The sequence below is a fragment of the Somniosus microcephalus genome, unplaced genomic scaffold (genome assembly GCF_052327205.1).
Source record: "Somniosus microcephalus isolate GS21.2 unplaced genomic scaffold, FLI_Smic_1.0 unresolved_chr5, whole genome shotgun sequence".
Classification (NCBI taxonomy): domain Eukaryota; kingdom Metazoa; phylum Chordata; class Chondrichthyes; order Squaliformes; family Somniosidae; genus Somniosus; species Somniosus microcephalus.
Genome location: NW_028225183.1, coordinates 58,135,036 through 58,207,124, shown reverse-complemented (window position 1 = coordinate 58,207,124; position 72,089 = coordinate 58,135,036). Strand labels below are relative to the sequence as shown.

The 72,089-nt window shown below is 41.0% G+C and overlaps 9 non-coding genes across 9 annotated transcripts; all 9 read left to right on the top strand.

Annotated features, from left to right (window-relative positions):
* The first annotated feature begins 30,121 nt into the window (after positions 1 to 30,121).
* On the top strand, positions 30,122 to 30,194 carry trnak-uuu (transfer RNA lysine (anticodon UUU)). The gene has a single exon. It is a non-coding gene; the product is annotated as a tRNA-Lys (tRNA).
* A 1,731-nt stretch (positions 30,195 to 31,925) lies between these two features.
* trnak-uuu (transfer RNA lysine (anticodon UUU)) lies at positions 31,926 to 31,998 on the top strand. Its single transcript has one exon. It is a non-coding gene; the product is annotated as a tRNA-Lys (tRNA).
* A 1,730-nt stretch (positions 31,999 to 33,728) lies between these two features.
* trnak-uuu (transfer RNA lysine (anticodon UUU)) lies at positions 33,729 to 33,801 on the top strand. The gene has a single exon. It is a non-coding gene; the product is annotated as a tRNA-Lys (tRNA).
* Positions 33,802 to 35,531: 1,730 nt separating this feature from the next.
* On the top strand, positions 35,532 to 35,604 carry trnak-uuu (transfer RNA lysine (anticodon UUU)). Its single transcript has one exon. It is a non-coding gene; the product is annotated as a tRNA-Lys (tRNA).
* A 1,730-nt stretch (positions 35,605 to 37,334) lies between these two features.
* Positions 37,335 to 37,407, top strand: trnak-uuu (transfer RNA lysine (anticodon UUU)). The gene has a single exon. It is a non-coding gene; the product is annotated as a tRNA-Lys (tRNA).
* A 1,730-nt stretch (positions 37,408 to 39,137) lies between these two features.
* trnak-uuu (transfer RNA lysine (anticodon UUU)) lies at positions 39,138 to 39,210 on the top strand. The gene has a single exon. It is a non-coding gene; the product is annotated as a tRNA-Lys (tRNA).
* Positions 39,211 to 40,939: 1,729 nt separating this feature from the next.
* Positions 40,940 to 41,012, top strand: trnak-uuu (transfer RNA lysine (anticodon UUU)). Its single transcript has one exon. It is a non-coding gene; the product is annotated as a tRNA-Lys (tRNA).
* A 1,730-nt stretch (positions 41,013 to 42,742) lies between these two features.
* Positions 42,743 to 42,815, top strand: trnak-uuu (transfer RNA lysine (anticodon UUU)). Its single transcript has one exon. It is a non-coding gene; the product is annotated as a tRNA-Lys (tRNA).
* A 1,730-nt stretch (positions 42,816 to 44,545) lies between these two features.
* trnak-uuu (transfer RNA lysine (anticodon UUU)) lies at positions 44,546 to 44,618 on the top strand. Its single transcript has one exon. It is a non-coding gene; the product is annotated as a tRNA-Lys (tRNA).
* The last annotated feature ends 27,471 nt before the right edge of the window (positions 44,619 to 72,089 follow it).

Genomic DNA, 72,089 nt, shown 5'->3' with positions numbered 1-72,089 from the left:
GTGTAGGCATATGACAATGCAGAGGGTGTCTCTCATCTGATGTTTGACGGAGTCGCTCTTTCTTGCTGGCTACCATTCTTCTTATATCAGGGGGAGTGATACCCACCAGGATATATAGGTTGCTGGTGTTTGTTGGTTTTAAGCAACCTGTGATAAATCGGCAGCTTGCATTCAGAACTGCATCCATCTTCTTGGCATGAGTAGACTTTTCCCAGGCAGGGCAGGTGTATTCGGCAGTGGAATAGCAAAGAGCAAGTGCAATGGTTCGCAATGTTTTCGGGCTTGTTCCCCATCTTGTGTTGGTGAGCTTATTCAGGATGTTGTTTTGTACGCTCACTTTTGCCTTTGTCTTCTCGATGTGGTTCTTGAAGGTGAGGCATCGGTCAAGGGTGGCTCCTAAGTAGATAGGCTGCTCGCAATGCGTCAGTGTTGCTCCACACCAGGTTACTTTCAGCTGGCTTCACGGTTTCTGAGGTGGAATGCACAAACGTGCGCCTTTGATGGGTTTGCGCGAAGGTGGTTTTCTTCATAGTAGGATTTTAGTCCCTCCAAGGCCTCAGAAAGCGTTTTCTCCACGGTGTAAAAACCAGTGCTTTGGGCAATGACACATAAGTCATCAGCATATATAAAACGGCGTGTGACACCGTCTACAGGTTGGTCATTCATGTAGATGTTGTACAGCAGCGGTGCAAGCACGCTTCCCTGAAGAAGACCATTCTTCTGAATACGCCACCTGCTGCAGGAAAGAACTGATTACAGTGATTAATTTGTACTTATGTTACAAAGAACTACATAGAATTTAAAGCACAAAAGCAGGCCATCCGGCCCAATTGGTTGTTTGATGTTTATCCTCCACATGAGCCTCTGTCCATCCCAGCCCTTCTAACCATATCAGCATATACTTCTATTCCTTTCTCACTCATGAATTTGACTGCCCTCCACTTAATTGCATTATATTTTTGAACTCAACTGCTCCATAGTGTAGCGAATTCCACATGCTACCCACACTCTGAGTAAAGAAACCTCTCCTAAATTCATTATTGGATTAATCAGTGACTACATTATATTTATAATCTCCAGATTTGGACTCCCTTACAATTGAACATATCTGCTCTACGCCTATCCTATCGAACTCATTCATCATTTCAAAGCCCTGTATTAAGTTACACTTCAGCCTTCGATTATCTACAACAAGGAGACGTAGTCTGTTCATTCTGTACTGTTAGTTATGATCTCTCAGTCGTATTATCATCATTGTAACATAAATGTGCCCTTTTTGCAGTGCCTAGAATTTGTTTTTTTAACATGGCGATCAGAACTGTACACAGTACACTAATTGTTGTATAAAGAAGGTTCCTTATAGGTTTTATATAACCTCTTAGCTTTATGATGCTATTCCTCTAGAAATGAACCCCGATGCCTTTTTGACACTTCCTGGCCTTGTTAACCTGCATTGCTACCTTAAATGATTTAATCGTCTGTACCCCTGAAACCCGTTGCTACTCTAGCCCATTCATACTCTTACTATCCAAGGAGTATTTGAGAACCTTTTTCCTCCTAACAATCCAGCACTTGACACTTAGCTTCATTGAAATTAATTTTCCATGTAAACATGTAAACGCCCATTCTGCAAGTTTACTAATATCTTCAGGTATTTTCAGGTATTCCACCAATCTGCGAAAATGCCTTTATTCCCTACTCCCTATTTTCCGTTTTAGCAGCCAACATGCCTTCTATTATGCTGCTTGTCCACTAACTCCAGTTGCTCTGAGATTAGTCATGTGTCTGCCATGTGATACCTTATCGAAGGGATTTAGTAAACCAAGCTATATTACATCTATTACATTTACCACAGTGTCAGCTGTGGCACTGTAGGTAGCACACTCGCCATGAGTCATGAAGGTTGTGGGTTCAAGTCACACTCCAGGGACGGGAGCACATAAAGCTAGGAATACACTCCACTCCAGTGCAGTGCTGACGTCCCTTCTTCCTTCTCAGGTAGATTTAAAAGATCCCATGCCACTATTTCGAAAAAGAGTAGAGGAGCTATCCCTGATGCCCTGACCAATACTTATCCCTCAAAAATAATACAAACAGGTCATCTGGTCATTATCAGATTGATGTTGGTGGGTACTTGATGAGCACAAATTAGCTGCCACTTTTCACACATTACAACAGTGACTATACTTCATTGTCTGTAAAGCGCTTTGAGATGACCGCTGGTAGTGAATGGCACTATATAAATCTAAGTTTTTCTCTACACTTTCTGATACTTATTCAGAGAATTCAGCAAGATTGGTCAAGCATGACCTTGCCGTTTGGAATACTTGTTGACAATTCTTTATTATATGTCTTTGTTTCTAGAAGTTTTCCTATTACATCTCTGAGTAAAAATGCAATTATGTTTCCTGCGAGCGGCTTTAGCTTAACTGCTCTAATGGCCCTTGGATATTTATTCAGTCTTCTGTTATAAGTACTCGTAAAATATTTACTCTCTGCCCGTTTTGTAATGCCATTTTACAATGATATACTAATGTATCTGTTCTTTCTTCTTATCTGTTTTGGTATATGCTAATGCAATCCTTCTGAACCAATGGTTTTATTCGCTGTTTGATTACTTTATCAATTACTTCCCCCTTTATTCCGTAATGTCTTGAAGTTGTTTGATGAATTTAGTCAATTAGTATTTGACAGGGTTTAATTCCACACCACACAGACATCTCTCCCTTCTTCAGGCACTGAACATTCATCCATATCTTTCTTCTACCCCTACTGTCCCACATCAAGCGTGACTTCTTTCCTTCTGAGGTCGGATCTGCGCTCCAGATGTCCATTTATATTTCTATACATGTCACTCTGCCTCTCTCCGGTGCAACCTCTGGTAAACCCGAGCTCCCCTCAAATTCAAAATGGATGGTATCTCGCCTGATAGACACCAGGAGGTCATTGTCTGGCCAGTTTCCCTCCACCGTCTCCGGCTTGTACATTTCTAGGGCCCCATTTGCAATTTATTGGTTTGGATCCATTCACTCGCCATTCCCGCTGGAGATCCACTCAGCTTCTCCAACTCTGGGCTGGGAATGATGTCCCTTAGAGATTCTTGACCTGACCCTAGTGCAGTGCCCCTGCTTCAAAGCACAGGTGCATAGACCTCGGCTGGGAACACTGGCATATCCCCACTCTCAAATAGTGTCGCTATGGGAGCGTGGATTTGTCTCAGCTAGGCTGGATATTTGTGGTGTACTTGGAAACTTCATGTTCCAAGAATAACCCGGTGCACTGTTTCAACATTTTACTGTACATTGATGACTAGCACAATTTCCAAAAATAATCTGGACCCCTCCTGCAAGGTTTTGCAGTACACTGATGATGGGGGCCATTTCAAAACCTAATCTGGTCCCCTCCTTCACCATTTTACAGTAAGAATATAACAACATAAGAATTAATAGCAGCAGTAGGCCAAACGACCCTCGAGCCAGCTCCGCTATTGAATAATATCATGGCTGATCATCGACCTCAACTCTACTTTCCCGCCTGCTCTCCATATGCCTTGATTCCCCTAGAGTCCAAAAATCTATCAACCTCAGCCTTGAATTTAATGAAAGACTCAGCATTCCCTGCCATCTGGTGCAGACCATTCCAAGATTCACAAATCTTTGAGGGAAGAATTTTTCCTCATCTCAGTCTTAAATGGCCTACTCCTTATCCGGAAACTATGCCGCCTAGTTCTGGACACTCCAGCCAGATGAAAGTACCTCTCAGCATCCACCCTGTCAATCCCCTTCAGAGTCTTGTATGTCTCAGTGAGATCAGCTCTCATTCTTCCAAACTCCAGAGAGTATAGGCCCTTTCTACGCAATATCAACTCATAGGACAGCCCTTTCATCCCAGGAATCAATCTTGTGAACATTCGTTGCGCCGCCTCCAAGGCAGGTATATCCTTCCTTAGATAAGGAGATCAATACTGTTCACAGTACTCCAGGTGTGGTCGCACCAAGGCCCTGTACAGTTGTAGTAAGACTTCCGTACTCTTGTACGCAAACCGCCTTGCAATAAAGGCCAACATGCCATTTGACATCCTTATTGCATGTTGTACCTGCATTCTAGCTTTCTGTGTTTCTTGCACGAGGGCACCCAAATCTCTTGAAACGCCAACATTTGAAAGTTTCTCACAATTAAAAAAAATATTCTGCTTTGCTATTCTTCCAAAAATTGAATAGCCTCACATTTCCCTATACTACATCTACCACCTTACTGCACAATCACTTATTCTACCTAAACCCCTTTTCAGACTCTCTGTGTTCTCCTCACAGCTAACTGTCCTAACTAGCTTTGCATCATCAGCACACTTGGATACATTACACTCGGTCCCTTCATCTAGGTCATTAATATGGATTGTAAATATCTGAGGCCCCAACACTGATCCTTGCGACACAACACTATTTACAGCCTGCCAACCTGAAAACGATCCGTTTATCCCTACTCTCTGTTTGCTTTCCGTTTATAAATCATCTATCCATGCTACTATATTACCCCCAACCCCATGAGCTCGAATCTTTTGTAATAACCTTGTATGTGGCACGTTAGCAAATGCCTTTTGGAAAGCCAAATATAACACACCCACTGGTTCTCCATTATCTATCCTGTTAGTTACATCCTCAAATAACTGTAATACATTTGTCAAACACGATTGCCCTTTCATAAAGCCATATGATTCTGCCTAATCCTGTTATGATTTTCTAAGTGACTTCATACCACTTCCTTAACAATGGATTCCAGTAATTTCCCGACGACTGATGCCAGGCTAACTGGCCTGAAGTTCAATGTCTTTTGTCTCCCTGCTTTCTGGAAAAGCGGTGTTCCATTTGCGAACTTCCAATCCACTGGGACCATTCCAGAATCTAGGAACTTTTGGAAGATCAAAACCAATGCATACACTATCTCTTCAGCCACCTCTTTTAGAACCCTAGAATGTAGGACGTCAGGTCCAGGGGATTTTTTGGCTTTTAATCACCTTAGTTCCTCTAGTACTTTTTCTCTACTTATATTAATTACATGAAGTTCCTCACACTCATTAGACCCTGGGTTCCCCACCATTTTTGGTATGCTTTATGTGTCTTCAACTGTGAAGACTGATACAAAATAGTTGCTTAACCTTTGTGCCATTTCCTTATTCCCCATAATAATTTCTCCAGTCTCAGCTTCTAAGGGACCAACGTTTACTTTTGCTACTCTTTTCCTTTTTCCATACTTTTAGAAACTCTTACAATCTGTTTTTATATTTCTTGCCTTTTTTCTATCATATTCGATTTTTTCGCCTTTCATCAATTTTTTGGTCAACCTTTGCTAGTTTCTTAAACGTTCCCAATCCTCATGCTCAGTATTCTTTGCAACATTATAAGCATCTTCTTTAAATCGAATGCCATCCTTAACTTCTTTAGTTAGCCACGGTTGGATGATTTTTCCCGTGGAGTTTTTGCTTCTCAATACAATGTATTTTTGCTGAGAATTATGTTATATGTCTTTAAATGCTAGCCACTGCTTCTCCAGCGCCATACCTTTTAATCTTTTTTTCCTAACTACCTTAGCCAACGTGCCCCTCATACCTATGTAATTGACTTTCTTTAAGTTTAGGACACTAGTTTCGGACTTAGGCAAGTTATTCTCAAAATTAATGTAAAATTCTATCGGGCCAGAAACTCGGGTCCCCAAGGGTGAGTATGCACTGTGAACTCACGCAAAGGGCCAACGGAAGTACCAGTGCTGTGCATGCACTGCGCTTGCGCTGGAACCTGGAACTTCCATTCCCTTGAAGGAAGGGATTCACTGGTCAAACGCGTGCACCGGAGAGGCAGCGTGTACGCCTGGAACTTCTGATTTTTTTACAGGTTTCTCCGTTGGTATAAGTCCCCCGCAGTTGTGCAAGTAAAAAGCAGTTGCAAGGCCTGCTTTTAACAAGGTAAGAGGTTAATTAAGTAAAAGTAAAACATTTTTTCCACAGGTTACTCATTTCAAAATAGTTTAAAGAAAGTAAGTTTATTTTTAGCCCCGTTATAAAATTTAATTAATTCTTGCAAAAATTTAAATTTTTGTTTGAAATTTATGTACTTAATTGTTATTTACAAAATGTGATTTAAAAAAATATTTGACGTTTTACTTAGGGCCGTTCTCTATTCATAGATTTGAAAGGTCTTCCTGTCAAATCTGTGAATATTGATTCCCTGCTCCGATTGGCTCCCCGTGGCCCACGTGGTCCCAGGTGATGCTGCAAATTAGCTTCGCCACTTGGATACGCAAGCACTGCATGCCGGCAGCTGGAGGAGGCCCAGGATCGGAATCCTACGTAGGCCCACAGCACAACGGCAGGTGCACTATGTAATTGCAAATCGGGGGCTTGTGCCTGCGGGAAGCTTCCAACCCGAATTTCTCACCCATTATATTATGATCACTCTGCCCCAGAGGCTCCTTTAGTATGCGATTGCTAATATACCCTGTCTCATTACACAATAGAAAAGTTAAAATTGCCTGTTCCCTGGTTGGTTACATGGCATATTGTTCGAGAAAACTCTCCATTATATTGATGACTGGTGCCATCTCCAATACATTTTACAATATATTGATGACTGGGACTATTTTCTGTCTGTTAACTGAACTGCAAAGATTCATTAAAATTGCATTTAATTTCCGATCCTCCATCATCTTCAAAATTTCCATCTTTGAAACTTACCTAAGCTTGCTCTGCGCCTCTATCTCCATTTCAGAGGATAGGCTGTCCACTAATTTCTACTATAAACCCACCGACTCCCACAGGTATCTTCATTACACCTCCTCCGAGCCTGCTTCCAGGAATAACGCTGTTCCATTCTGCCAGTTTCTCCATCTCTGCTGGATCTTCTGAGTTTCCAAAATCTCTTCATTCTTCCACAGCCATGGATTCCCGTCCACTGTGGTAGACATGGCCCAAGACCATGTCAATCCAACTTCCAGCATTAATGTCATCACCCCGTACCCTCCCTGCTGGAACCAAGATAGGGTTCCCCTGGTCCTCACCTTCCACTCCAACTGCCTTCACCTTCAACAGATCATGCTCTGCAATTTCCACAAATCTAGCTAATGCTGTTGGCAAACATATTTTCACTCCTTCTCCGCCCCTCCCATACCCCATCCCCTTGCGTCTGCCTGGTCCACTCTTCCATCACCCCCAACATCCGCTGCCTTTCCCCTGACACCAATCTATGCAAACAGAGAAGTTGCAGCACCTACCCTTTCACGTCCTTCCTTCCCACCGTCCAGGGTGCCAAACATTCCTTCCTCACAATTAGCGATTTACTTGTACTTCTTCCAGTTCAGTGTACTGTATTCACTTCTCAGGATGCAGTATCCTTTTCATTGGGGAGGATAAACGCAGATTGGGTGAAAGCTTCGCTGAAAATCTTGGTTCAGTCTGCAAGCGTGACCCGGAGCTTCCAGTCGCTTGCTGCTTCAATTATACGTCTAAATCCCGCTATCGTCACTCTATCCTCGGCCTCCTGCACTGATCCAATAGATTTCAATGAGAAACAGCTCTGTATTTTTCAATTAGGCTCTTTATTGTCTGCCGGACTGAACAGGGAGGTTACAAACTTCAGGTCATAACCACCTCTCCCGTTTTCTCAGACAGCATGTGCTGGTAATGGGGGATGGTTAATCTGGAGCCAATGGGAGTGGAGGAGGTGTGAGCTGGTGCTCTCGGTGGGGATCCCCTATCGGTGCACAGCCTGGGGCTGGTCCAAACCCCTGTGGCCAACCCGCACTTTACCCTCTTTTCTCCATCACAATCCCGGGCCATAGGATCCTTCTCTGCTTTGCGCGATTAACCATAATTCCCTCCCTGCGCTATTCTGCTATAAACATTTACACCGCCTCTGGACCAGTATTTTTTAATTGTCCCATTCAGCATCATCATCACACTTTTGCTATTGAATCACACTTGCCATCCAGCCGATCACAGACCTCCGCGTTCTTGTTTCCTCCACTACCCCAGATTTCTCCAGCTCTATCAATCCTATAAAAGTGTTCATCTGTAATATCTTCCACTTCTGCAGAAAGGTGATCGACCTGAAAATTTAACTGTTTCTCTCTCCACATAAGAACATACGAACATAAAAATAGGAGAAGGAGTAGCCCATTTGGCCCCTCTAGCCTGCTCTGCCATTCAAGAAGTTAATTGCTGATCTTCTACCTTATCTCCATTTTCCTGCGCTATCCCCATATCCTGTGATTCCGTTAATATTAAAAACCTATCGATCTCTCTCTTGAATATACTCAAAGACTGATCCTCCATAGCACACTGGTTTAGAGAATTCCAAAAATTATCCACGCTCTGAGTGAAGAAATTTCTCCTCACCACGGTCCTAAATGGCCGACCCCATATTCTGAGTATGTGACCCCTGGATCTAGACTTCCCAGCCAGGGAAATCGTTCTCCCTGCATCTACCCTGTCAAGCACTGCAAGAATTGTGCATGTTTCAATGAGATCACCTTTCATTCTTCTAAACTCACGAGTATATATGCCTGGTCTACTCAATCTCTCCCCATTAAGACAATCCCTCCAATCCAGGAATCAGTCTGGTAAACAATTATTGCACTCTCTCAATGGCAAGTATACCTTTCCTTAGATAAAGAGATCAAAACTGTGCACAATACTCCAGGTGTGGTCTCACCGGGGTCCTATATAACTGCAGAAAAACGTCTTTACACTTATACTCAAATCATCATACAATAAAGGCCAGCATACCATTTGCTTTCCTAATTGCTTACTGTACGTGCATGTGAACTTTCACTGATTCGTGTACAAGGACACCCACGTCCGACTGAACTCCAACATTTCCCAATCTTTCACCATTTAAAAATAATCTGCTTTGCTACTTTTCCTACCAAAGTGGATAACTTCGTAATTCTCCACAATTTGCCATGTTCTTTCCCACTCATGTAACCTGTCTATATCCCCTTGAAGCTTCCTTGCACCCCCCTCAAAACTTATATTCCCACTCAGATTTCTATCATCAGCAAACTTTTATGCATAAAATGTTTCCCCTCATGCAAATCATTGCTGTCGATTGAGAATAGCTGAAACTGAATATTGATCCTTCCGCTAACCCACTAGTTACAGCCTGCCAACCCAATAATGACCCGTTTTTCCCTTATCTGTGTTTTCTTTCCTATAATAAATCCTCAATTCCTGATAGTATCTTGCTCCCAATCCAATAAGCACTGGGTTTGTTTGATGACCTCTTGTACGTCATTCAATCGAAAGCCATCTGAAAACCCAAATACACCACATCAACTCGTTCCCCCTTATCTATTCTATCAGCTGCAAACTCAAAAATCTCTAACAGATTCGTCAAACAGGATTTCCGTTTCATAAATCCATGTTGTCTGCCAAATCGGCCCAGATATTCGGATCGGAGGCTTCCCTCGTGTGCAAGCCCCCGACCTGCACTTACCTAGCGCGCCGGCCGTTGCGCTGTGGGCCCGCTTGGGATTCTGATGCTGGGCCTCCTCAAACTGCCAGTGCGCAGTGCTTGCGTATCCCAGGGGCGCAGTTAGTTCGAAGCGTCCCCTGGGATCACGTGAGCCAAACGTAGCAGGGAATCTCTATTCATAGATTTGACAGGAAGACCTGTCAATTTATGAATACAGGTCAATCGCAAATCATAACTAAAACTTCAAATAAATTTTAAAAAAACATCACATTTTTAAAATATCTATAATTTACATACAATAACTGTTTTAAACAATAATTTAAATTTTTGAAAATGTTAATTACAGTTTCTAACGCGGCGAAAAATAAATTTACCTTTCTCTGAAATATTTAAAAATAATAAAACTGTGGAAAAAATGTTTTAATTTTACTTAATTCACCACTTACCTTGTTAAAGCAGCTCTTGCGACTGCTTTTTAAAAGCGTAGCTCCTGGAAATTAACCCTCCCAGAGGAAACTGCACTCGATCGACCTGTGAGGCGCTTCGTTTAATTCAACAGAATTTCTGGTTTCCCGCGCATGTGCAGTGCATGCACGAAACTGGCACTTTCGTTGGGCCTACGCGTGAGTACCCAACGCATACTCACCCGTGGTGACCCGAAGTTCTGGCCCAATATTATTATATTCAAAGTGTCCTGTTACCACGTCCTAAACAATAGATTCTCGCATTTTCCCTACTACTGATGTCAGGCTAACTGGTCTGTAGTTCCCCGTTGGGGGGTGGGGGGAAGCACTCCAGCTCCTCCTGGCCCACAAGCAGTGCTGTGAAGACAGTTACTGTCTCCTCGAAACTGTCCTCGCCTCCCTTCAGCTACCAGGTTTCGCGCGAGGTTTGGGAAACCCAACCCGCCACAATTAAACCCGTATAACAGGTTAAATCAAAGGCTGCCAGCCGCAATAGATTATTAAATTGCTAGCCCACCTTCTGGGAGCACTCCATTGCCCGCCCCCTGCTCCGCATCGGTTTAACCCGGAAGTGGCGAGCTGGAGTCGGGATGAAGAATGTTTATATTTTACTGTCCGAACAGACTCCAATCCTGCCGTTTTTGGTGCTAAAATACAGCCCTTACTTTCTTGGCTTTGTCAAGGAGAATGTTTGATTAGTAATGTCCAGACTTTTCTCCTTTTTCTTACAGTTAATTTTGTGGCGATTGTGATCCTGTCCCGGGGAAAGTGCGGGCTTTCCACCTGAACCACTCGCTACCTGGTTGCCATGGCAGTCGCGGATCTAATGGTCATTATCACTGAGGTCATACTGTGGCAGATCAGTTACTATTATTTCCCAGGATCTTTCCTGGACATCACCCCTGTGTGTAGTGTTCAAAGTATCCTGAGTCGTGCAGCCGCAGGCTATTCTACCTGGTTCACCATCACTTTCACTTTTGATCGATTTGTGGCCATTTGTAGCCAGAAGCTGAAAACAAAATATTGCACCGAGAAAACTGCAGCTGTGGTTGTAGCAACAAGCTGCATTCTGCTCTGTTTAAAAAGCGTTCCCTTCTACTTTATATATGAACTTAGACAGATAACCGACAATGTGCCGTAGTTCTGTTATGTAAAGCCAAGCTATTTTACTGAGCCCAAATGGGTGGGATTTGACTGGTTTGATACGGTTTTAACCCCACTGCTCCCATTCGCTTTAATTCTGTGGTTCAACGCTCTGACAGTCAGACACATTTTAATGGCCAGTCGGGTCGGTAAGGGGCTGAGGGGTGAGAGCAAGGGAGAGAATGGCAGAGACCCAGAGATGGAGAGCAGAAGGAAGTCTATAGTTTTATTCTTCACCATATCCGGCAGCTTCATACTCCTGTGGTTGGTATTTGTTATAGATTTCTTATATTATTGTATTGGAGGAACAAATCCCTATTATTATAATGATTCTTTGTATACATTTGAAGAAGTTGGATATATGCTGCGGAGTTGAAGTTGCTGCACAAACACGTTTATTTATGGGGTGACCCAGTCCAAGTTCAGAGAGCAGGTGAAGAGTGTGGTGAAATATCCGGTTACCTCAATTATTCAATTAATTACGAATCACAACAGCTGAGCTCAGGCCAGAGGCGGGTCCCAGTGTTTCCAGTCCAGGAATGTAATATTTAGCGCCAGACTCCCAGCATCTGAAATACACCAGGATTCGCTGGTGATCTGAAAATAGGTCATGGCACTATTTCTGACTGACAGTTCCGTTATTTTCTTTCGGGACAGGACCAGTAGTTTGCTGAATGTCACCTAAGTTCTTCTGTAAAGAGTCAATTCAGCTATTTAGTGCAGAAATTAGGAGGATTAGATTTCATAGAATATACAGCATATAAACAGGCCATTCGTCTCAACTATTCTATGATATCTATGCTCCACACTTGTCTCCTCCCACTGCATCTTCCTCATCCCTGCCTTTCAGCTTATCTTTCTGTTACCTTTTCTCTCACATACTCGTCTGGTTTGCTTTTGACAGAATCAAGGCGCCAACTCGCACCAAAGACCGGTAACCCACCACCCCTGAGGTCGCTGACCTACATTGGCTCCCTGTTCGTCAACACTTTAATCTTACAATTATCATCCTTGATTGCAAACCTCTACATGGCCTCCCTAGCTCTGTAACCACCACCAGCTCTACATAAGCAGCACCGCTCCACACCCACCGAGATCTCTGAATCCTCCAAATCTGGCACCTTGCACATGCATGATTTTAACCACGCCGCCATTACCGGAGGTGCTTTCAGCTGCCTGGGCCCTGAGTATTGGTATCCCCTCCCTAAAGCTTTCCCTCCTTAACTCTCTCCCCTCCATTAATATGTTCCTCAAACATTACCTATTCGACCAAGTGTTAGGTAATCTGTCCTAATATTTCCCATGTGGCTCGGTGTCAATATTAATTGATGACGCTCCTGTGAAGCACCTTCGTACATTAAACTATGTTAAAGGCGCTATATAAATGCAAGCTCTTTTTTTAGAGGAAAATAATGCACTTTCTCCGGTACATCCATGTCCTTTTTAAAGTATGGAAACCACAACTATGCAGAGTTCTCTAAGTGTGAGCTGACCAGGGTCCTATACAAATGTAACACAAATTACGAATCAGTTACAGCACAATGACAGGCCATTCGGCCCCAAATGTCCATGTCGGTGTTCAAGCTCCAGACCAACCTCCTCCCACTCTCATTCTTTCAACACAGTCAAAATACCCTTCTATTCATTTCACCCTCGACTGCTTAACTCACCTCCCCTTCAATACATCCAAGCTCTTCGCATCAACTACGGCTTGTGGTAGCGAGTCCACATTCTGACAAGTAAATAGGGTTTATTGGTGGCAATCATATATCTGTAGCCTGGAGTTCTGTTCTCTCCCGCAAGTGGAATTATCTTCTCAACATCTATCCCATCAAAGCCTTTCACAACTCTAAAGACCTCTATCAGGTCACGCCTCAGTCTTCTCCTTTCAGTAGAAAAGAGCCTCAGCCTGTGCAATCTGTCCTGGTAGATATAACCTCTCAGTTCTGGTATCATTCTAGTAAATCCTTTTTGCACCTACTCCAGTGCCAATTTGCCCATTTTATATGCTGGAGACCAGTAATTTTCGCAGTGCTCCAAGTACGGTCTAACCCATGTTTTATATAAGTTATAATAAATTATCTGCTTTACAATTCTATCCCTCTGGAAATGAATCCATGTGTTCTATTTGCCTTTTATGGCCTTATCAACCTGCATCGCGACTGTTAGTGATTATTGTATCTCTACCATCACATCCCTCTGTTCCTCAATCCCATTGAGACACTTATTTCCCAAGGAGTATGTGACATCCATAATCTTCCTATTAAAATGCACTACCTCATACTTCTCTATTTTTAAGTTAGTTTGCCAATTACACGCCCACTCTGCAGGTTTATTAACGTCTTCCTGTATTTTGTCGCAGCCCTCCTCTGAATTAACTATAAAACCACATTTTGTGGTCAAGGCCCAGCCAAATTTGCTGTGGATTTCGGGTCCGTTTTAGGCGGTACTGAAATTTTATTCCGTTAATGCAAAATATACCAGTAAACTGAGTAAGCAGATAACTGTTTATGCAGGAATGAGGGTCAGTTAGTTGGTGTTACATGAATGTGTTTTTAACCGAAGATTAGCCATGATTTATTGAATGGTGGAGCAGGCACGAAGGGCCGAATGGCCTAATCCTGCTCCTATTTCTTGTGGTCTTATTTTGACCAGTCATTCTACATAAAGCTAAGTCTGTTACTATTGTCCTCATTGTGTACTGCAATTCCGAGTTTCGCTTCATCTGCAAACTATAAAATGGTGTCATGCTTACCCAACCTTAGCTTATTAATATTCATCAAACAGAGCATTAGAACTAATAGCGACCCCTGGCGTACACCACTGTCTGCCCCTTTAATCCCACGGGTGACAATTTTATGAACAGTTCTATTCTGTGCTACTTCTGCAAACACCTTTTGAAAATCCACCCACACACCATGAACCACATTACACTCATGAAGTTCCTATTTTTCTATCAACTCGCATTCATCTATGTTAAGGTTCATTTGCCACTTAACAGCACAGTCTGCAAGTTTTCTTATCTCTTTTGTGAGATGTCATTTAGTGAAAAATTTCTTCAATATTTGAAGCGAAGCATCAGTTGTGTTGAATAAAAGCAATAATAATAAATAAAGGCAGATATCTACAACTGTGTGAGGTTTTGATAATTTCATCAGAAAATCTGAAGATTTATTGCAGAGTAAACTCCTTGTTTGTCACTTTGTACGATTGCTTTTCGAAAAAGTGGATGAAATTTGTATTTATTTCAACAAAGAGAACTGCTGTCCTGTTTGCATCAGAGCCTCTTTGTGTCTTTCATTAACTATTTATACCTTTAGGTTTCAGCTCTGGCTCAGTGAGTAGCACATTCGCCTCTGAATCAGAAAGTTGCAGCTTCCAATCCTACTTCCAGGGACTTAAGCACATAAAGCTCAGCAGACACTCCAGTGCAATGCTGAGGGAGTGCTGCACTGCAGGAGCTGCCGTCTTTTGGATGAGACTTTAAACCGAGATCCCATCTGCTCCCGTCCTGACAAAGTGTTTCGACCTGAAACCTTGACGCTATTTCTCTCCACGGATGTTGCCTGGCCTGCTGAGTTTTTCCAGCATTTTCTGTTGTTATTCCCGTCTGCTCTATCAGGTAGTGGTAAAAGATCCTGTGGCACTATTTCGAAGGAGAGCACGGCAGTTCTCCCCGGTGACCAGGTCAATATTTATCCCTCAAACAACATAACAGAAACAGATTATCGGGTCATTAGCACATTGCTGTTTGTGGGAGTAGGGTACCGCGTCTCCTACATGACAACTGTTACTTCACCCCAGAAGGACTTCATTGGCTGTAAACTGCTTGGAGATTTCTGGTGGTCGACATAAGTTCCTCATTATCCTCAGTTGTTCCCAACACCGCCTAATATCAGCAGCTCCACACACCCCACACAATATCCTCAGGTCCACCCCACCCCACCATCTATTCTCAACTCCACCCAGCCACTTACCCGGCGCAGCTCCTCCTTATTATCGTCATCTCCTCCCCACCCCAAGAATATCCAAATCTCCTCCTCACCACAACTAATACCTTAGCTCTTCCCTACCCCACCTAAAAGCCTCAGCTGCTCCCCACGCCAAGCTAACATCCTCAGCACCTACCTAACCCTGCCAGGTAAGCTCTTCTTCCTACCCGCTTATTATCATCAGCTCTTCCCCATCCCACCTAATATGCTCAGCTCCTCCACAGCCCACATAATTATCTCAGCTCCTCCTACCCCACCTAATATACTCAGCTCCTCCCCACACCAACTAATATCTCTGCTCCCCCCGACCCCACCTCTATCCTCTGCTCCTCCACACCCCAGCAACATCTTCAGCTCCTCCCCACCCCACCTAATATATTCAAACCCACCCACATCAACTAATATCCTCAGCCCCTCCCCACCTCATCTAATATCCTCATCTCCTCCCCACAGCAACTATGATTTCTGCCCCTCCCCACCCCACCTATATCCTCAGCTCATCCACAACCTATCTAATATCCTCAGCTACTCTGCGCCACAACCTAATATCCTCAGCTCATTGCTCACCTGCTCATATCCTCAGATCCTCCACAACCCACCTATTAACCTCAGTTCCTCCCCACCACACCTAATATCCTCAGCTCCTCCACACCCCACCTAATATCCTCAGCTACCCACCACCCCACCTAACTGCATCAACTCCTCCATATTCCTAATATTCTCAGCTCCTCCCCAACCCACCTGATAGCCTCAGTTACAACCAGTCCCATTTAACATGCTCAGCTCCTCCGCAATTCATCTAATATCAACAGCTACACACGCCTCCACCGAACATCCTCAACATCTCTGCACTTATCTCTGCATACATTCAACAGCTGCCAATCCAGTGGGTGCGATGAGCTGTCATAGATTATCAATCAAATAGAGCAAGATGTTCCTGTCAATTCTTTGCAATTCGATGTAAGAGCAGAAATCCGCTGACAAATCCCTGGAGGAGAAATTGTGATTGACAGCTGTAGCCTGTTTGCAGAAATAGGTGAAGGGAGTACCTTCCCCTCCATAAACTGTCAAAGAACTCCACGTGCTTATGTATGCACGCAGTCTGCAGCTGTCAATCAAACCTTCTCCTCCTGTGAACGGTGCGGGAACTTCCTGCTCTTACATCAAGCTGTAACCAATTGACAGGAAGTTGTTGTTGTTCTATCTGATGCGGAATCTATGATAGTAAATTGTATGAATATAACAGAAGAACCTCCAGTTGTATTTTAAATGTCGTTATTTAACGTCTACGGAAATTATTTTTTTAATATTGGTCATATTGCACAGATGTGTTCAATAATGGTAATGCTCTGATCGCCCTCTCTGCTCCGTGCAGTAACTGCAGATAATTAGTGACTGAACACGGCGCTGCTACATTTTTCAGTGTAAAGTGGAAATATTTTAGCCCGTATTTTCCGCACGCGCTGAAAACCGATACTGCCGATCTGTCAATAATCCTCTTTAGAGATCGCACGCCTGCCCTGGAGGATGGCCTCTGCAGGTGGAGAATTCCACTTTCTGCAGAATCTCTGCCCACTGATAACATTTATAAATCTTATGCCTGGTAAAGGTAGGTGTGAGGGCTTCTTTTACCAGCATAAGAGTTTCATTTTTCTTTTTAAAAAGGTTATTCGCTCATTTATATTTTAAAAATGCTTTCAGAAAAGCTAAGTTTATTTTTAGCCCCTTAAAAAAGTAATTATTTTTTTCAAAGTTTTAATATATTTAATTTAATGTAATTTTAACTAATTAAGTACGTGAATTAATTTTTTTAACATTTTAGTTTTTTTGATTGATCACCATTCAAAATTTTGAAAGGTCTAAGCTGAGAGGCCGGGCAAAACTGTGAAGGGTGATTCCCTCCTTCGATTGGTTCCATTGATCCCGGGGACGCTTGCAAACTGCCTGCATTTCAGGGATACCAGGTCCTCTGCGCACGTGCACCAGGTGAAGCACAGGAGTGGACGTTTCTGGAGCTCCGGAACCCACAGGTAAGGGTGTAATATTTTTTCCAGATTGGGAGCATCCAAACTTAGGAAGCCTCTGATAGAAAAATCAGGGCCAATTGTGCAACAAGAAAGATTGCTAAACTGCGTTTTTGAAGAATTACTTATGACTGTTGAATCGAACCATATAGCTGACTTGAGTCATGCTCTTTCTGAAAAATTGCAGTCGTGTAAATGGTGTGTCATAAATCGCAACTTCTACAAGAAGTAACTCAGGAAGTACTACTGAACGGCCAGCTGAGGGCGCCGCCCGAGGAGTATAAATATTCAGGCGTGGGCCCAACGTGGCCAGAGACATTCTGGAAACAGGAAGCTAGTGGCTACTAACTAGACCTTCATGTTTTGTTACAAGTCGATTAAAGCCTTGCATTATTTACAACCAAGTGCATAGTGAGTCTTTATTACGTCAATTTAATCGACTTGTTATCGTCTCCAAGCCTTGGGTGATTCGGCACAGCCAGCTGCAAGTCGAACTGCAGAAAGGGACCTGGGCAAGAAACTGATCCATCATGGAAAAACTCCTTAGACCCACTCGTCTTGACTTGGATGCGAATGCACCTGCGGCAGCGAAGGTATGGAAGCATTCATTTCGTACCTTTAGCAACTTTCTTGAAGAATGTGGGGCAGGTGCCTCGAATAAGTTATGAATGCTTATTAACTACGTATCCCCTCATGTGTATGATTATATTGAGGACTGTATAGACTACGACACTGCTATCGAAATTTTACAGCAGGTGTTTTTCAAGTCCCTGAATGAAATCTTTGCTGGACACCTATTGGCCACAAATCGGCAGCAGCCTGGGGAAGCATTCGAAGAATTCCTCCAGAAACTTCGCAGGCTCAGCAAAGATTGTAACCTTAATGCGATACAGCTGAACAGTATCAACAGGAACTAATCAGCGATTCCTTTATCAACGGGATTGTGTCCCCTTTTATACATCAGCGCCTGCTGGAAAATAAAACCCTCAATTTACGGGCTGTTTATGACCAGGCGTGTTCCCTGGACTTGGACAAGAAGAATGCAGGCACTTATATCCCACCACATGGACGGGTGGCGGCTATCACCCTCAATAATTCTTTCGATAGGTCTCGTGTTGATGCCCCAGCTGATGATGACTCTACTCTAACGGACGACGACCCTACCCTAGAGGCCTTTGCTGATGATGACCCCGCCCTAGCAGCATCCTGGCAATGAGGAAGAAAGTGTTTCTTTTGTGGGGGTGTATTCCATTACAGAAAATTTTGCCCGGCTCGTAATGCGACCTGCAATCATTGCAGCAAGAAAGGACACTTTTCCAAGATATGCCAATCACGGGCCTCTGCTAACAAGAAAGGCCGATCCTCTAAAGTACACCGGTCGAGAGCTCCTGTTAGCTTCACAGCTGCTATCTATGGAGATGCTCCTCCCCCTAGAACCACTGCTAAGGCTACAGCTGCCGAAGGAAAAATTACCCCTCCTCCAATCACAGCTGTTCTTCCCCAAAGTTTGTCCCATGCAGCTACGAAGGTTTCAGTAAATGGGCAGACTCTAAGCGTGCTAATCGACTCCTGCAGCTCTGACAGCTTCATTAGTAAGCGGGCTGTAAGTAGGTTAAAACTTTGCATTTATCTCTCGGACAGGGAGATTGCAATGGCTCTGACGACTCTGACCACCAATTCTTCTGGCTTCTGTCTTGTCAACCTCATCCTCTATGGTCACACATCTACCTCCACCTGGCTCGGAGTACTCAAAAACTTATGTAGCGATGGGCTTCTGGGACAGGTGTTCCAGAAGCAGCACAAAAGAATCACTTTTGAGTTTGGAGGGTCGAAGTCGGAGCTTACCATTTCTAAAGTGCCGTTTTGTGCGCTCTCGGCGGCCTTACTCGGTGAGCCCTCCCTGTTTGCCAATCTCTCCCCCCGCTGTAAACTCATAGCCACCAAATCGCGGCAATTTACCCAAGACGACCGAGCATTTATCGAGGCAGATATCTCTCGCCTTTTAGCTGACGGTATTATCGAGCCATGTTCAACCCCCTGGCGGGCTCAAGTCATCATTGTGAAAAACCCTTGAAAACAACATAAGACACGTCTGTGTATTGATTATTCACAGAGTAGTAATCAATATATCGGTTTGGATGCCAACCCGATACAACGCATAGATGTCATGGTCAACAACCTTGCCAAATACAAGGTATTTTCAACCTTCGATTTAAAGAGCGTGTACCATCAGGTACCACTGAAAGACTCTGACAAAAAGTATATGGCCTTTGAGGGCACTGGTCGGCTTTTTCAGTTTTGTTGCCTTCCATCTGGGGTCACCAATGCGTTGGCCATCTTCCAACGGGCCATGGATGGCCTAGTCCGGCAAGTGAACTTGACATATACCTTTCCATATTTAGACAATATCACTATTGCCGGCCATGATGAAAAGGAGCATGACGCCAATCTTCAGAGATTTTTTGACGTTCTCTGTCGTCACCACTTAACATTAACCGAATCCAAATCAGTGAAATCGGTGCCATCAGTGAACATTCTCGGCTACTGGGTGGGCAACGGTGTTATTAAACCGGACCCAGAGCGACTTCATCCACTTCAGGAGTTTCCTCCCCCTACGAATCTCGGCTCTCTTCGTCAGGCACTTGGCATGTTTGCTTATTATGCAAAGTGGATAGCTCACTTCTCCGATAAGATACAGCCCCTGCTTCATGCGAAGTCTTTTCCACTAGAAGCAACGTCTATTTCTGCCTTCAACCTCCTCAAACGACAGCTGGAGAAAGCCACGCCTCACTCCATTGACGAAAACCTTCCTTTTGTGGTCGAATGCAATGCATCGGAGGTGGCGATCTCGGCTACCTTGAATCAAGGTGGTCGGCCCATGGCATTCCTATCCAGAACCATACAGGGTAGCGAACTCCATTACCCCCCCGTCGAGAAGGAGGCTACAGCCATCATCGAGGCTGTATGCCACTGGAGTCATTTTTTTGCTTGGCGTCATTTCATGCTCGTAACTGGCCAGCGTTCCGTGGCCTTCATGTTGGATAACCAGAAGTGCACAAAAATTTAAAATAATAAAATTCAACTCTGGAGGATGGAGCTGGCCGCCTTTGAATATATTATCCTTTACCGACCTGGCAAATAAAATTTTGCCCCTGATACCTTCACACGGGCATTTTGCTCTTCAATATCAACGTCGACTCTGGTGGATCTGCATATGGACTAATGCCATCCTGGCGTTACCCTTATCTTGCACTTTGTGCGCTCCAAAAATCTATCATTTTCAACGGAAGACATAAAGAAAACTTGCTCCTCCTGTAGGATTTGTGCAGAATTGAAACCACAATTCTTCTGCCCATCAGATGACTTGCTCATACATGCAATGCAGTCTATGCACAGGCTCAGCATAGACTTTAAAGGGCCATTGCCTTCGCCGACGCAGAACACCTACCTACTTACAATGGTAGACGAGCATTCACACTTTCCCTCTGCCTTCCCTGTCCTAATATGCTTACCTCTACGGTAATTAAACACCTCGATCAGGTCTTTTCCCTTTGCTGGATGGCCAATTTTATCCAAATGGATTGGGGTCCCTCCTTTATGTCGAGTGAACTTAAAAGGTATCTCTCCCAATGGGGAATCATCTTGAGTAAGACGACACCATCTCACCCAATCGACAATGGACAGGTTGAAAGCTACAATGCCATGATCTTGAATGGTGTCTGTCTGGCGCTGAGGTCACGCAACCTACCAGACCAGCAGTGGGAAACTGTGCCGCTGACGTGTTACACTCTATCAGGTCTCTCCTCTCCAACTCCACTAATTTCACACCTCATGGGCTATTCTTCAAGTTCCGGCGTCGCTCTACACATGGGACATCTCTACCATCATGGTTGGTGGCTCCAGCCCCGTGCTACTCCAGAGGTTTGTCCGGTCGGCCATGAATGAACCTCTCGTTGACGAGGTGGAGTTAACGGAGGTAAACCCAACATATGCACACGTGCAGTACCCTGATGGCCGGGAGTCCATTGCCTCGCTCAGAGATCTGGCTCCATGCCCAACTGGTCACACAGGCACGAATGATGTAGGATCCCATGACGATGATGTCAACACTCCGCACCCCTATGAAGATGATGCCCTACCTGGGACATCGAGGGATCTGCTGGCAGTGCTACCGGATCAACTCAGGGAGCCGAACGCTCCCCGTAGGATGGCCACACGAAATGAGGACGCCGAACAATCTCCGGCTACGACCCAGGATGAGGCCAGCTCCATGCCTGTGAGGACCCGCACCCAGATTCATGATATTCCCAGGCCTCCACAGGACGATCAAGACAACGTGGACTCTACCGACTTACCGGTACGGGCCAAGCGACCCAGGGCCCAGGACACAGTCCGGGGAGATGTGCCCTCTGGTCACAAGCAGAAAGCTAAATGACTACGTCTATTTTTGGTCTGCCTAGCCTGTTAAAGGAAGAGTGGACTTCCAAACCTTTTAGGGAGGAAGAATTTCATAAATTGAAATTTCCACAGGGAAGTACTACTGAACGGCCAGCTGAGGGCGCCGCCCGAGGAGTATAAATATAGGGCGTGGGCCCAGCTTGGCCAGAGACAGTCCAGAAACAGGAAGCTAGTGGCTACTAACTAGACCTCCATGTTCTGTTACAAGTCGATTAAAGCCTTGCTTTATGTACAACCAAGTGCGTAGTGAGTCTTTATTAATCACAGGGTACTGAATTTGGATTATCAGCCATGATCGCATTGAATGGCAGAGTAGGCTCGAGGGGCCGAATGGCCTACTCCTGCTCCTATCTTCTACGTTTCTTTGTTTCTCTGTTTATCGTTTTGCCTTCTGATCGTTATTTGCAATGCAATAGGACATTGCAATTGCACCTCACTTTGCATTGTAGCAGTCATTTGCAATGCAATTGCACGTTGTAATTGAATATCCCTGAAACATAATCGCCATTTGCAATGCAATATAACATTGCAGTGGAATATCACTTTGCAGTATAATAGTAATTTGCCATGCAATAGCACATTTCAATGGAATATCACTCTGCAATATAATTCATTTGCAAGGCAATAGTACATTGCAATGGAATATCAATTTGCAATATAATTGACATTTGCAATGCAATAGAACATTGCAATGGAGTATCACTTTGCAATACATTCTACATTTGCAATGCAATAGAACTTAGCAATGGAATATCGCTTTGTAATATGATCGTCATTTGCAATGCAATAGAACATTGTAATGGATTGTCTCTGCAATATAACCGGCACTTGCAATGCAATAAACGTTGCAATGGAATATCAGTTTGCAATATAAAAGTCATTTGCAATGCAATCAAACATTGCAATGGAATATAACTTTGCATTATAATAGTCATTGCAATGCAATGGAACATTGCAATGGAATATAACTTAGCTCAATAATAGCAATTTGCAATGAAATAGACAATTGCAATGGAATATAGCTTTGCCTTCTGATGGTCATTGCAATGCTATAGGACTTTGCAATTGAACCTAATTTTGCACTGTAGCAGTCATTTGCAATGCAATTGCACATTACAATGGAATATCACTTTGCAATATAATAGTAATTTACATAGCAATAGCAGATTGCAATGGGATATCATTTTGCAATATGATAATCATTTGCAATGCAATAGAACGTTTCAATGATGTATCACTTTGCAATATAACCGTAATTTGCAATGCAATATAACTTTGGAATTAAATATCACTTTGCAATATAATAGTCATGGCAATGCAATGGAACATTGCAACGGAATATTATTTTGTAATATAAAAATAATTGCAATGCAATGGAACATTGCACTCGATTATCAGTTTGCATATTAATCGTCATTTGCAATGCAACAGAATATTGCAGTGGAATATCGCTTTGTAATAAGATCATGATTTCCAATGCAATAGAACATTGCAATGGAATATTGCTTTTGGATATGATCGTCATTTGCAATTCAGTAGAAAATTGCAAAGGATTATCACTTTGCAATATAATCGTCATTTGCAATGCAATAGCACTTTACAATGTAATATCACTTTGCAATATAATAGTCATTTGCAATGAAATATGACATTGCAATGGACTATTAACTTGCAATGTAACAGTCACTTGCTACACAATATCACATTGCAATATAATATCACTTTGCAATATGATCGTCATTTGTAATGCCGTAGAATTTTGCAATGGAATAGCGCGTTGCAAAATAGTAGTAATTTGCAATGCAATAGCACATTGCTAATTAGTATCACTTTACAATATTATTGCCATTTGAAATGCAATAGGACATTGCAATGTAATTTTAGCTTGCAATATTATATTGATTTGCAATGCAATAGGATATTGCAATGGAATATCACTTTGCAACATAGTAGACATTTTCAATGCAACAGAACATTGTAATTGATTATCACTGCAATATAATTGTCCTTTGAATTGCAATTAACATTGAAAAGGAATATCACTTTGCAATATAATTGTCATTTGCAATGCAATCAAATATAGCAATGTAATATAACTTTGAAATGGAATAGTGATTGCAATGCAATGATCATTGCAATGGAATATCAGTTTGCAATACAATAGTCCTTTGCAATGTAATAGAAAATTACAAATCAATGTCGCTCTGACTTCTGACCATCGTTTGCAATGCAGTAGAATATTGCAATGGAATATCACTTTGCAATATAATTGTCATTTGCACTGCAATAGCACATTGAAATGGAATATCACTTTGCAATATAATAGTCATCTGCAAAGCAACATGACATTGCAATGGACTAGTAACTTGCAATATAATAGTCATTTGCAAAACAATATCACATGGCAGTATAATATCGCTTTTATAATATGATCGTCATTTGCAATTTAGTAGAACATTGCAATTGATTAGTGCATTGCAAAATAATAGTAATTTGCAATGCAATAGCACCTTGCAATGGAGTATCACTTTACAATATAATTGTCATTTGAAATGCAACAGAAGATTGCAATGGAAATATAACGTTGTAATATATTTGTCCTTTTACACTGCAATAGAACATTGCAATGGAATATCACTTTGCAATATATTAGACATTGCAATGCAATGGAACATTGCAATGGCATTTCAGTTTGCAATATAATAGTCCTTTGCAATGTAATAGTAAATCACAATTTAATTTCGGTTTGACTTCTGATCATCATTTGCAATGCAATAGGTCTCTGCAATTGCACCTCACTTTGCATTGTAGCAGTCATTTGCAATGCAATTGCACATTGCAATGGAAAATCACTGCAATATAATCGTCATTTGCAATGCAATAGAACATTGCAGTGGAATATCAATTTGCAATATTACATTAATTTACAATGCAATGTCACATTGCAATGGTATATAACTTTGCAATATAATTGACATTTGCAATGCAATAGCACCTTACACTGGAGTATCACTTTGCAATATACTCTTCATTTGCAATGCAATAGAGGTAAGAAATGAAGTATCACTTTGCAATATAATAGTCATCACAATGCAATGGAACATTGCAAAGGAATATTACTTTGCAATATAATAGTCATTGCAGTGCAATGGAACATTGCACTGGAATATCAGTTTGAAATATAATAGTCATTTCCAATGTAATACAAAATTACAATTTAATGTCCCTTTGACTTCTGGGCATCATTTGCAATGCAATAGGACCTTGCATTTCAACCTCACTTTGCATTGTAGCAGTCATTTGCAATGCAATTGCACATTGCAATGGCATATCACTGCAATATAATCGTCATTTGCAATGCAATAGAACATTGCAGTGGAATATCAATTTCCAATATAACATTAATTTACAATGCAATGGCACATTGCAATGGAATATCACTTTGCAATATAATTGACATTTGCAATGCAATAAAACATTGCACTGGAGTATGACTTTGCAATATATTCTTCATTTATAATGCAATAGAAGTTTGGAATGCAGTATCACTTTGCAATATAATAGTCATTGCAATTCAATGGAACATTGCAATGGAATCTTACTTTGCAATATAATACTCATTGCAATGCATTGGAACATTGTACTGGAATATCAGTTTGAAATATAATAGTCATTTGCAATACAGTATAACATTGCAATTGAATATAACTTCACCATATAATCATCATTTGCAATACAATAGCACGATGCAAAAGAATATCACGTTGCAATATAATAGTGATTTGCAATGCAATATGACATTGCAATGGACTAGTAACTTGCAATACAATAGTCATTTGCAAAACAATATCACATGGCAATATAACATTGCCTTGCAATATGATTGTCATTTGCAATGCAGTAGAACATTGCAATTGATTAGCGTGTTGCAAAATAATAGTAATTTGCAATACAACAGCTCATTGCAATGGAGTATCACTTTAAAATATAATTGTCATTTGAAATGCAACCAAACATTGCAATGGAAATATAACTTGCGATATAATATTCATTTTCAATGCAATATGACGTTGCAGTGGAACTTCCTTTTGCAACATAGTATTCATTTGCAATGCCACAGAATATTGGAATTGATTATCACTGCAATATAATTGTCATTTGCACTTCAATAGAACATTGCAATGGAATAACACATTGCAATAAAATAGTCATTGCAATGGAATATCAGTTTGCAATATAATAGTCATTTGCAATGTAATAGAAAATTACAATTTAATAGCGTTTTGACTTCTGTTCGTGATTTGCAATGCAATAGGACTATGCAATTGAACATCACTTTGCATTGTAGCAGTCATTTGCAATGCAATTGCACATTGCAATGGAATATAACTGCAATATAATCGTCATTTGCAATGCAATAGAACATTGCAGTGGAATATCAATTTCCAATGTAACATTAATTTAAAATGCAATGGCACATTGCAATGGAATAGCACTTTGCAATATAATTGACATTTGCAATGCAACAGAACATTGAACTTGAGTAACATTTTGCAATATACTCTTCATTTGCAATGCAATAGATGTTTGGAATGAAGTATCACTTTGCAATATAATAGTCATTGAAATACAATGGAACATTGCAATGGAATATTACTTTGCAATATAATAGTCATTGCAATACAATGGAACATTGCACTGGAATATCAGTTTGAAATTTAATAGTCATTTGCAATGCAATAGCACATTGCATTGGAATATCACTTTGCAATATAATAAAGATTTGCAGTGCAATATGACATTGCAATGGACTAGTAACTTGCAATATAATTGGCATTTGCAAAAGAATATCACATGGCAACATAATATCGCTTTGCAATATGGTAGTCATTTGCAATGCTTTAGAACATTGCAATTGATTAGCGCGTTGCAAAATAATAGTAATTTTGAATGAACAGCACATTGCAATGGAGTATCACTTTACAATATAATTGTCATTTGAAATGCAACAGAACATTGCAATGGAAATATAACTTGAAATATTACATTCATTTGCAATGCAATAGGACGTTGCAGTGGAATATCCCTTTGCCACATTGCAGTCATTTGCAAAGCAATAGAAAATTGTAATGGATTATCACTGAAATATCATCGTCATTTGCAACACAATAGAATATTGCAATGGAATATCACATTGCAACATAATAGTCATAGCAATGCAATGGAATTTTGCTATATAATATCAGTTTGTAAGATAATAGTCATTTCAATGCAATAGAGCATTGCAATGGAATATTATTTTGCAACATAACATTTATTGCAATGCAATGAAACATTGCATTGGAATATTAATTTGCAATGGAATAGTAATTTGCAATGCAACAGAACATTGCAATGGAATAAGACATTCCAATGGAATATCACTTTGCAACTTAATGTTCATTGGCAATGTAACAGAACATTGCAATGGAATAGCACTTCAATATAATCGTCATTTGCAATGCAATAGAGCATTGGAATGGAATATCACTTTGCAATATAATGGTTATTTGCAATCCAATATGACATTGCAATGGTCTTTTAACTTGAAATAAATTAATCATTTGCAGAACAAAATCACATTGCAATATAATATCGCTTTGCAAAGGATTATCATGTTGCAAAATATCAGTAATCTGCAATGCCGTAGCACATTGCAATGGAGTATCACTTTACAATATAATTGGCATTTGAAGTGCAATAGAAGATTGCAATGGAATTTTAACTTGCAATATTATGTTAATTTGCAATGCAATAAGGCGTTGCAATGGAATATCACTTTGCAACAAAGTTGTCATTTGTAATGCAACAGAACATTGTAATGGATTATCCCTGCAATATAATCATCATTTGCAATGCAATAGAGCATTGCAATGGAAAGCACTTTGCCAAACAATCGTCATTTGCAATGCAAACAAACATTGTAATGAAATATAACTTTGCAATAGAATAGTCATTGCAATACAATGGAGCATTGCAATGGAATATCACTTTGCTATATAATAGTCATTGCAAAGCAATAGAATATTGCAGTGAAATATCATTGCAATATAATAGTAATTAGCAATGCAATAGCACATTGCAATGGAATATCAACTCGCAATATGATAATCATTTGCAATTCAATAGCACATTGCAATGAAATATCACTTTTCCATATAATTAAAATGCAATACAATAGCACATTGCAATGGACTTTATCAAATGTCTTTTGCTCCATGTCTACAAGCTAATAATAATTTGTGAACTGGGACTCATAAACCTCTTTGCTCCTCAACAGTTAACAGCTTCCCATTATTTAGAAAATACTCAGAACTATCTCACTTTGTTCCAAAGTGGCTGGTGTCAAACTTGCGTACATTGAACTCGATTTGCCTTTGTTTTAGCCGGCTTACTGTGTCTTTGGTTACCTCCATTTCCCAACTGCACTACGAGCGGACCGTCTAACTTAGTGCGATCTTCAAAATATAATCTACAGTGCTCCATTGCTCCATCCAAGTCAGTCATAAATACGGTGAACAGTTGATGATCTAAGACAGAGATCTGGGGGACGGCACTTGTCACATCTGACTCCGCTGTTAACGAGCATGTCTTTTGTGGGTGGGTTAATATTTCTGAAGTGATGGTGGTCTGAGGCAGTCAATCATGAATTTGTGGGAAAAGTGTGCTGTGCAGGCTGGATTATGGACAAGTAAATTGAATTTGTCGGAGATGCAATGATGCACTGCAGCCAATGAAAGTACTATTGTGAGCTTTGAATTGCAAGAGCCCCGATAGCTCAGTCGGTAAAGCATCAGACTTTTAATTTCAGGGTTCAAGTCCCTGTTTGGGCGCTGCTATTAAATCGCAATACTCAACATTACATTCGTACTTTGATCATTTAACAAAGAAAATAACAGCAGGAGCAGGCCATTTCATGCCTGGAGCCTTTCTGCCGTTTATCATCGATCGATGTTCCTTTGCTCCAGATCCCTTAATACCTTTGGTTAACAAACATCTCTCAATCTCAAGTTTAAAATTGACAATTGGCCCAGCTTTATTTGCTGTTTGCGGAAGTGTGTTACAAATTTCTGTCACACAAACTTCTCTCCTGAAACGCTTGGATCTAATGTTGAGGCTATGGCCCATTCTCCCAGATGGGTCAATCATCAGAAATAGCTATCTCGCTATCTACACTCGTATTTCCTCTTAATACCGTGAATACTTCAATCAAATCACCACTTAAGCTTCTAAATTCCAGGAAAAAAACCCGTGTTTGTGCAATATCCCGTTGTAATTTGTCCCTTGGACTCTATGTCTCCTTCACTTTTTAAGCCGAATAATACATTCCCAAGCTGTGATGCCCAGAATTGAACACAGTACCGCAGCTGTGGCCTAACCAGTGTTTGAATCGTTGTGGCATCATTTCACCCTCTTGTATTGTAATCCTACAGATATAAGTATCACGTTTCAATTAGCTTTTCGATTCATTTCTGTACCTGTCCATGACCATTTAATGATATATGTACAGGGACACAAGTCTATTTGAATATCAACTGTTTCCAGCTTAACATTATAAGGAGTGTATTCTAAATACTCCTATAAAGATCGGTAGTGGATCACGTCACACTTGCTAATATATAAATCAATTTGACAGAAAATTACACATTCGCTTAATCTATGAATATCTGGTCAAATGTCTTGTTTCCATCTCAACTGATTATAATGCCGCCTATCTTTTTTGTCATCCTCAAACTTGGATGTGTGGCTCTCAATCACATCCACTAAGTCGTTAATGAAATCGGTGATTAGTTGAGTTCCCAAAAGTGATCAATCAGAGACACCACTCGTCATAATCTGCCAATTAGTGTACCTGATCATCATCTGCAAACCTTGTCTCCTGCCGTGCCACCAATTTCCTAACCAGGTTAATAATTTGCCTTCAATTACATGCGTTTCAAATTTGGCCCAATGTCCCATTTGCGGGACTTTTTCAAATTTCTTTGCTTCATGTCTACAAGCAAATAATAATTTGTGAACTGGGACTCATAAACCTCTTTGCTCCTCAACAGTTAATAGCTTCCCATTATTTAGAAAATACTCAGAACTATATTACTTTGTTCCAAAGTGGCTGGTGTCACACTTGCGTACATTGAACTCGATTTGCCTTTGTTTTGCCGGCTTACTGTGTCTGTCTCTGTCCCTCTGGTTACCTCCATTTCCCAACTGCACTACAAGCGGACCGTCTAACTTAGTGCGATCTTCAAAATATGATGTACAGTGCTCCATTGCTCCATCCAACTCAGTCATAAATACGGTGAACAGTTGATGATCTAATACAGATATCTGGGGGACGGCACTTGTCACATCTGACTCCGCTGCTAACGAGCGTGTCTTTTGTGGGTGGCTTAATATTTCTGAAGTGATGGTGGTCTGAGGCAGTCAATCCGGATTTGTGGGGGAAATGTGCTGTACAGGTTGTATTATGGACAAGTAAATTGAATTTGTCGGAGATGCAATGATGCACTGCAGCCAATGAAAGTACTTTTGTGAGCTTAGCCCGGATAGCTCAATCGGTAGAGCATCAGACTTTTAATCTGAGTGTCCAGAGTTCAAGTCCCTGTTCGGGCGCTGCTTTTAAATCGCGAGACTCAACTTTACATTCGCACTTTGATCATTTAACAAAGAAAATAACAACAGGAGCAGGCCATTTCATGCCTGGAGCCTTTCTGCCATTTAATTAAATCATCGATCGATATCCGTTTGCATTCCTTTGCTCCAGATCCCTTAATACCTTTGGTTAACAAACATCTCTCAATCTCAAGTTTAAAATTGACAATTGGCCCAGCTTTAATTGCTGTTTGCGGAAGTGTGTTACAAATTTCTGTCACACAAACTTCTCTCCTGAAACGCTTGGATCTAATGTTGAGGCTATGGCCCCTTCTCCCAGATGGGTCAATCACCAGAAATAGCTTCTCGCTATTTCCACTCGCATTTCCTCTTAATATCTTGAATACTTCTATCAAATCATCACTTAAGCTTCTAAATTCCAGGAAAAAAAACCGAGTTTGTGCAATATCCCGTTGTAATTTGTCCCTTGGACTCTATGTCTCCTTCACTTTTTAAGCCTAATAATACATTCCCAAGCTGTGATGCCGAGAATTGAACACAGTACCGCAGCTGTGGCCTAACCAGTGCTTTGTATAGCTGTGGCATCATTTCACCCTCTTATATTGTAATCCTACAGATATAAGTATCACTTTTCAATTAGCTTTTTGATTCATTTCTGTACCTGTCCATGACCATTTAATGATATATGTACAGGGACACAAGTCTATTTGGATATCAACTGTTTCCAGCTTAACATTATAAGGAGTGTATTCTAAATACTCCTATAAAGATCGGTAGTGGATCACGTCACACTTGCTAATATTTAAATCAATTTGCCAGAAAATTACACATTCACTTAATCTATGAATATCTGGTCAAATATCTTGTTTCCATCTCAACTGATTATAATGCCGCCTATCTTTTTTGTCATCCTCAAACTTGGATGTGTGGCTCTCAATCACATCCACTAAGTCGTTAATGAAATCGGTGATTAGTTGAGTTCCCAAAAGTGATCAATCAGAGACACCACTCGTCATAATCTGCCAATTAGTGTACCTGATCATCATCTGCAAACTTTGTCTCCTGCCGTGCCACCAATTTCCTAACCAGGTTAATAATTTGCCTTCAATTACATGCGTTTCAAATTTGGCCCAATGTCCCATATGCGGGACTATTTCAAATGTCTTTGCTTCATGTCTACAAGCAAATAATAATTTGTGAACTGGGACTCATAAACCTCTTTGCTCCTCAACAGTTAATAGCTTCCCATTATTTAGAAAATACTCAGAACTGTATTACTTTGTTCCAAAGTGGCTGGTGTCACACTTGCGTACATTGAACTCGATTTGCCTTTGTTTTGCCGGCTTACTGTGTCTGTCTCTGTCCCTTTGGTTACCTCCATTTCCCAACTGCACTACAAGCGGACCGTCTAACTTAGTGCGATCTCCAAAATATGATGTACAGTGCTCCATTGCTCCATCCAACTCAGTCATAAATACGGTGAACAGTTGATGATCTAATACAGATATCTGGGGGACGGCACTTGTCACATCTGACTCCGCTGCTAACGAGCGTGTCTTTTGTGGGTGGCTTAATATTTCTGAAGTGATGGTGGTCTGAGGCAGTCAATCCGGATTTGTGGGGGAAATGTGCTGTACAGGTTGTTTTATGGACAAGTAAATTGAATTTGTCGGAGATGCAATGATGCACTGCAGCCAATGAAAGTACTTTTGTGAAGTTGGCTTTGCAAGAGCCCGGATAGCTCAATCGGTAGAGCATCAGACTTTTAATCTGAGGGTCCAGGGTTCAAGTCCCTGTTCGGGCGCTGCTTTTAAATCGCGAGACTCAACTTTACATTCGCACTTTGATGATTTAACAAAGAAAATAACAACAGCAGCAGGCCATTTCATGCCTGGAGCCTTTCTGCCATTTAATTAAATCATCGATCGATATCCGTGTGCAATCCTTTGCTCCAGATCCCTTAATACCTTTGGTTAACAAACATCTCTCAATCACAAGTTTAAAATTGACAATTGGCCCAGCTATAATTGCTGTTTGCGGAAGTGTGTTACAAATTTCTGTCACACAAACTTCTATCCTGAAACGCTTGGATCTAATGTTGAGGCTATGGCCCCTTCTCCCAGATGGGTCAATCATCAGAAATAGCTTCTCGCTATCTGCACCAGCATTTCCTCTTAATATCGTGAATACTTCAATCAAATCACCACTTAAGCTTTAAATTCCAGGAAAAAAAACCGAGTTTGTGCAATATCCCGTTGTAATTTGTCCCTTGGACTCTATGTCTCCTTCACTTTTTAAGCCTAATAATACATTCCCAAGCTGTGATGCCGAGAATTGAACACAGTACCGCAGCTGTGGCCTAACCAGTGCTTTGTATAGCTGTGGCATCATTTCACCCTCTTATATTGTAATCCTACAGATATAAGTATCACTTTTCAATTAGCTTTTTGATTCATTTCTGTACCTGTCCATGACCATTTAATGATATATGTACAGGGACACAAGTCTATTTGGATATCAACTGTTTCCAGCTTAACATTATAAGGAGTGTATTCTAAATACTCCTATAAAGATCGGTAGTGGATCACGTCACACTTGCTAATATTTAAATCAATTTGCCAGAAAATTACACATTCACTTAATCTATGAATATCTGGTCAAATATCTTGTTTCCATCTCAACTGATTATAATGCCGCCTATCTTTTTTGTCATCCTCAAACTTGGATGTGTGGCTCTCAATCACATCCACTAAGTCGTTAATGAAATCGGTGATTAGTTGAGTTCCCAAAAGTGATCAATCAGAGACACCACTCGTCATAATCTGCCAATTAGTGTACCTGATCATCATCTGCAAACTTTGTCTCCTGCCGTGCCACCAATTTCCTAACCAGGTTAATAATTTGCCTTCAATTACATGCGTTTCAAATTTGGCCCAATGTCCCATATGCGGGACTATTTCAAATGTCTTTGCTTCATGTCTACAAGCAAATAATAATTTTTGAACTGGGACTCATAAACCTCTTTGCTCCTCAACAGTTAATAGCTTCCCATTATTTAGAAAATACTCAGAACTGTATTACTTTGTTCCAAAGTGGCTGGTGTCACACTTGCGTACATTGAACTCGATTTGCCTTTGTTTTGCCGGCTGACTGTGTCTGTCTCTGTCCCTTTGGTTACCTCCATTTCCCAACTGCACTACAAGCGGACCGTCTAACTTAGTGCGATCTTCAAAATATGATGTACAGTGCTCCATTGCTCCATCCAACTCAGTCATAAATACGGTGAACAGTTGATGATCTAATACAGATATCTGGGGGACGGCACTTGTCACATCTGACTCCGCTGCTAACGAGCGTGTCTTTTGTGGGTGGCTTAATATTTCTGAAGTGATGGTGGTCTGAGGCAGTCAATCCGGATTTGTGGGGGAAATGTGCTGTACAGGTTGTATTATGGACAAGTAAATTGAATTTGTCGGAGATGCAATGATGCACTGCAGCCAATGAAAGTACTTTTGTGAAGTTGGCTTTGCAAGAGCCCGGATAGCTCAATCGGTAGAGCATCAGACTTTTAATCTGAGGGTCCAGGGTTCAAGTCCCTGTTCGGGCGCTGCTTTTAAATCGCGAGACTCAACTTTACATTCGCACTTTGATGATTTAACAAAGAAAATAACAACAGCAGCAGGCCATTTCATGCCTGGAGCCTTTCTGCCATTTAATTAAATCATCGATCGATATCCGTGTGCAATCCTTTGCTCCAGATCCCTTAATACCTTTGGTTAACAAACATCTCTCAATCACAAGTTTAAAATTGACAATTGGCCCAGCTATAATTGCTGTTTGCGGAAGTGTGTTACAAATTTCTGTCACACAAACTTCTATCCTGAAACGCTTGGATCTGATGTTGAGGCTGTGGCCCCTTCTCCCAGATGGGTCAATCATCAGAAATAGCTTCTCGCTATCTGCACCAGCATTTCCTCTTAATATCGTGAATACTTCAATCAAATCACCACTTAAGCTTTAAATTCCAGGAAAAAAAACCGAGTTTGTGCAATATCCCGTTGTAATTTGTCCCTTGGACTCTATGTCTCCTTCACTTTTTAAGCCGAATAATACATTCCCAAGCTGTGATGCCGAGAATTGAACACAGTACCGCAGCTGTGGCCTAACCAGTGCTTTGTATAGCTGTGGCATCATTTCACCCTCTTATATTGTAATCCTACAGATATAAGTATCACTTTTCAATTAGCTTTTTGATTCATTTCTGTACCTGTCCATGACCATTTAATGATATATGTACAGGGACACAAGTCTATTTGGATATCAACTGTTTCCAGCTTAACATTATAAGGAGTGTATTCTAAATACTCCTATAAAGATCGGTAGTGGATCACGTCACACTTGCTAATATTTAAATCAATTTGCCAGAAAATTACACATTCACTTAATCTATGAATATCTGGTCAAATATCTTGTTTCCATCTCAACTGATTATAATGCCGCCTATCTTTTTTGTCATCCTCAAACTTGGATGTGTGGCTCTCAATCACATCCACTAAGTCGTTAATGAAATCGGTGATTAGTTGAGTTCCCAAAAGTGATCAATCAGAGACACCACTCGTCATAATCTGCCAATTAGTGTACCTGATCATCATCTGCAAACTTTGTCTCCTGCCGTGCCACCAATTTCCTAACCAGGTTAATAATTTGCCTTCAATTACATGCGTTTCAAATTTGGCCCAATGTCCCATATGCGGGACTATTTCAAATGTCTTTGCTTCATGTCTACAAGCAAATAATAATTTGTGAACTGGGACTCATAAACCTCTTTGCTCCTCAACAGTTAATAGCTTCCCATTATTTAGAAAATACTCAGAACTGTATTACTTTGTTCCAAAGTGGCTGGTGTCACACTTGCGTACATTGAACTCGATTTGCCTTTGTTTTGCCGGCTTACTGTGTCTGTCTCTGTCCCTTTGGTTACCTCCATTTCCCAACTGCACTACAAGCGGACCGTCTAACTTAGTGCGATCTTCAAAATATGATGTACAGTGCTCCATTGCTCCATCCAACTCAGTCATAAATACGGTGAACAGTTGATGATCTAATACAGATATCTGGGGGACGGCACTTGTCACATCTGACTCCGCTGCTAACGAGCGTGTCTTTTGTGGGTGGCTTAATATTTCTGAAGTGATGGTGGTCTGAGGCAGTCAATCCGGATTTGTGGGGGAAATGTGCTGTACAGGTTGTATTATGGACATGTAAATTGAATTTGTCGGAGATGCAATGATGCACTGCAGCCAATGAAAGTACTTTTGTGAAGTTGGCTTTGCAAGAGCCCGGATAGCTCAATCGGTAGAGCATCAGACTTTTAATCTGAGGGTCCAGGGTTCAAGTCCCTGTTCGGGCGCTGCTTTTAAATCGCGAGACTCAACTTTACATTCGCACTTTGATGATTTAACAAAGAAAATAACAACAGCAGCAGGCCATTTCATGCCTGGAGCCTTTCTGCCATTTAATTAAATCATCGATCGATATCCGTGTGCAATCCTTTGCTCCAGATCCCTTAATACCTTTGGTTAACAAACATCTCTCAATCACAAGTTTAAAATTGACAATTGGCCCAGCTATAATTGCTGTTTGCGGAAGTGTGTTACAAATTTCTGTCACACAAACTTCTATCCTGAAACGCTAGGATCTGATGTTGAGGCTGTGGCCCCTTCTCCCAGATGGGTCAATCATCAGAAATAGCTTCTCGCTATCTGCACCAGCATTTCCTCTTAATATCGTGAATACTTCAATCAAATCACCACTTAAGCTTTAAATTCCAGGAAAAAAAAACGAGTTTGTGCAATATCCCGTTGTAATTTGTCCCTTGGACTCTATGTCTCCTTCACTTTTTAAGCCGAATAATACATTCCCAAGCTGTGATGCCGAGAATTGAACACAGTACCGCAGCTGTGGCCTAACCAGTGCTTTGTATAGCTGTGGCATCATTTCACCCTCTTATATTGTAATCCTACAGATATAAGTATCACTTTTCAATTAGCTTTTTGATTCATTTCTGTACCTGTCCATGACCATTTAATGATATATGTACAGGGACACAAGTCTATTTGGATATCAACTGTTTCCAGCTTAACATTATAAGGAGTGTATTCTAAATACTCCTATAAAGATCGGTAGTGGATCACGTCACACTTGCTAATATTTAAATCAATTTGCCAGAAAATTACACATTCACTTAATCTATGAATATCTGGTCAAATATCTTGTTTCCATCTCAACTGATTATAATGCCGCCTATCTTTTTTGTCATCCTCAAACTTGGATGTGTGGCTCTCAATCACATCCACTAAGTCGTTAATGAAATCGGTGATTAGTTGAGTTCCCAAAAGTGATCAATCAGAGACACCACTCGTCATAATCTGCCAATTAGTGTACCTGATCATCATCTGCAAACTTTGTCTCCTGCCGTGCCACCAATTTCCTAACCAGGTTAATAATTTGCCTTCAATTACATGCGTTTCAAATTTGGCCCAATGTCCCATATGCGGGACTATTTCAAATGTCTTTGCTTCATGTCTACAAGCAAATAATAATTTGTGAACTGGGACTCATAAACCTCTTTGCTCCTCAACAGTTAATAGCTTCCCATTATTTAGAAAATACTCAGAACTGTATTACTTTGTTCCAAAGTGGCTGGTGTCACACTTGCGTACATTGAACTCGATTTGCCTTTGTTTTGCCGGCTTACTGTGTCTGTCTCTGTCCCTTTGGTTACCTCCATTTCCCAACTGCACTACAAGCGGACCGTCTAACTTAGTGCGATCTTCAAAATATGATGTACAGTGCTCCATTGCTCCATCCAAGTCAGTCATAAATACGGTGAACAGTTGATGATCTAATACAGATATCTGGGGGACGGCACTTGTCACATCTGACTCCGCTGCTAACGAGCGTGTCTTTTGTGGGTGGCTTAATATTTCTGCAGTGATGGTGGTCTGAGGCAGTCAATCCGGATTTGTGGGGGAAATGTGCTGTACAGGTTGTATTATGGACAAGTAAATTGAATTTGTCGGAGATGCAATGATGCACTGCAGCCAATGAAAGTACTTTTGTGAAGTTGGCTTTGCAAGAGCCCGGATAGCTCAATCGGTAGAGCATCAGACTTTTAATCTCAGGGTCCAGGGTTCAAGTCCCTGTTCGGGCGCTGCTTTTAAATCGCGAGACTCAACTTTACATTCGCACTTTGATGATTTAACAAAGAAAATAACAACAGCAGCAGGCCATTTCATGCCTGGAGCCTTTCTGCCATTTAATTAAATCATCGATCGATATCCGTGTGCAATCCTTTGCTCCAGATCCCTTCATACCTTTGGTTAACAAACATCTCTCAATCACAAGTTTAAAATTGACAATTGGCCCAGCTATAATTGCTGTTTGCGGAAGTGTGTTACAAATTTCTGTCACACAAACTTCTATCCTGAAACGCTTGGATCTGATGTTGAGGCTGTGGCCCCTTCTCCCAGATGGGTCAATCATCAGAAATAGCTTCTCGCTATCTGCACCAGCATTTCCTCTTAATATCGTGAATACTTCAATCAAATCACCACTTAAGCTTTAAATTCCAGGAAAAAAAACCGAGTTTGTGCAATATCCCGTTGTAATTTGTCCCTTGGACTCTATGTCTCCTTCACTTTTTAAGCCGAATAATACATTCCCAAGCTGTGATGCCGAGAATTGAACACAGTACCGCAGCTGTGGCCTAACCAGTGCTTTGTATAGCTGTGGCATCATTTCACCCTCTTATATTGTAATCCTACAGATATAAGTATCACTTTTCAATTAGCTTTTTGATTCATTTCTGTACCTGTCCATGACCATTTAATGATATATGTACAGGGACACAAGTCTATTTGGATATCAACTGTTTCCAGCTTAACATTATAAGGAGTGTATTCTAAATACTCCTATAAAGATCGGTAGTGGATCACGTCACACTTGCTAATATTTAAATCAATTTGCCAGAAAATTACACATTCACTTAATCTATGAATATCTGGTCAAATATCTTGTTTCCATCTCAACTGATTATAATGCCGCCTATCTTTTTTGTCATCCTCAAACTTGGATGTGTGGCTCTCAATCACATCCACTAAGTCGTTAATGAAATCGGTGATTAGTTGAGTTCCCAAAAGTGATCAATCAGAGACACCACTCGTCATAATCTGCCAATTAGTGTACCTGATCATCATCTGCAAACTTTGTCTCCTGCCGTGCCACCAATTTCCTAACCAGGTTAATAATTTGCCTTCAATTACATGCGTTTCAAATTTGGCCCAATGTCCCATATGCGGGACTATTTCAAATGTCTTTGCTTCATGTCTACAAGCAAATAATAATTTGTGAACTGGGACTCATAAACCTCTTTGCTCCTCAACAGTTAATAGCTTCCCATTATTTAGAAAATACTCAGAACTGTATTACTTTGTTCCAAAGTGGCTGGTGTCACACTTGCGTACATTGAACTCGATTTGCCTTTGTTTTGCCGGCTTACTGTGTCTGTCTCTGTCCCTTTGGTTACCTCCATTTCCCAACTGCACTACAAGCAGACCGTCTAACTTAGTGCGATCTTCAAAATATGATGTACAGTGCTCCATTGCTCCATCCAACTCAGTCATAAATACGGTGAACAGTTGATGATCTAATACAGATATCTGGGGGACGGCACTTGTCACATCTGACTCCGCTGCTAACGAGCGTGTCTTTTGTGGGTGGCTTAATATTTCTGAAGTGATGGTGGTCTGAGGCAGTCAATCCGGATTTGTGGGGGAAATGTGCTGTACAGGTTGTATTATGGACAAGTAAATTGAATTTGTCGGAGATGCAATGATGCACTGCAGCCAATGAAAGTACTTTTGTGAAGTTGGCTTTGCAAGAGCCCGGATAGCTCAATCGGTAGAGCATCAGACTTTTAATCTGAGGGTCCAGGGTTCAAGTCCCTGTTCGGGCGCTGCTTTTAAATCGCGAGACTCAACTTTACATTCGCACTTTGATGATTTAACAAAGAAAATAACAACAGCAGCAGGCCATTTCATGCCTGGAGCCTTTCTGCCATTTAATTAAATCATCGATCGATATCCGTGTGCAATCCTTTGCTCCAGATCCCTTAATACCTTTGGTTAACAAACATCTCTCAATCACAAGTTTAAAATTGACAATTGGCCCAGCTATAATTGCTGTTTGCGGAAGTGTGTTACAAATTTCTGTCACACAAACTTCTATCCTGAAACGCTTGGATCTGATGTTGAGGCTGTGGCCCCTTCTCCCAGATGGGTCAATCATCAGAAATAGCTTCTCGCTATCTGCACCAGCATTTCCTCTTAATATCGTGAATACTTCAATCAAATCACCACTTAAGCTTTAAATTCCAGGAAAAAAAACCGAGTTTGTGCAATATCCCGTTGTAATTTGTCCCTTGGACTCTATGTCTCCTTCACTTTTTAAGCCTAATAATACATTCCCAAGCTGTGATGCCGAGAATTGAACACAGTACCGCAGCTGTGGCCTAACCAGTGCTTTGTATAGCTGTGGCATCATTTCACCCTCTTATATTGTAATCCTACAGATATAAGTATCACTTTTCAATTAGCTTTTTGATTCATTTCTGTACCTGTCCATGACCATTTAATGATATATGTACAGGGACACAAGTCTATTTGGATATCAACTGTTTCCAGCTTAACATTATAAGGAGTGTATTCTAAATACTCCTATAAAGATCGGTAGTGGATCACGTCACACTTGCTAATATTTAAATCAATTTGCCAGAAAATTACACATTCACTTAATCTATGAATATCTGGTCAAATATCTTGTTTCCATCTCAACTGATTAAAATGCCGCCTATCTTTTTTGTCATCCTCAAACTTGGATGTGTGGCTCTCAATCACATCCACTAAGTCGTTAATGAAATCGGTGATTAGTTGAGTTCCCAAAAGTGATCAATCAGAGACACCACTCGTCATAATCTGCCAATTAGTGTACCTGATCATCATCTGCAAACTTTGTCTCCTGCCGTGCCACCAATTTCCTAACCAGGTTAATAATTTGCCTTCAATTACATGCGTTTCAAATTTGGCCCAATGTCCCATATGCGGGACTATTTCAAATGTCTTTGCTTCATGTCTACAAGCAAATAATAATTTGTGAACTGGGACTCATAAACCTCTTTGCTCCTCAACAGTTAATAGCTTCCCATTATTTAGAAAATACTCAGAACTGTATTACTTTGTTCCAAAGTGGCTGGTGTCACACTTGCGTACATTGAACTCGATTTGCCTTTGTTTTGCCGGCTTACTGTGTCTGTCTCTGTCCCTTTGGTTACCTCCATTTCCAACTGCACTACAAGCGGACCGTCTAACTTAGTGCGATCTTCAAAATATGATGTACAGTGCTCCATTGCTCCATCCAACTCAGTCATAAATACGGTGAACAGTTGATGATCTAATACAGATATCTGGGGGACGGCACTTGTCACATCTGACTCCGCTGCTAACGAGCGTGTCTTTTGTGGGTGGCTTAATATTTCTGAAGTGATGGTGGTCTGAGGCAGTCAATCCGGATTTGTGGGGGAAATGTGCTGTACAGGTTGTATTATGGACAAGTAAATTGAATTTGTCGGAGATGCAATGATGCACTGCAGCCAATGAAAGTACTTTTGTGAAGTTGGCTTTGCAAGAGCCCGGATAGCTCAATCGGTAGAGCCTCAGACTTTTAATCTGAGGGTCCAGGGTTCAAGTCCCTGTTCGGGCGCTGCTTTTAAATCGCGAGACTCAACTTTACATTCGCACTTTGATGATTTAACAAAGAAAATAACAACAGCAGCAGGCCATTTCATGCCTGGAGCCTTTCTGCCATTTAATTAAATCATCGATCGATATCCGTGTGCAATCCTTTGCTCCAGATCCCTTAATACCTTTGGTTAACAAACATCTCTCAATCACAAGTTTAAAATTGACAATTGGCCCAGCTATAATTGCTGTTTGCGGAAGTGTGTTACAAATTTCTGTCACACAAACTTCTATCCTGAAACGCTTGGATCTGATGTTGAGGCTGTGGCCCCTTCTCCCAGATGGGTCAATCATCAGAAATAGCTTCTCGCTATCTGCACCAGCATTTCCTCTTAATATCGTGAATACTTCAATCAAATCACCACTTAAGCTTTAAATTCCAGGAAAAAAAACCGAGTTTGTGCAATATCCCGTTGTAATTTGTCCCTTGGACTCTATGTCTCCTTCACTTTTTAAGCCTAATAATACATTCCCAAGCTGTGATGCCGAGAATTGAACACAGTACCGCAGCTGTGGCCTAACCAGTGCTTTGTATAGCTGTGGCATCATTTCACCCTCTTATATTGTAATCCTACAGATATAAGTATCACTTTTCAATTAGCTTTTTGATTCATTTCTGTACCTGTCCATGACCATTTAATGATATATGTACAGGGACACAAGTCTATTTGGATATCAACTGTTTCCAGCTTAACATTATAAGGAGTGTATTCTAAATACTCCTATAAAGATCGGTAGTGGATCACGTCACACTTGCTAATATTTAAATCAATTTGCCAGAAAATTACACATTCACTTAATCTATGAATATCTGGTCAAATATCTTGTTTCCATCTCAACTGATTATAATGCCGCCTATCTTTTTTGTCATCCTCAAACTTGGATGTGTGGCTCTCAATCACATCCACTAAGTCGTTAATGAAATCGGTGATTAGTTGAGTTCCCAAAAGTGATCAATCAGAGACACCACTCGTCATAATCTGCCAATTAGTGTACCTGATCATCATCTGCAAACTTTGTCTCCTGCCGTGCCACCAATTTCCTAACCAGGTTAATAATTTGCCTTCAAGTACATGCGTTTCAAATTTGGCCCAATGTCCCATATGCGGGACTATTTCAAATGTCTTTGCTTCATGTCTACAAGCAAATAATAATTTGTGAACTGGGACTCATAAACCTCTTTGCTCCTCAACAGTTAATAGCTTCCCATTATTTAGAAAATACTCAGAACTGTATTACTTTGTTCCAAAGTGGCTGGTGTCACACTTGCGTACATTGAACTCGATTTGCCTTTGTTTTGCCGGCTTACTGTGTCTGTCTCTGTCCCTTTGGTTACCTCCATTTCCCAACTGCACTACAAGCGGACCGTCTAACTTAGTGCGATCTTCAAAATATGATGTACAGTGCTCCATTGCTCCATCCAACTCAGTCATAAATACGGTGAACATTTGATGATCTAATACAGATATCTGGGGGACGGCACTTGTCACATCTGACTCCGCTGCTAACGAGCGTGTCTTTTGTGGGTGGCTTAATATTTCTGAAGTGATGGTGGTCTGAGGCAGTCAATCCGGATTTGTGGGGGAAATGTGCTGTACAGGTTGTATTATGGACAAGTAAATTGAATTTGTCGGAGATGCAATGATGCACTGCAGCCAATGAAAGTACTTTTGTGAAGTTGGCTTTGCAAGAGCCCGGATAGCTCAATCGGTAGAGCATCAGACTTTTAATCTGAGGGTCCAGGGTTCAAGTCCCTGTTCGGGCGCTGCTTTTAAATCGCGAGACTCAACTTTACATTCGCACTTTGATGATTTAACAAAGAAAATAACAACAGCAGCAGGCCATTTCATGCCTGGAGCCTTTCTGCCATTTAATTAAATCATCGATCGATATCCGTGTGCAATCCTTTGCTCCAGATCCCTTAATACCTTTGGTTAACAAACATCTCTCAATCACAAGTTTAAAATTGACAATTGGCCCAGCTATAATTGCTGTTTGCGGAAGTGTGTTACAAATTTCTGTCACACAAACTTCTATCCTGAAACGCTTGGATCTGATGTTGAGGCTGTGGCCCCTTCTCCCAGATGGGTCAATCATCAGAAATAGCTTCTCGCTATCTGCACCAGCATTTCCTCTTAATATCGTGAATACTTCAATCAAATCACCACTTAAGCTTTAAATTCCAGGAAAAAAAACCGAGTTTGTGCAATATCCCGTTGTAATTTGTCCCTTGGACTCTATGTCTCCTTCACTTTTTAAGCCTAATAATACATTCCCAAGCTGTGATGCCGAGAATTGAACACAGTACCGCAGCTGTGGCCTAACCAGTGCTTTGTATAGCTGTGGCATCATTTCACCCTCTTATATTGTAATCCTACAGATATAAGTATCACTTTTCAATTAGCTTTTTGATTCATTTCTGTACCTGTCCATGACCATTTAATGATATATGTACAGGGACACAAGTCTATTTGGATATCAACTGTTTCCAGCTTAACATTATAAGGAGTGTATTCTAAATACTCCTATAAAGATCGGTAGTGGATCACGTCACACTTGCTAATATTTAAATCAATTTGCCAGAAAATTACACATTCACTTAATCTATGAATATCTGGTCAAATATCTTGTTTCCATCTCAACTGATTATAATGCCGCCTATCTTTTTTGTCATCCTCAAACTTGGATGTGTGGCTCTCAATCACATCCACTAAGTCGTTAATGAAATCGGTGATTAGTTGAGTTCCCAAAAGTGATCAATCAGAGACACCACTCGTCATAATCTGCCAATTAGTGTACCTGATCATCATCTGCAAACTTTGTCTCCTGCCGTGCCACCAATTTCCTAACCAGGTTAATAATTTGCCTTCAATTACATGCGTTTCAAATTTGGCCCAATGTCCCATATGCGGGACTATTTCAAATGTCTTTGCTTCATGTCTACAAGCAAATAATAATTTGTGAACTGGGACTCATAAACCTCTTTGCTCCTCAACAGTTAATAGCTTCCCATTATTTAGAAAATACTCAGAACTGTATTACTTTGTTCCAAAGTGGCTGGTGTCACACTTGCGTACATTGAACTCGATTTGCCTTTGTTTTGCCGGCTTACTGTGTCTGTCTCTGTCCCTTTGGTTACCTCCATTTCCCAACTGCACTACAAGCGGACCGTCTAACTTAGTGCGATCTTCAAAATATGATGTACAGTGCTCCATTGCTCCATCCAACTCAGTCATAAATACGGTGAACAGTTGATGATCTAATACAGATATCTGGGGGACGGCACTTGTCACATCTGACTCCGCTGCTAACGAGCGTGTCTTTTGTGGGTGGCTTAATATTTCTGAAGTGATGGTGGTCTGAGGCAGTCAATCCGGATTTGTGGGGGAAATGTGCTGTACAGGTTGTATTATGGACAAGTAAATTGAATTTGTCGGAGATGCAATGATGCACTGCAGCCAATGAAAGTACTTTTGTGAAGTTGGCTTTGCAAGAGCCCGGATAGCTCAATCGGTAGAACATCAGACTTTTAATCTGAGGGTCCAGGGTTCAAGTCCCTGTTCGGGCGCTGCTTTTAAATCGCGAGACTCAACTTTACATTCGCACTTTGATGATTTAACAAAGAAAATAACAACAGCAGCAGGCCATTTCATGCCTGGAGCCTTTCTGCCATTTAATTAAATCATCGATCGATATCCGTGTGCAATCCTTTGCTCCAGATCCCTTAATACCTTTGGTTAACAAACATCTCTCAATCACAAGTTTAAAATTGACAATTGGCCCAGCTATAATTGCTGTTTGCGGAAGTGTGTTACAAATTTCTGTCACACAAACTTCTATCCTGAAACGCTTGGATCTGATGTTGAGGCTGTGGCCCCTTCTCCCAGATGGGTCAATCATCAGAAATAGCTTCTCGCTATCTGCACCAGCATTTCCTCTTAATATCGTGAATACTTCAATCAAATCACCACTTAAGCTTTAAATTCCAGGAAAAAAAACCGAGTTTGTGCAATATCCCGTTGTAATTTGTCCCTTGGACTCTATGTCTCCTTCACTTTTTAAGCCTAATAATACATTCCCAAGCTGTGATGCCGAGAATTGAACACAGTACCGCAGCTGTGGCCTAACCAGTGCTTTGTATAGCTGTGGCATCATTTCACCCTCTTATATTGTAATCCTACAGATATAAGTATCACTTTTCAATTAGCTTTTTGATTCATTTCTGTACCTGTCCATGACCATTTAATGATATATGTACAGGGACACAAGTCTATTTGGATATCAACTGTTTCCAGCTTAACATTATAAGGAGTGTATTCTAAATACTCCTATAAAGATCGGTAGTGGATCACGTCACACTTGCTAATATTTAAATCAATTTGCCAGAAAATTACACATTCACTTAATCTATGAATATCTGGTCAAATATCTTGTTTCCATCTCAACTGATTATAATGCCGCCTATCTTTTTTGTCATCCTCAAACTTGGATGTGTGGCTCTCAATCACATCCACTAAGTCGTTAATGAAATCGGTGATTAGTTGAGTTCCCAAAAGTGATCAATCAGAGACACCACTCGTCATAATCTGCCAATTAGTGTACCTGATCATCATCTGCAAACTTTGTCACCTGTCGTGCCACCAATTTCCTAACCAGGTCAATAATTTGCCTTCAATTACATGCGTTTCAAATTTAGCCCAATGTCCCATCTGCGGGACTTTATCAAATGTCTTTTGCTCCATGTCAACAAGCTAATAATAATTTGTGAACTGGGACTCATAAACCTCATTGCTCCTCAACAGTTAATAGCTTCCCATTATTTAGAAAATAATCAGAACTATCATGCGATGATGCACTGCAGCCAATGAAAGTACTTTTGTGAGTTTTGTATTGCAAGAGCCCGGATAGCTGAGTCGGTAGAACATCAGACTTTTAATCTGAGGGTCCAGAGTTCAAGTCCCTGATCGGGAGCTGCTTTTAAATCGCGATGCTGAACTTTACATTCGCACTTTGATCAATAACAACGAAAATAACAACAGGAGCAGGCCATTTCATGTCTGGAGCCATTCTGCCATTTAATTAAATCATCGATCGATATCCGTTTGCATTCCTTTGCTCCAGATCCCTTAGTACCTTTGGTTAACAAACATTTCTCAATCTCAAGTTTAAAAGGGACAATTGGCCCAGCTTTAATTGCTGTTTGCGGAAGTGTGTTGCAAATTTCTGTCCCACAAACTTCTCTCCTGAAACGCTTGGATCTGATGTTGAGGCTGTGGCCCCTTCTCCCAGATAGGTCAATCATCAGAAATAGCTTCTCGCTATCTACACTAGCATTTCCTCTTAATATCGTGACTACTTCAATCAAATCACCACTTAAGATTCTAAATTCCAGGAAATAAACCCGAGTTTGTGCAATATCCCGTTGTAATTTGTCCCTTGGACTCTATGTCTCCTTCACTTTTTAAGCCTAATAATACATTCCCAAGCTGTGATGCCGAGAATTGAACACAGTACTGCAGCTGTGGCCTAACCAGTGCTTTTTATAGCTGTGGCATTATTTCACCCTCCTTTATTGTAATCCTACAGATATAAGTATCACTTTTCAATTAGCTTTTTGAATCTTTACTGTACCTGTCCATGACCATTTAATGATATATGTACAGGGACACAAGTCTATTTGGATCTCAACTGTATCAAGCTTAACATTATAAGGAGTGTATTCTAAATACTCCTATAAAGATCAGTAGTGGATCACGTCACACTTGCTAATATTTAAATCACTTTGCCAGAAAATTGCACATTCACTTAATCTATGAATATCTGGTCAAATTTGTCATCCTCAAACTTGGATGTGTGGCTCTCAATCCCATCAAGTAAGTCGTTAATGAAATCGGTGATTAGTTGAGTTCCCAAAAGTGATCAATCAGAGACACCACTCGTCATATTCTGCCATTTAATGTACCTGATCATCATCTGTAAACTTTGTCACCTGTCGTGCCACCAATTTCCTAACCAGGTCAATAATTTGCCTTCAATTACATGCGTTTCAAATTTAGCCCAATGTCCCATCTGCGGGACTTTATCAAATGTCTTTTGCTCCATGTCAACAAGCTAATAATAATTTGTGAACTGGGACTCATAAACCTCATTGCTCCTCAACAGTTAATAGCTTCCCATTATTTAGAAAATAATCAGAACTATCTTACTTTGTTCCAAAGTGGGTGGTGTCACACTTGCGTACAGTGAACTCGATTTGCCTTTGTTTTGCCAGCTGACTGTGTCTGTCTCTGTCCATTTGGTTACCTCCATTTCCCAACTGCACTACGAGCGGACCGTCGGACTGAGTGCGATCTTCAAAATACGATCTGCAGCGCTGCATTGCTCCACCCAAGTCAATCATCAATACGGAGAAAATTTGATGATCTAATACAGATATCTGAGGGACGGCACTTGTCACATCTGACGCCGCTGCTAACGAGCATGTCTTTTGTGGGTGGGTTAATATTTCTGAAGTGATGGTGTTCTGAGGCAGTCAGTCTGGATTTGTGGCAGTACTGTGCTGTGCAGGCTGGATTATAGACAAGTAAATTGAATTTGTCGGAGATGCAACGATGCACTGCAGCCAATGAAAGTATTTTTTGAGCTTTGGATTGCAAGAGCCCGGATAGCTCAGTCGGTAGAGCTTCAGACTTTTAATCTGAGAGTCCAGTATTCAATTCCCTGTTCGGGTGCTGTTTCAAATCGCGATACTGAACTTTACAGTCGTGCTTTGATCCTATAACAACAGGAACAGGTCCTTTACTGCCTGGAGCATTTCTGCCATTTAATTAAATCATCGATCGATATCCGTTTGCATTCCTTTGCTCCAAATCCCTTAATACCTTTGGTTAACAAACATCTCTCAATCTCAAGTTTAAAATTGACAATTGGCCCAGCTTTAATTGCTGTTTGCGGAAGTGTGTTACAAATTTCTGTAACGCAAACTTCTCTCCTGAAAGGCTTGGATCTAATGTTGAGGCGATGGCCCCGACTCCCAGATGGGTCAATCATCAGAAATATCTACACTAGCATTTCCACTTAATATCGTGAATACTTCAATCAAATCACCACTTAAGCTTCTAAATTCCAGGGAAAAAAACCCGAGTTTGTGCAATATCCACGTTGTAATTTGTCCCTTGGACTCTCTGTCTCCTTCTGGTAAATCTACGCTTCACTTTTTAAGCCTAATACTACATTCCTATGCTGTGATGCCAAGAATTGAACACAGTACCGCAGCTGTGGTCTAACCAGTGCTTTGTATCGCTTTGGTATCATTTCACCCTCTTATATTGTAATCCTACAGATATAAGTATCACTTTTCAATTAGCTTTTTGTATCTTTTCTGCAATGCATTAGTACATTGAGATGGTATATCACTTTGCAATGTAATAGACATTTGCAGTTCAATAGCACTTTAAACTGGAATATCACTTTCTAATATAATAATCTTTTGCAGTGCAATAGAACATTGCAATGGAATATCATTTTGCAATATACAATCATTAGCAATGCAATACGACCTTACAATGGAATACCCCTTTAAAATATCGTCGTCATTTGCAATGCAATAGAACATTGCAATGGAATATCGCTTTGCCTTTGTGGTGATTATTCTTTATGTTTAGTAAGAAGTATTGTGATTGGTTGTTTGTTTCCTGCCTTGGGATATATGCTGTAATCTCATTGGTAGTTGATGTCATGTGATTTGTGGTGGCCATCTTAAATTCAGTTCTTTCCAGCCTTTAGTTGGGACTGGGTGTTGAAGATGTGCTACGCTACCGGATTTTTAAGTTAATAAAGCCTAGATTAGATAGGCAAATCTATTCTTTATTTCAATTTATTAACTTTATGTCAGAATGGAGCGATATCTTCAAACAGAACGATTCAATGCTGACCCTAATTCTGCAGGAGTGGATGATAAATGGAAACATTGGTATTGTACATTTAAAAACTTTTTGGGCCTGTTGGATCAAGAGTCTCTAAATAAGCTGAATATGCTGATCAACTACATTGCTCCGGATGTGTATAAGTATATTTTGGACTGTAAAACTTACGAAGTGGCTATTTCTACATTGGAAAAGATTTTTGTTAAACCAAAGAATGAGGTATTTGCACGTCACCTTCTATCTGCCCGTAGACAGCAGGTGGGAGAATCTTTGGATACTTATTTACAAGCACTTCGGTGCCTTAGTGGTAACTGTAATTATAAGGCCGTGACGGCTGAAGAATATAAGGAAGAATCGGTACGGGATGCTTTTATTAATGGATTACTGTCTAGATCAATTCGTCAGCGGTTGTTAGAAAATAAGACTTTGGATCTTAAGAGTGCTTTTGAGCAAGCTTCTACATTGGATGTGGCTCAGAGAAGTTCGGATTCTTTTGCTCTTTTTAATCAGCCTGTGACTGTGGTTTCGGCAGTTCCGGATGAAAAGGAATTATGTGAACTTAATAGGAGTGGTTTACTAGATTCTGAAACAGTTTCTACTTCAGCGGCTGTTGCCTCTAGGATTCAGAAGTGTTATTTTTGTGGGAACGTCCGGCACCCTCGTCTGAATTGTCCTGCTCGGGAGGCTGTGTGTAGTAAATGCAGCAAGAGAGGTCATTACGCAAGTGTGTGTATATCATCAGGTTCAATTACCTCCTCTGTGACTATTCAGCCTTTAGATAGGGCGTTTATTGCATCAATTTCTGCTGCATTTGCTCATGGCCTAAACAAAGCTATAGTTACGGCCCAAGTTAATGGGTTGGAAGTGAAGGCCCTTATAGATACGGGCAGTACCGAGAGTTTTATAAGTCTTCAGTTTGCAAAGGAGAAGCATTTGAAAATTTCGCCTGTTTCCTATCAGGTGTGTATGGCTCAGACGACTCTCACTTCACAAGTAGCTGGTTGTTGCCTTGTGAAATTGATTCTTCTAGGTAATACGTATACTGATGTACGCCTATCTGTTTTGCCTAATCTCTGTGCAGATATTTTGATAGGTCATGATGTGCTTCAGTTACACGAGAGTCTCAGTCTTTCATTTGGAGGGACTAAGCCACCTTTATCTATTTGTGGATTAACCTCTTTATCCATTTCTCCATTATCACTTTTTTCCAATTTGATGCCGGATTGTAAGCCAATTGCTACCAAGTCAAGAAGGTATAGCAGTCAGGATAGAGAATTTATTAATTCTGAAGTTCTACGTCTCTTATTGGAAGGAATCATTGAACCTAGTTGTTCGCCTTGGCGGGCACAGGTAGTTGTCACGACTAACGAGAGACATAAGAAACGAATGGTGATAGACTATTCCCAAACTATTAATAGGCATACTCAATTAGATGCGTACCCTTTGCCTAAGTTTGATGAGCTTATCAATAAAGTATCTCAGTATAAGGTTTTTAGCACTATTGACCTAAAGAGTGCTTATCATCAGATTCCTATTGTTAAGAAGGATCAACCATATCCGGCCTTTGAGGCTGGTGGAAAGCTGTATCAGTTTTGCCGAATATCATTTGGTGTTACTAATGGTGTTGCTTGTTTTCAACGGGCAATGGATGCTTTTATAAGTGATAACTCTCTCTCTGACACCTTTTCATATTTAGATGACATCACGGTGTGTGGCAAATGAAGGATGGAGCTTGATTCTAATTTAGAAAGATTCCTTCAAGCTGCGGAAAAAGTTGGTTTAACTTTCAATAAAGAGAAGTGTACCTTTTCGACCACTGAGGTAAATCTACTGGGGTACATTATCTCGGGAAACAAGATTAAACCAGACCCAGAACGTCTGCGACCATTGATTGATTTACCTTGTCCTACTAATTCTAAGGCTTTGCAACGAGTTGTTGGACTGTTTTCTTACTATTCTAATTGGATTGCAAATTTTTCACAGAATATCCGGCCTCTTATTCGGGTTACGACATATCCTCTATCATGGGAGGCCAGGACGTGTTTTGATAATTTTAAAAAGGATATCCTTGGAGCAGTTGTGCATTCTATTGATGAGCAGGTTCCTTTTGTGATTGAGACAGACGCTTCTGATTTTGCAATTGGGGCTACTCTGTGATGCGCTATCAATTACTCATAAAAGACTGAGAGTTAAGAGAGTAACTAAAGGCTTTTATTAACAAAAGAATGAAGGTCTGCCTCGAGTGGTCGACCGGTCCAGAAATCAAAGGGCTGGGGAGCAGTCACCTTTATACTAGGACTCGTGGGAGGAGTCAGCCGAGGCATGTCCAGGCATGTACACAGTGGAATACAAACAGTGGTTTACCACATTCACCCCTTGTTTAAAATTGAGTCCGGCGGGGTGAAGTGTATTAAAGTTAGTGTATTGGAGTCTCTCCGGAGGTCTTGTCTGCCGCTGTGATCGGCATGGCGACGGCAGGGGTAGTGGAGCTTCCGGCATCGAGTCCTGCGTAGGCTGTGGCACCGGCGTGTCGTCCTCGTAGATGTCGAGCGGGTCACGGGGCCCAGGCCTGCCGTCTGCTGGGGCTGGATATCGGATCGTGGGGGGGCTGGTGGTAGTGAGTAGTGGGTTACTGCGGCCCCTGAGGGTGCAAGGTCTCTTATGGAGACTGTGTCCTCCCGCCCGTCCGGGTATGCAATGTAAGCATACTGGGGGTTGGCGTGGAGGAGGTCGACCCTCTCGACCAGGGGTTCCGTTTTATGGGTCCTCACGTGTCTTCTCAGTAGGACCGGCCCTGGGGACGTCAGCCATGGCGGTAGCGATGTCCCCAATGTGGACTTCCTTGGGAAGACAAACATTTTCTCATGAGGGGTGGCGTTAGTGGCAGTGCAGAGCAGTGACCGAATAGAGTGGAGCGCATCGGGGAGCACATACTGCCAGCGGGAGGTTGGAAGGCCCCTAGACTTTAAGGCTAGCAGGGCGGCCTTCCAAACTGTCGCATTTTCTCTTTCCACCTGTCCGTTCCCCCGGGGGTTGTAACTGGTGGTCCTGCTTGTGGCAATACCCCTAGTTAGCAGGTACTGACGGAGTTCGTCGCTCATAAACAATGAGCCCCGGTCGCTATGGATATAGCTGGGGAAACCGAACAGGGTGAAGAGGTCGTTCAGACATTTAATGACCGTGGCACTGGTCATGTCCGGGCAGGGGATGGCGAAAGGGAAACGGGAGTACTCATCAATAATATTGAGGAAGTACACATTGCGGTCGGAGGAGGGGAGAGGCCCTTTAAAATCAACGCTCAGGCGCTCGAAGGGGCGAGTGGCTTTTATCAGGTGGGCCCTGTCTGGTCTATAAAAGTGCGGTTTGCACTCAGCGCAGACTTGGCAGTTCCTGGTACTGGTCCTGACCTCCTCAATAGATTAAGGCAGGTTGCGGGCCTTGATGAAGTGGAAGAACCTGGTGACCCCCGGGTGGCAGAGGTCATTGTGAAGGGCCCGCAGTCTATCGATCTGCGCGCTGGCGCAGGTGCCACACGATAGCGCATCCGGGGGTTCATTGAGCTTCCCGGGCCGGTACAAGATCTCGTAATTGTCGGTGGAAAGTTCGATTCTCCACCTCAATATCTTGTCATTTTTGATTTTGCCACTCTGCTTGTTGTTAAACATGAAAGCAACTGAACGCTGGTCAGTGAGCAGGGTAAATCGTTTTCCGGCCAGGTAGTGCCTCCAATGATGCGCAGCCTCCACAATCGCCTGGGCCTCCTTCTCAACAGCGGAGTGCCTGGTCTCCGGGCCTTGGAGGGTTCATGAAAAGAAGGCCACGGGTCTCCCCGCCTGATTGAGGGTAGCGGCCAGGGCAAAGTCGGACGCGTCGCTTTCCACCTGGAAGGGGATGGATTCGTCCACTGCGTGCATGGTGGCTTTGGCAATGTCCTCCTTGATACGGTGGAAGGCTAAGCGGGCCTCTGCCGTCAAGGGAAAAGAGGTGGACTTGACCAGCGGACGGGCCTTGTCCGCATAGTAGGGGACCCACTGGGCGTAATAGGAGAAAAACCCTAGGCACCTCTTCAGGGCCTTGAGGCAGTGGGGCAGTGGGAGTTCCATAAGGGGACGCATCCGGTCGGGGTCGGGGCCGATGACTCCGTGTTCCACAACACAGCCAAGGATGGCGAGGTGGTTTGTGCGGAATATGCACTTCTCCTTGTTATATGTCAGGTTCTGGAGTTGGGCGGTGCGGAGGAATTTTTCGAGGTTTGCGTCATGGTTCTGCAAGTCACGGCCGCAGATGGTCACATTGTCCAGATATGGGAAAGTGGCCTGCAACGCATTTTGATCTACCATCCGGTCCATCTCCCTTTGGAAGACGGAGACCCCGTTGGTGACGCCAAAGGGAACCCTAAGGAAGTGATAGAGGCGGCCGTTTGCCTCAAAGGCAGTATACTGGCGGTCCACAGGGCGGATAGGGAGCTGGTGGTACGCTGATTTCAGGTCAATGGTCGAGAAGACGTGGTACTGCGCGATCTGGTTGACCATATCAGCTATGCGGGGGAGTGGGTAGGCGTCCAGCAGGGTGTAGCGATTTATTGTCTGGCTGTAGTCGATGGCCAAGCGCTGCTTCTCGCCGGTCTTAACGACCACGACCTGGGCTCGCGAGGGGCTGGTGCTGCCCTCAATAATCCCTTCCTTCAGGAGCCGCTCCACTTCGGTTTTAATGAAAACCCTGTCCCCGGCACTGTATCGCCTGCTCTTTGTGGTGCTGGGCTTACAGTCGGGGGTGAGGTTAGCAAACAGTGGGGGGGGGGGTGACTCTGAGTGTGGAGAGGTTGCACCTGGTGCGCGGCGGGCAATTTGGAAGCTGCTGGCTGCGGACTGTGAGTGGGGGTAGGGGTCCGCCGTACGCCATCGTAACACTTTTAAGGTGGCACTGAAAATCTAACCCCAGCAGGAAGGCAGCGCAGAGGTCGGGCAGGACCAGAAGTTTAAAATGATCGTACACAGTCCCGTCTACTACGAGTGTCACCACGCAGTAGCCGCCGATGTCCGCCGACTGGGACTCGGAGGCCATAGAAATTCGCTGGTGCACAGGCAGGACTGGGAGAGAGCAATGCCGCACCGTGTTGGGGTGGATGAAGCTCTCCGTGCTCCCAGAGTCAAAAAGGCAGATTGTATCGTGACCATTTACCTTAATGTCCATTGTGGAACTGGCCAGCTGGTGCGGTCTCGCTTGGTCCAGTGTAACGGATGCCAGCGTAGGGGTCGGTGTATCAGATGAGGCGGTGTTGGGGGCCTGCTGCATTCCGGCTGTCATCCACGATGGCGGCGTCCATGATCCCCATGTGGCTGGAGGCGTCCAAAATGGCTGCTGTACCGGTGGTTCGCACATGGCCGGGGAGGCCCAAGATGGCGGCCCGCATGGCCCACACACGGCTCTGCTGGGGTTCGGGGTGGCTTTGGCCCTGCAGACGCTAGCGTAGTGTCCCTTCTTCCCGCAGCCCGAGCAGATCGCATTTTTCGCCGGGCAGCGCGCTCAAGGGTGTTTTGCCTGGCCACAGAAGTAGCATTTCTGGCCTTGGGGCACTGCTGTCTGGCTTTGGGACACTGCTGCGGTAGTTGGGCCGTTGCTGGGGTGTGGCTGGGGTGGCATGGCGCTATGAGGCGGTCCTACCATGTCCCAGGCTGTCATTCCCCGCGGCGTCCACGGTGCTGAGGAGTAGGCATCCATGCCCCGGTAGGCTGCATCCAATGATAGTGCGAGTTCAGAGGCCTTGTTGAGGTCGAGGTCACTCTGCTCCAACAGTCGCTGTCGGGTGTAATTGGATCTGTGGCCCGCTACAAAAGCATCCCGGATAAGTTCCTCTGTGTACACGGCGGCCTTAACATCCTTACAACCACAGGCCCGGCCAAGCACAGACAGTGCCTGAAGGTATTCCACGGTCGATTCCCCAGGTTGTTGTTTACGACTCCCCAGAAGGTGCCTGGCGTACACTTCGTTCACTGGGCGCGTGTACTGGTCCTTGAGGAGCTTGATAGCGTCCACGTACGAGGTCGCGTCTTGGATGACCAAGTGCACTCGGTGGTTCACTTTGGAGGTCAGGACATCCAGTTTGTCCTCGTCCGATTTGATTGCTGCGGAGGCGGTCAGGAATTTTTTGAAACACTTAAGCCAGTGAGTAAACTTGGTGGATGAGTCCGCCTCCTGGTGATCTAAGTCCAGGCATGCTGGTGTGAGGATCTTCTCCATTATAAAAATTTTGTTTATAAAATTGATGCGCTGTCAATTACTCATGAAAGACTGAGAGTTAAGAGAGTAACTAAAGGCTTTTATTAACAAAAGAATGAAGGTCTGCCTCGAGTGGTCGACCGGTCCAGAATACAAAGGGCTGGGGAGCAGTCACCTTTATACTAGGACTTGTGGGAGGAGTCAGCCGGGGCATGTCCAGGCATGTACACAGTGGAATACAAACAGTGGTTTACCACACTCTGAACCAAAATGGAAGACCTGTGGCCTTTTTCTCACGTACCTTGAACAATAGTGAAAAAAGGCATTCTTCAATAGAGAAAGAGGCGTATGCAATAGTAGAAGCACTGCGTAAATGGAGACATTATTTATCGGGGCGACATTTTACGTTGGTAACTGATCAAAAGTCTGTGTCCTTTATGTTTGATGTCAAACATTTTGGAAAGATTAAGAATGATAAAATAATGAGGTGGAGGATTGAGTTGGCATGTTACCATTTTGACATAGTTTATTGTCCGGGGAAGGATAATGTTGCTGCTGATGCGCTGTCGAGGGCTTATTGTTCTGTGATTCACGGAGATACGCTTATTAATCTTCACAATGCCTTATGCCATCCTGGGGTTACGAGGATGATACACTTCGTACGCAGTAATAATTTGCCCTATTCAGTTGAAGACGTCAAGCGGATGACTTCATCATGTTCTATCTGTGCTCAGTGTAAACCGAATTTCTTTGAGCCTCAACGAGCTCATCTTATAAATGCTACTTCTCCTTTTGAACGTTTGAGCGTCGATTTCAAGGGGCCTCTTCCTTCAACTACTCAAAACCGATATATATTTACTGTTGTGGATGAGTTTTCAAGGTTCCCTTTTGCTTTTCCTTGCGCAGATGTATCAGCTGCTACAGTTATCAAATGTCTCACTCAACTTTTTGTCATCTTTGGGATGCCTGCGTATATCCATTCGGATCAGGGAGGTTCTTTTATGTCTTCCCAGTTGAAGGAATTCCTCCAGAGTCGGGGAATTTCTACTAGCAGAACTACCCCGTTTAATCCTCAGGGTAATGGACAGTGCGAATGATACAATGGAGTGATCTGGAAGGCAGTTATGTTGGCTTTGACATCCCGGAACCTTAAGAATACACAGTGGGAAATGGTACTGCCTGACACCCTGCATTCCATTAGATCATTGCTTTCAACGGCTACTAATGTGAACCCCCATGAAAGGCTCTTTAACTATCCGCGGAGATCTACTACAGGATATTCGGTACCTTCATGGCTTACTATGCAGGGACCTGTGCTGCTTCGACGCCATGTTAGATTGTCAAAATATGATCCTTTAGTGGAGGAGGTGGAGCTGTTGGAGGCAAATTCCGAATATGCTCATATTCGATTCCAAGATGGGAAAGAAAGTACCGTTTCAATTAAAGACTTGGCTCCTTGTGGTGGCCAGCACTCTTCTGAGGATATTAACAATAGTCATGATTCAGATAATGTGAATGCTGTTACAGGTACTACGAATATTTCCAATCCGACTGCAGATAATTATACTTCTATTAGTCAGCCCTCGATGGATGTTCATGACCGTCCCAGTTTACCTCCTGATGGGATTTCTAATCCGGAAACCGTTGAAAATCGGGATATGGATAGCCTTCCTGCAGGAGATACTTCTGTGTCTCCTGGTGTGGGAGGGCAAGGAATTTCACCAAGGTTAAAAAGGTCGACACGAACAAGATATCCGGTCGACCGATTGAAAATGGACTTTTAAATTGATAGTAATGTTTTAAAATTGTTGAAATATTATATTATATTGTTTTAGTTGAGAGATACTTAATACTTATGTGCAATGTTATTATTTGTTGTTGCTCACTTAGTATTATGTCATGTTGAATAGTTTTATTTTGTCTGTGCATAGTTTTAGTTGTAAATAATTAATTATAAATTGTAAAGGTTATTTAGGTTGGAGTATTTTTTAAAAGGGGGGTGAATGTGATGATTATTCTTTATGTTTAGTAAGAAGTATAGTGATTGGTTATTTGTTTCCTGCCTTGGGATATATGCTGTAATCTCATTGGTAGTTGATGTCATGTGATTTGTGGTGGCCATCTTAAATTCAGTTCTTTCCAGCCTTTAGTTGGGACTGGGTGTTGAAGATGTGCTACCAGATTTTTAAGTTAATAAAGCCTCGATTAGAAAGGCAAATCTATTCTTTATTTCAGCCATAGAATCATTATTTGCAACGCAATAGCACATTGCAATGGAATATCACTTTGCAATATGAAAGTCATTTGCAGTGGTACAGAACATTGCAATGGAATATCATTTTGCAATATGACAGTCATTCGCAATGCAATAGGACATTACAATGGAATAACACGTAACAATATCGTAGTCATTTGCAATGCGATAGAACATTGCAATGGAATATCATTTTGCAATATAATAGTGCTTTGTAGTGGAAACTTCCTTTGCAATGGAAGCAGGCTTTGCATTACAATAGTCATTTGCAATGAAATTGCACTTTGCAATGGAATATTCCTTCGTAATATATTATTCATTTGAGGTGCAATAGCAGAAAGCAATGTAATATCACCTTGCAATATAATAGTCGCTTGCAATGCAACAGAACATTGCAATGAAACATCATTTTGAATACAATTGATATTTGCGATGCAACAGAACAATGCAATTGAATATCCCTTGGCAATATAATAGTGCTTTGGAGTGGAGTCTGCCTTTGCAATGGAATCTGACTTTGCTCTATGTTCGTCACATAACAATCACGTATTCCTTTGCAATGCTGCAAGACATTACAATGGAACATCAATTTTATTGTAATAGACATTTGCAATGCAATAGAACATAGAGATGGAATATCACTTTGCAATATGATAGACATTTGCAATGCAATAGCACATTGCACTGGCATATCACTTTGCAATATAATTGTAATTTGCCATGCAACAGAACCTTGTAATGGAATCTCATTTTACAATACAACAATCATTAGGAATGCAGCAGGATATTACAATGGAATACCACTCAAAAATATTGTAGTCATTTGCAATGCAATAGAACATTGCAATGGAATATCGCTTTGCAATAAAATCATCATTTGCGATGCAACAGCACTTTGCAATGGAATATAATAGTCATTTGCCGTGCAATGGAACATTGCAATGGAAAATCATTTTGCAATATAACAATCATTAGCAATGAAATAGCACATTACAATGGAACACCACTTAACAATATCGTAGTCATTTGTAATGCAATAGAACATTGAAATGGAAAATCAATTTACCATAACTGTCATTATCAATGCAACAGGACATTAGAATGGACTATCATTTTGCAATATAACAATCATTTGCAATGAAATAGGACATTACAATGGAACACCACTTGTAGTGTCCGAGTATCAATAATACACGGACTGCAGGAGAACAATGAAACAGGTATTTACTGAACAGAGGGTAAACTTAAGACTGACGTACAGAAGCCCGCTATGGCTTTTTATACAGGTGTGGTCACTGCCGGTATTGCAGTATAAATCAGTTCTTCTCTTAAAGGTACATGCACAACACCACATAAAAATATCGTAGTCATTTGTAATGCAATATTTCATTGCGATAGTTTATCACTTTGCAATACACTAGTCATTTTCAATGCAGTAGTACATTGCAATGGACTATCATTTTGCAATATAACAATCATTTGCAATGCAATAGGACATTACAATGGAATACCACTTAACAAAATGATAGTCATTTGCAATGCAATAGCACATTGCAAAGGAATATCACTTAGCAATATAATTTTCATTTGAAATGCAATGGCACATTGCAATGGAATATCATTTTTGAAAATAAAGTCATTGGCAAGCAGTAGAACATTGCAATGGAAAATCCCGTTATAAAATAATAATCATTTGCAATGCAATAGCACATTGTAATGGAATATCACTTTGCAATATAATCCTAATTTGCAAGGCAATAGATTATTAGGACGGAATATATATTTGCTACATAAAAGTCATTTGCAATGCAATACCACGTTACAATGGAATATCATTTTCAAATCAAATCAAATCAAAATCAAATCAACTTTTATTGTCATTTTATTGTCATTGTGAGTGCACAAGTGCAGTACAACGAAATGTAGGCTTGCGGCTCCCGAGAGTCCTGAGAGTATCCCCAGTATATAATAGTCATTTGCAATGCAATAGAACCTTGCAATGAAATATCACACTGCAATATAAGAATCATTAGCAATGCAATCGGACAGCAAAGTGGCATAGTCTGTTAGCACTGTTGCCTCACAGCGCCAGGGACCCGGGTTCGAATCCTGCCTCGGGTGACTGTCTGTGTGGGGTTTGCACATTCTCCCCATGTTTGTGTGGGGTTTGCACATTCTCCCCATGTTTGTGTGGGGTTTTCTCTGGGTGCTCCGGTTTCTTCCCACAGTCCAAAGATGTGTTGATTGGCCATGATAAATTGACCATTAGTGTTAGGGAGATTAAAATATACGGGGATAGGGTGGGATATGTGTTGGTGTAGGGGTTACGGGAATCGGGTGGGATATGGCTTGATGGGCCGAAATGGCCTCTATTTGCATTGTGGGGTTTCTGTGATTACAATGCAATACCATTTTACGATATCGTAATCATTTGCAATGCAATAGCACATTGCAATGGAATTTCATTTTGCAATACAATAGTCATTTGCAATGCAAAAAATATTGGAACGGAATATCTGTTGGCAATATCATAGTCATCTGCAATGCAATAGCACATTGTAATGGATTATCGCTACTCAATATGATCATCATTTGCAATGCAATAGCACATTGCAATGGAATATCGCTTTGCAATATAACCGTCATATGCAATGCAATAGAATATTGCAATGGAATACCACTTAGCAATATAATTGTCATTTGAAAAGCAATAGAACATTGAAATGGAATATCATTTTGGAATATAATAGTCTATTTCAATGCAATAGAATATTGCAATGGAAAATCCCGTTATAATGTAATAGTCATTTGCAATGCAATATCACATTGTAATGTAATATCGCTTTGCAATATAACCCCCATTTGCAATGCAATAGCACATTGTAATGGAATATCACTTTGCAATATAATCATAAGTTGCAATGCAATAGAATATTAGGATGTAATATATCTTTGCTGTATATTGATTTCTTTGCAGCCGAGAGCGAGAGTCCCGAAGGCTGTGTTGAATGCCCGGCGCCAGGGTTAAGGACATCTCCTCTGGACTGGAGAGAAACTAGGAGTGGGAGGGGGAGGATCCAGTTGTCGTGGTCCATGTTGATACCAACGACATAGAAAGGAAAAGGAATGAGGTTCTGCTGAGGGAGTTTGAGCAGCTAGGGGCCAAATTAAAAAGCAGAACCACAAGGGTAATAATCTCTTATGACCTGAGCCACGAGCGAATTTGGCTAGGACAAATAAAATTAGAGATTTAAATGCGTGGCTCAAAGACTGGTGTGGGAGAAATGGGTTTTGCTTCCTGGGACACTGGCACTAGTACTGGGGCAGGAGGGAACTGTTCCATTGGGATGGGCTTCACTTGGCCAGTGCTGGGACTAGAGTCCTGGCGGATCATATAACTACGGCTGTCGAGAGGGCTTCAAACTAACTAGTGGGGGGGAGGTTCCTAGAGAGCAAATAATAAAAATGACAACAGAGAAGGTCATAGACTTAGGTAGCAGTGGGGAAATTAAAAACCAGAGCGTGTCAGGAAGGGGCAGAAGGTATGGAGTAAAAGGTAAGGTAATAAAAAGGGCAAAAGCAGAAACTAAGTGTCACAAAACATATTTGAAAGTTCTCTATCTGAATGCACGTAGCATTCGTAACAAAATAGACGAGTTAATGGCAAAAATAACTACATATGGGTATGATCTTGTGGCCATTACAGAAAAATGGCTGCAGGTGACAATGCCTGGGAACTAAACATACCAGGTTATTTAACGATCAGGAAGGACAGGCAGGAAGGGAGGGGAGGTGGGGTGGCTATGTTAATAAAGGAAGGAATCACTGTAATACAGAGAAATGATATTGGGTCAAAAGATGAGGATAATGAAACAGTTTGGGTGGAGATAAGGAATAATAAGGGAAAAAAAACACTAGTGGGCGTAGTCTATAGGCCTCCGAACATTTGCAACTGTGTTGGATGGAGTATCAATCAGGAAATAGTTGAGGCTTGTAATAAGGGAGCATTTATAATTATGGGGTATTTTAACTGTCATATTAATTGGACAAATCAAATTGGGCAGGGCTGCCTTGAGGATGAGTTCATTGAATGTATTAGGGATGGGTTTCTTGAGCAGTATGTAACTGAAACGACCAGGGGGCAGACAACCTTAGAACTGGTCCTGTGTAACGAGACAGGATTAAATAAAAATGTCCTAGTAAAGGATCCCCTTGGAATGAGTGACCATAACATGGTTGAATTCCATATTCAATTAGAGGGTGAAAAGGTTGGATCTCAAACAAGCGTGCTAAGCTTGAATAAAGGAGATTATGAAGGTATGAGAGCGGAGTTGAGTAGAGTGGATTGGGAAAATAGATTAAAGGGTAAGACGCTACATGATCAGTGGTGTACATTTAAGGAGTTATTTTACAACTTCGAAAAAATATATATTCCACTGAGAAGAAAAGGGAGTAAAAGAAAAGACAGCCATCCGTGGCTAAGTAAAGAAATTAAAGATGGTATTCGACTAAAAACAAGGGCATATAAGGTAGCCAAATCTAGTGGGAGGATAGAGTATTGGGAAAACTTTAAAAGACAGCAAAAAATAACAAAAAGATTGATTAAGAAAAGGAAGATAGATTATGAAATTAAATTAGCAAAAAATATAATAACAGATAGTAAGAGTTTTTATAGTTATATAAAAAGAAAAAGGGTGGCTAAAGTAAATGTTGGTCCCTTAGAGGATGAGACCGGGAAATTAATGGTGGGAAATATGGAGATGGCAAAAACACTGAATGAATATTTTATATCAGTCTTTACAGTAGAAGACACTAAGAATATCCCAACACTGGATAAACAGGGGACTAAAGGGTGGAGGAGCTAAACACGATCAAAATCACTAAGGAAGTGGTACTCGGTAAAATAATGGGACTCAAGGCGGATAAATCACCTGGACCTGATGGCTTACATCCTAGGGTCTTGAGGGAAGTGGCAGTAGGGATTGTGGATGCATTGGTAATAATTTTCCAAAACTCCCTGGACTCGGCAAAGGTCCCGGCAGACTGGAAAACTGCTAATGTAGCACCCTTATTTAAAAAGGGCAGTAGACAGAAGGCTGGAATCTATAGACCGGTTAGCCTAACATCTGTGGTAGGTAAAATTTTGGAGTCCATTACTAAGGAGACAGTAACAGGACATTTGGATAATCATAATTTAATTGGACAAAGTCAGCATGGTTTTATGAAGGGGAAGTCATGTTTGACAAATTTGCTGGAGTTCTTTGAGGAAGTAACATATAGGGTGGATAAAGGGGAACCAGTGGACGTAGGGTATTTAGTCTTCCAAAAGGTATTTGACAAGGTGCCACACAAAAGATTATTGCTTAGGATAAAAAATCACCGGTTGGGGGTAATATTCTGCCATGGATAGAGGATTGGCTATCTAACAGAAGGCAGAGAGTTGGGATAAATGGTTCATTCTCAGACTGGCAATCAGTAACTAGTGGTGTTCTGCAGGGCCCAGTGCTGGGTCCCCAACTCTTTACAATCAATGTTAACGATTTGGTGGAGGGGACCGAGTGTAACACATAAAATTTGCAGATGATACTAAGATGGGAGGGAAAGTAGTGAGTCAGGAGGACATAAAAAACCTGCAAGGGGACATAGACAGGCTAAGTAAGTGGGAAGAGATTTGGCAGATGGAATACAATACTGGAAAGTGTGAGGTTTTGCACTTTGGCAGGAAAAATCATAGAGCAAGTTATTATCTTAATGGCAAGAAACTGGAAAGTACTGAAGTACAAAGGGATCTGGGGGTCCTGGTGCACGAAACTCAAAAGGTTAGTATGCAGGTACAGCAAGTGATTAAGAAGGCCAATGGAATGTTGGCTTTCATTGCTAGGGGGATAGAATATAAAAATAGGGAGGTATTGCTTCAGTTGTACAAGGTATTGGTGAGACCGCACCTGGAATACTGCGTACAGTTTTGGTGTCCATACTTAAGAAAGGACATACTTGCACTCGAGTCAGTACAAAGAAGGTTCACTCGGTTAATCCCGGGGATGAGGGGATGGACATATGTGGAGAGGTTGAGTAGATTGGGACTCTACACATTGGAGTTCAGAAGAATGAGAGGTGATCTTATTGAAACATATAAGATTGTGAAGGGGTTGGATCGGGTGGATGCGGGGAAGATGTTCCCGAGGATGTGTGAAACTAGAACTAGGGGGCATAGACTTAGAATAAGTGGCTGCTCTTTCAAAACTGAGATGAGGAGGAACTACTTCACTCAGAGAGTGGTAGGTCCATGAAATATGCTGCCCCAAAAAGCTGTAGAAGCTACATCATTACATAAATTTAAAACAGAAATAGACAGTTTCCTAGAAGTAAAGGGAATTAAGGGTTTCGGGGAGCGGGCAGGAATTTGGACATGAGTCTGGATTTGGATCGGTCATGGCCCTTTGGGTAGCGGAGCGGGCCCAGGGGCCATGTACCCTGATCCTGCTGCTATTTTGTGTGTCTAATTCTGTTAGATTCAGGAGATGGTTCTGTGATAGTGGATTGGCGGTTAGGATCAGATCAGCCATGAACATATTGAATGGCGGAGCAAGCTCGAGGGGCCGATTGGCCTACTCCTGCTCCTATTTCTTATGTTCTTATGTTCAAATGACAATTATTTTGCAACACGCTAATCCATTGCAATGTTCTACTGCATTGCACACGATGGTCATATTGCAAAGCGATATTCCTTTGCAATGCATTATTGCTTTGAAAATTACTATTATATTGCAAGTCAATAGTCCATTGCAATGTCATATTGCATTGCAAATTACTATTATATTGCAGTGATATTCCATTGCAATGTGCTATTGCATTGCAAATGATGATTATATTGCAAAGTGATATTGCATTGCAATGTTCTATTGCATTGCAAATGATGATCATATTACAAACCAATATTCCATTGCAATGCTCTATTGCATTGCAATGACTATTATATTACACAGTAATAGCCCATTGCAATGATCCATTGCTTTGCAATGACTATTATATTGCTAAATGATATTTCATTCCAAAATTCTATTGCATTGCAAATGTTGATTATATGGCAAAGGGATATTCCATTGCCATGTTCTATTGCATTGCAAATATCAATTATATTGCAAAGTGATATTCCATTGCAATGTGCTATTGCGTTGCAATTGCCTGTTATATCGCAAGGTGATATTCCATTGCAATGTTCTATTGCATTGCAATTGATGATTATGCTGCATGGATATTCCATTTTTAAGTGTTATTGCATTGCAAGTTGCTATTAAAATGCAAAGTGATACTCCATTGCAATGTTCCCTTGCATTGAAAATGACGATCAAACTGCAAGGCAATATGCCATTGAAATGTGCTATTGCATTGCCACTGATTATTATATTGCAAGGTGATATTATATTGCAATATTCTATTGCATTGCAAATGACTACTCTATTGCAAAGCGATGTTCCATTGCAAAGTCCTACTGCTTTGCAAATGATGATCATTTGCAATGCGATATTTCATTGCAATGTTCTATTGCATTGCAAATCATTATTATATTGCAAACTGATATACCATTGCAATGTTCTATTGCATTGCAAATGGGTACCATATTGCAAAGTGATATTACATTGCAATGTAATATTGCAATGCAAATGATGATCATTTTGCAAAGCGATATTCCATTGCTATGTGCTATTTAATTTCAAATGACTATTATATTGCGAAGTGATATTCCATTGCAATGTGCTACTGCACTGCAAATGACTATTATATCGCAAAGTGATTTTCCTTTGCAAAGCACTGTTGCATTGCAAATGATGATCATATTGCAAAGCAATATTCCATTGCAATCTGCTATTGCATTACAAGTGATGAATATGTTGCAGTGATAATCGATTGCAATGTTCTATTGCTCTGCAAATGACTATTACATTGCAAAGTGAAATTCCATTGAAATGTGCTATTGCAATGCAAATAATTATTTAAGTGCCAACTGATATTTCATTGCATTGTTCATTGCATTGCAAATAACGATTATATTGCAAGCTGATATTACATTTCAATGTTCCATTGCATTGCAATGACAATGATATTGCAAAGTGATATTATTTTGCAGTGATATTCCATTGCAATGTTCTATTGCATTGAAAATGACTATTTATTGCAAACTGATATTCCAATGCAATGATTCAGTGCATTGCAGTGAATTTTATAAGAAAAGTGATATTCCATTGCAATATTCTATTGCATTGCAAATGGCGATCATATTGCAAATTGATATTCCATTGCAATGTTCCAATGCATTGCAATGACAATTATATTGCAAAGTGAAATTCCATTCCAATGCTCTATTGAATTGCAAGTGATGATGATATTGCAGTGCCATTCCATTGCAATGTGCAGTTGCATTGCCAATGACTACAATGTTGCTAAGTGTTATTCCATTGCAATGTCCTATTCCATTGCAATGTTCTTTCACATTACAAATCACTATTTCATTGCAATCTGATATTCCATTGCAAAGCTCTATTGCATTGCAAATGACAATTATATGGCAAAATGATATTAATTTGCAAAATTCCATTGCAATGCAATGACTAGTATATTGCAAAGTGATATTCTATTGCAATGTGCTATTGCATTGCAAATGACGATTATATTGCAGTGATAATCCATTACAATGTTCTGTTGCATTGCAAATGACTACTATTTTGCAAACTGACAGTCCATTGCAACCTCCTATTGCATTGCAAAAAAATATAATATTGCAAGGTAAAATTCCATTGCAATGATCTATTGCATTTGAGGCTTGTAATAAGGGGACATCTACAATTATGGGGGGTTTTAACTATCATATTAATTGGACAAATCAAATTGGGCAGGGCTGCCTTGAGGATGAGTTCATTGAGTGTATTAGGGATGGGTTTCTGGAGCAGTATGTAACTGAACCGACCAGGGGGCAAGCAACCTTAGATCTGGTCCTGTGTAATGAGACAGGATTAATTAAAAATGTCCCTGTAAATGATCCCCTTGGAATGAGTGACCATAACATGTTTGAATTCCATATTCAATTAGAGGGTGAGAAGGTTGGATCTCAAACAAGCATGCTAAGCTTGGATAAAGGAGACTCTGAAGGTATGAGAGCGGAATTGAGTAGAGTGGATTGGGAAAATAGATTAAAGGGTAAGACGATACATGATCAGTGGTGTACATTTAAGGAGTTATTTTACAACTTCCAATAAAAAACATATTCCACTGAGAAGAAAAGGGTGTAAAAGAAAAGACAGCCTTCCGTGGCTAAGTAAAGACATTAAGGATAGTATTCAACTAAAAACAAGGGCATATAAGGTAGCCAAATCTAGTGGTAGGATAGAGGATTGGGAAAACTTTGAAAGACAGAAAAAATAACAAAAAGATGGATTAAGAAAGGGAATATAGATTATGAAAGTAAATTAGCAAAAAATATAAAAACAGATAGTATGAATTTTTATAGTTATATAAAAAGAAAAAGGGTGGCTAAAGTAAATGTTGGTCCCTTAGAGGGTGAGACCGGGAAATTAATGGTGGGAAATATGGAGATGGCAAAAATACTGAATGAATAATTTGTATCAGTCTTTATAGTAGAAGCCACTAAGAATATCCCAACACTGGACAAAGAGGGGGCTAAAGGGGGGGAGGAGCTAAACACGATCAAAATCGCTAAGGAAGTGGTACTCGGTAAAATAATGGGACTCAAGGTGGATAAATCACCTGGACCTGATGGCTTACATCCTAGGGTCTTGAGGGAAGTGGCGGTAGGGATTGTGGATGCATTGGTAATAATTTTCCAAAACTCCCTGGACTTGGCAAAGGTCCCGGCAGACTGGAAAACTGCTAATGTAACACCCTTATTTAAAAAGGGCAGTAGACAGAAGGCTGGAAACTATAGAGCGGTTAGCCTAACATCTGTTGTAGGTAAAATTTTGGAGTCCATCATTAAGGAGACAATAACAGGTCATTTGGATAATCATAATTTAATAGGACAAAGTCAGCATGGTTTTATGAAGGGGAAGTCATGTTTGACAAATTTGCTGGAGTTCTTTGAGGCAGTAACATATAGGGTGGATAAATGGGAACCAGTGAACGTAGTGAATTTAGACTTCCAAAAGGCATTTGACAAGGTGCCACACAAAATATTATTGCTTAAGATAAAAAATTATGGGATTGGGGGTAATATTCTGGCATGGATAGAGGATTGGCTATCTAACAGAAGGCAGAGAGTTGGGATAAATGGTTCATTCTCAGGCTGGCAATCAGTAACTGGTGGTGTTCCACAGGGGTCAGTGCTGGATCCCCAACTCTTTACAATCTATATTAACGAATTGGAGGAGGGGACCGAGTGTAACATATCAAAGTTAGCAGATGATACTAAGATGGGAGGGAAAGTAGAGATTGAGGAGGACATAAAAAACCTGCAAGGGGACATAGACAGGCTAAATAAGGAGGCAGAGATTTGGCAGATGGAATACAATACTGGAAAGTGTGAGGTTATGCACTTTGGCAGGAAAAATCGTAGAGCAAGTTATTATCTTAATGGCAAGAAACTGGAAAGTACTGAAGTACAAAGGGGTCTGGGGGTCCTGGTGCATGAAACTCAAAAGTTTAGCATGCAGGTGCAGCAAGTGATTAAGAAGGCCAATGGAATGTTGGCTTTCATTGCTAGGGGGATAGAATATAAAAATAGGGAGGTATTGCTTCAGTTGTACAAGGTATTGGTGAGACCGCACCTGGAATACTGCATACAGTTTTGGTGTCCATATTAAGAAAGGACATACTTGCTGTCGAGTCAGTACAAAGCAGGTTCACTCACTTAATCCCGCGGAGGAGGTGATGGACATATGAGGAGAGGTTGAGTGGATTGGGACTCTACACATTGGAGTTCAGAAGAATGAGAGGCGATCATATTGAAACATATAAGATTGTGAAGGGGTTGGATCAGGTGGATGCAGGGAAGATGTTACCGATGATGGGTGAAACTAGAACTAGGGGGCATAGACTTAGAATAAGGGGCTGCTCTTTCAAAACTGAGATGAGGAGGAACTACTTCACTCAGAGAGTGGTAGGTCCATGAAATATGCTGCCCCAAAAAGCTGTAGAAGCTACATTATTACATAAATTTAAAACAGAAATAGACAGTTTCCTAGAAGCAAAGAGAATTAAGGGTTACGGGGAGCGGGCAGGAATTTGGACATGAGTCTAGATTCGGATCGGTCATGGCCCTTTGGGTAGTGGAGCGGGCCCAGGTGCCGTGTACCCTGATCCTGCTCCTATTTTGTGTGTCTAATTCTGTTAGATTCAGGAGATGGTTCTGTAATAGTGGATTGGCGGTTAGGATCAGATCAGCCATGAACTTATTGAATGGCGGAGCAAGCTCGAGGGGCCGATTGGCCTCCTCCTGCTCCTATTTCTTATGTTCTTATGTTCAAATGACAATTATTTTGCAACACGCTAATCCATTGCAATGTTCTACTGCATTGCACACGATGATCATATTGCAAAGCGATATTCCTTTGCAATGCGTTATTGCTTTGAAAATTACTATTATATTGCAAGTCAATAGTCCATTGCAATGTCATATTGCATTGCAAATTACTATTATATTGCAGTGATATTCCATTGCAATGTGCTATTGCATTGCCAATGATGATTATATTGCAAAGTGATATTGCATTGCAATGTTCTATTGCATTGCAAATGATGATCATATTACAAACCAATATTCCATTGCAATGCTCTATTGCATTGCAATGACTATTATATTACACAGTAATAGCCCATTGCAATGTTCCATTGCTTTGCAATGACTATTATGTTGCTAAATGATATTTCATTCCAAAATTCTATTGCATTGCAAATGATGATTGTATGGCAAAGGGATACTCCATTGCCATGTTCTATTGCATTGCAAATATCAATTATATTGCAAAGTGATATTCCATTGCAATGTGCTATTGCATTGCAATTGATGATTATACTGGATGGATATTCCATTTTTAAGTGTTATTGCATTGCAAGTTGCTATTAAAATGCAAAGTGATACTCCATTGCAATGTTCCATAGCATTGCAAATGACGATCAAACTGCAAGGCAATATGCCGTTGCAATGTGCTATTGCATTGCCACTGATTATTATATTGCAAGCTGATATTATATTGCAATGTTCTATTGCATAGCAAATGACTACTTTATTGCAAACCGATATTCCATTGCAAAGTCCTACTGCTTTGCAAATGATGATCATGTTGCAATACGATATTTCATTGCAATGTTCTATTGCATTGCAAATCATTATTATATTGCAAACTGATGTATCACTGCAATGTTCTATTGCATTGCAAATGGATACTATATTGCAAATTGATATTACATTTCAATGTAATATTGCAATGCAATGCAAATGATGATCATTTTGAAAAGCGATATTCCATAGCTATGTGCTATTTCATTTCAAATGACTATTATATTGCGAAGCGATATTCCATTGCAATGTGCTACTGCATTACAAGTGACAAATATGTTGCAGTGATAATCCATTGCAATGTTCTATTGCACTGCAAATGACTATTATATTGCAAAGCGAAATTCCATTGAAATGTGCTATTGCATTGCAAATAATTACTTTAGTGCCAACTGATATTTCATTGCAAGGTTCTTTGCATTGCAAATAATGATTATATTGCAAGCTGATATTACATTGCAATGTTCCATTGCATTGCAATGACAATGATATTGCAAAGTGATATTCCACTGCAGTATTCTACTGAATTGCATGTGACGATTATATTGCAGTGATATTCCATTGCAATATTCTATTGCATTGCAAATGGCAATCATATTGCAAAGTGATATTCCATTGCAATGTTCCAATGCATTGCAATGACAATTATATTGCAAAGTGAAATTCCATTCCAATGCTCTATTGAATTGCAAATGATGATTATATTGCAGTGCTATTCCATTGCAATGTGCAGTTGCATTGCCAATGACTACTATGTTGCTAAGTGTTATTCGATTGCAATGTCCTATTCCATTGCAATGTTCTTTGTCATTGCAAATCACTATTTCTTTGTAATCTGATATTCCATTGCAAAGCTCTATTGCATTGCAAATGACGATTATATTGCAAACTGATATTACATTGCAAAATTCCATTGCATTGCAATGACTATTATATTGCAAAGTGATATTCTATTGCAACGTGCTATTGCATTGCAAATGACGATTATATTGCAGTGATTATCCATTACAATGTTCTATTGCATTTCAAATGACAATTATTTTGCAACACGCTAATCCGTTGCAATATTCCATTGCATTGCACATGATGATCATATTGCAAAGCGATATTCCATTGCAATGTGTTATTGTTTTGCAAATTACTATTATATTACAAGTTAATAGTCCATTGCAATGTCATATTGCATTGCAAATGACTATTATATTGCAGTGATATTCCATTGCAATGTGTTATTGCATTGCAAATGACGATTATATTGCAAAGTAATTTTGCATTGCAATGTTCTATTGCATTGCAAATGATGATCATATTACAAAGCGATATTCCATTGCAATGTTCTATTGCATTGCATGTTACTATTATATTGCAAACCGATATTCCAGTGCAATGTTCCATTGCATTGCAATGACTATTATATTACACAGTAATAGTCCATTGCAATGTTCCATTGCTTTGCAATGAGGATTATATTGCTGAATGATATTTCACTCCAAAATTCTATTGCATTGCAAATGATAATTATATGGCAAAGGGATACTCCATTGCAATGTTCTATTGCATTGCAAATGTAAATTATATTGCAAGGTGATATTCCATTGCAATGTGCTATTGCATTGCAAATTAATTATACTTAAAGTGATATTCCATTCAATGCGCTATTGCTTTGCAAACGACTATTACATTGCAAGGTGATATTCCATTGCAACGTGGTATTGCATTGCAAATGAATTATATTGAAAGTGATACTCCATTGCAATGTTCTATTGCATTGCACATGACTACTATATTGCAAAGTTGTATGCAATTCCAAATGAATTATATTGGAAAGTGAGATTTCATTGCAATGTGCTATTACATTGCAAATGAGTATTATATTTCAAGGTGATATTCCACTGCAATTTTCTATTGCATTGCAAATGACGATTACATTGCAGCAATATTCCATTGCAATGTGGCATTGCATTGCAAAAGAATTACACTGCAATATGATACCCAATTGAAATGTTATATTGCATTGCAAATGAATTCTATTTATTAGTTCTATTCCATTGCATTATGCTATTGCCTTGCAAATGACTATCATATATTCCATTGCAATGTTCTATTGCATTGCAAATGACGATTATATTGCAAGCTGATATTTCTTTGCAATGTTCCATTGCGTTGCAATGACCAGTATATTGCAAAGCGATACACCATTACTATCTTCTATTGCTTTGCAAATGACGACTGTATTGCAGTGATATTCAATTGTAATGTGCAATTGCACTGCAAGTGACTACTATATTGCTAAGTGATATTGCATTGCAAACGACGATCATATTGCAAAGTGATATTCCATTGCAATATTCT